Here is a 70,341-nt window from a genome sequence, read left to right as displayed (position 1 = left end):
ACCTGGGACTTTGGAGCCTCAGGTAGTGAAAATCTTTTGCATAACCACTATGCTGTCTCCCCAGTCCCCAAATCTCAATTCCTTTTGTTTTGCCTCCAGGGTTATTACTGGGGCTCAGTGCCAGCACTGCAAATCCACTGCTCCTGGTGGCCATTCCCCTCCCCCATTTTATTGGACAGAGAGAAACTGAGAGAGGAGAGAGAGATAGAAAGACAGACACCTGCAGACTTGCTTCACTGCTTGTGAAGCGTCCCTCCTGCAGGCGGGGAGCCGGGGTCCTTGTGTGAATCCTTCATGCTCAGTACTACGTGTGCTTAACCAGGTGCACCACCGCCTGGCCCCACTCCCCAATTTTTTTTTTTCCTGCTCAGCTTTGGCTTGTGGTGGTACAGGGGACTGAACCTGGGACTCTGAAGCCTCAGACATGAGTCTCTTTGCATAACCCTTATGTTATCTCCTCCACCCTTAAATTTTTTAAAATTTATTTACTATTGGATAGAGACAAAGAGAAGTTGAGAGGAGAGGGAAAGACAGAGAAGGAGACAGGCAGACAGACACCTGTAACTCCGCTTCACCACTCGTGAAGCTTTCCCCCTGCAGGTGGGGCCCAGGGGCTTGAACCTGCGTCCCTGAGCACTGTAGGTGTGCGTGTCAATACCTGAATCCCCTTTTCCTTTTGTTTTGACAGGACAGAGAGAAACTGGGGGAGAGGAGACAAAGCAGGAAGAAGAAGGAGAGACACCTGCAGCACTGCTTCGATCTTTGTGACCCTTCCCCCTTACAGGTGGGGACCAGAGATTTCAAACTGGTTCTGTGCACTCAACTGGGTGCATCACTACTCAGCTCTGGTTTATATAAATAAGGTGGTGCTGGGGATTGAACCTGGGACCTTTGGTGCTTCAGGCATGAAAGTCTTTTTGCATCACCATTATGCTATCTCTCAAGTCCTACTTCTCCAACTTTTGGTCCTCATCCCCACAATGCTGTTCCGAGTTCTATTTTTTATTTTTCTTACCAGAGCACTGCTCAGCTCTGGCTTATGGTGGTGTGGGGGTTTGAACCTGGGCTCTGGAACCTCAGTCTCTTTGCATAACTATTATGCTATCTACCCCCACCCCTGTTCAGAGTTTTCCAACACTTCTGTGGGGAGTGAAGACTCCAGGAGCAAACAGGAGGTCACTGGGTCTTGGGGCTCAGCAGTCCCTGCTGGTGGACCAGCTCGGCCTCTGTGTCCCCCAGCATTGGGTGCTGGCTGCGTGTGGGGCTGATGCTCCTTCCTTCTCTCAGGGAGAGTCTGTCTGGACAGGCTGGGCTGGCTGCGGCCCAGCTGGGGAAATGGAATCTGCTTTGTATCTGAGGGCCTGGGTTGGGTTCACAGCTCTGGGTTGGGCTGGGTAGCAGTGGGGGAACAGACTGTGTTTCCAGGTGAGGGAGCTGTTCTGGCCTGCAAGCCCTGCCTGAGGTGGGCTGGGCTGGGCGTGAGGCCCGGGAGGGCCTGGGGAGCAGAGCCCGAGAGACCCATTGGAGCCTAGTTCCTCGGTGCCGGGCGGCTCAGGAGACAGTTCTCAGAAACAGAAACTCCCTGCTCTCTGCAGGTGTTTGGCTCAAGCGCACCTCACACACGTGCCTCCCTGTCAACTCCGCTGGCAGCAGTAGTGGTGGCCCTTCTCTGCTACGGCCTGGAAGCTCGGGGGAGCACTCTGGAACCTTCTCCATCAGCTGAGGCAGCAGTAGTTGGAGGAGCCTCACATACGGCCCTGGCACTGCACAGAGCCACATGGAAACAGAAGACACCAGGCATCACCTGGAGCTCCGTAAGTGACAGAAGAGGGAGCAGGCACTGAGCGGGAGGGGCCCCAGGTCCGTCAGGTGCCTCGAACCTCTGCTCCAAGCACCGTAGGCAGCCCATGCATGTCCTGCTATCACCTTCCTCATCTTTCTTTTCGAACTACAGCACTGCTCAACTCCAGTTCATGGTGGTGCCAGGGACTGAACCTGGAACCTCGGAGCCTCAGGCATGGAAGTCTGTTGCATAGTCTGCTGTGATATCTCCCTGACCCCATCTTTTTTTTTCTTCTTTTTGTAATGTGGTACCAGGAAATGAACCGAGGGCCCCTGCATGTGTGATATAACCAAACAGTCTTTCTATACTGCCGGAGAGAGGGAGAGGCAGAGAGACAGAGGGCGAGGAGAGAGGGCGAGGCAGACAGGAGAGGGAAGAAGACACACTCGAGCCCCATCCTCAGAGCTCCCTGCACTGTGCTGCCTATGGATGTCCCTTCCTGTTCTCTCTCACTGTAGATCCTTCCTGGCCCCACTGAGACGGGGAGGAAGTTGTCTGCTGAAGCCACTGCTCTTACAGTCTCCTGGGCCTTGACAGACTAGGGGTGGGTTGGGGGGAAGAAGGTCCCCGCTGGGGGGATCATGAGTCACTCTGGTGAGGTCTTGGTCACTCGAGGGCTAAGATCAGCATTCTGAGGGGTGTGTGTCGCCTGTAGGCCAGGCTGGTGACTGAGGAAGTGGCGGAGTGTCCCTTTCCGCAGAATCTCTGTCATTTCCTCTCTTGTCCCGTCTGTGACTGAGCTCTCTCTCCTGCAATGGGCTCTGCAGAAGGTCCCCTGGATATTCTGCTGGGGGCACTGTGTGTGTGGGGGTCTGAACACAGGTAGCCCTGGCTCAGGGGTCACTGTGGGACAAGCCCTCTTACCTTGAAGCACCAGGAACCCTCAGTAGCTCTGGAAGACAGGGGAGCCCCACTATTTTCTTTCTTTCTTTTTTAATTCACTATTTTTATTTATTTATTTTTGCTGAGCTGGGACCTCATGTATATGTGATCTGACTGCTCCCAGACCTTTTCATTCAGATAGAGAAACAGGGGGAGACGGGGAGAGACAAAGAGAGGAAGAGACACCAGAGCACAGCTCCCAGTCCCAATTAATAATAATAAAAAAGATTTAGGAATTTTTTAAAAATTATTTTATTTATTCCCTTTTGTTTCCTTTATTGTTTTATTGTTATAGTTAATTATTGTTGTTGTTATTGATGTCTTCATTGTTGGATAGGACAGAGAGAAATGGAGAGAGGAGGGGAAGACAGAGAGGAGGAGAGAAAGACAGACACCTGCAGACCTGCTTCACCGCCTGTGAAGCGACTCCCCTGCAGGTGGGGAGCCGGGGGCTCGAACCGGGGTCCTTATGCCGGTCCTTGTGCTTTGCGCCAGGGATTTTTTAAAAACATTTTTATTTATTTATTTATTTATTCCCTTTTGTTGCCTTTATTGTTTTATTGTTGTAGTTATTCTTGTTGTCATTGTTGGATAGGCCAGAGAGAAATGGAGAGAGGAGGGGAAGACAGAGAGGGGGAGAGAAAGACAGACACCTGCAGACCTGCTTCAGCACCTGTGAAGGGACTCCCCTGCAGGTGGGGAGCCGGGGGCTCGAACCGGGATCCTTATGCCGGCCCTTTGCGCCACGTGTGCTTGACCCGCTGCGCTACCGCCCGACTCCCACCCTTGTTGTTTTATTGTTGTCGCTGTTAGATAGGACAGAGAGAAATGGAGAGAAGAGGGGAAGACAGAGGGGGAGAAAAAGATAGACACCTGCAGACCTGCTTCACCGCCTGTGAAGCGACTCCCCTGCAGGTGGAGAAGATTTAGGAATTTTTTATTTTTATGCAATAGACCATAGCACTGCTCAGTTCTGTCACATGTGGTGCTGGGGACTGAAACTAGGGCCCCAGGCTTGCAAGTCCTGTGCTCTATTGCTGAACTATCTCACCACCCACTCATGCTCTTTCCACCCATCTATAACCCCCCCCACCCCCTGTTCAGGCTTCCTCTGGCTGGTCCAGGAACCCACACCAGCTCATGGAGCTCAAGGTGGGACAGGAGCTGGCAGAGGGGTCAGGGAGCCCCCTAGTCCAGGCCCAGCGGCTCCAGGCTTCCATCACTTTCCGGGCAGGGTCCTTGTGCCCTGGCTGTTGGGGGGCTCTGCTGTCTGCAGGAGTTTCCGGGAGACCTGCACTGTTCTAAGGAGCATCTCCCTGACCCAGGCACTCTGTGTGCCGACAAACGCGGGGTCAGGATGGGTGCCCGTTTCCCTAAGGCAATCTGGAGGTGCTGAGTGGGCAGAGTGGCCCCCGTAGCAACTGTGACCTCAAGTCACAGCCCGCAGGGGCACGTGCTCATCCCACTTCCTCATCCCCTCTCTACCGCCCCTCAAGCCCGGGCACGGCAATTGTGTGTTGGCTTTCTGGTTCCAAAATGAAGAGGCTCCTGGGAGCTGTAAGCCTAGATAGACCCTGGTGGTTTCTGGCTTGGCAGGGGTGGGAGGGGCGGGGACGACAAAAGCAATGACAGCAATGCCCTCTGGGCTGGGACAGAGCCCTGCCGCCCAGTCCCAGAGGGAGGCCACTGAGGACAGGGTCACTCAGAGGGTCACAGCTTCGTGGACACTTGCTTGTCTGGGTGACATGAGCGTCCCTGTGGAAGGGGGCTCTGGTCCTGCAGCGGGAAGAGGCCAGGACTGGACTAGGTGTCCTGACCCCTGCTCTCACACCACCAGCTGAGTCACAGAAAGGAATTTCTCTTGGGACCTTGGCTGTAAATTAGGGGCTTAGATGAGATGAGGTCAAAGGAACACTAACTACCCTAACAAATGCCTACAGATGCTCCAGCCTCACCCTCACTGGTGACTCAGAACCTGGATCCTTGTGGCCAGGGAGGTGGCTAAAGGGGTTCCGTCCTTGGCATCACAAATACTAGGGCAGTGCTATGGTGTCTCTCTATCTCATCAAATCAAATCAAATCAAATCAAATCAAATCAAATCAAATCAACCTTAACAAAAGCAGAAGCAAGGTGTCTAGAGCCAGGCCAACTATACTGACTCAGGTATGAACCGTGCACTTGGCAGCTGAGCTGATACCAGGCCCACATCCCCACCTCCCCAAACCTAGTCCAGGGAGAGAGTTTCCAGTTCAGAGGTGGTTAGGAGAATTCACGGAAAGCTGACCAGTGCAGAGGCTGCCCCAACCGGTCTCTGCGTATTAGCTGACTAGCACTGCTGTGGCCACATGTCTGTCTCGGGTAGGGAGGCAGCTGGGGCCCACACTGGGCTAGAGGGGAAGAGCGAGGACCAAAGGTTGGGTCCTCACCAGGGCACCTCTTTCCTGCGTCTCAGGCAGCACCTGAGATCTACTGGAGCTGTGGCCCCCCTGGCTCCTTACCCAACCAGTTCGGGTGCTTCTAAGGAAGGAGCTGAGTCAGTACAGTTTCTCCAGGTGACAATTGGCAACTTCTGTGGAAAGGAGAGGGCTCAGCGGGGAGAGAGCAGGACCTGCACTCAGAGCACTGGTCTGGTGTGAGTCTGTCAAATTAAAATGAGCACACATGGGCACGGGGCTGGGTGGGTGGAGAGCTGAGTGCGAGATCACAGGACTCGCATGCCGGAGGCCCTGCACTGACGTATGTCAGAACCCGGGAATGCTCGAGTCTCTCCCTCTCTGAAAGATAAGAATTTAGATCAATCTTTTCAAAGCAATCTGACAACCTCCAGTCTCCTTGGGGCTGGCAGTCCTGGCAGGTCTGCAGTCGCTCTCTCAGGTGGATGGATGTCGTGGAGCTCAGGTCCTGAGATGGTAGGTTGAGCCTCTTCTATAGCTCAGGGCTCAGCCAGAGCAGTGCCCTCCAGAAGGGTACAGGGCCTGGGGGGCGGGCACAGGGGGCCTCCTCGAGCGACAGCCAACCATAGCCATCAGAAACACAGGTGGAATACTACTCAGCTATAACAAATGGTGACTTCACCGTTTTCAGCCCATCTTGGATGGACCTTGAAAAATTCATGTTAAGTGAAATAAGTCAGAAACAGAAGGATGAATATGGGATGATCTCACTTTCAGGCAGAAGTTGAAAAACAAGATCAGAAGAGAAAACACAAGTAGAACCTGAACTGGAATTGGCGTATTGCACCAAAGTAAAAGACTCTGGGGTGGTGGTGGTGGGGAGAATACAGATCCAAGAAGGATGACAGAGGACCTAGTGGGGGTTGTATTGTTATGTGGAAAACTGGGAAATGTTATGCATGTACAAACTGTTGTATTTACTGTTGAATGTAAAAAAATCAATTCCCCAATAAAGAAATTTTAAAAAAATGGCGGGGCAGAACCCTGATCAAGCCATCTGAAGTCTACCCTACCACTGTAGTTTTCAGATACTTAAGACATACAAATCCCCTTTAGTCTTAAGGCAGTTGGACTTAAGATTTCCTTCACTACTTGCAAATTAAAGTATTCTAAATGATAAAAAAACAACAACAACACAAGTGGACCCTATTTCCCTGGGGACACTGATGACCAAGTGTGCACATGTTGCTGTTCCCCACCTTTGATTCCCAGGGATGTTCCTCCAGCTCACATCTGCTTCTTCCCTGTCCTGGTTAAAGACACCCCTGTTCTCCAGGCTGGCCGTTCTAAGTGATCCTGAGGGCGGGCCTCCTGGTTTCATTCTGCACCTGACCTTTCCCTCGCACTTCTTCCTTTTACTCTCTCACCACCTCCGAAATGGCCCCCACCCCACCCCCAAACTTCTCTCCGGTTTGACCACTAGGTTCATTGGAACACGTTTCACCCTCGCCTCGTTTCAAAACCCTCTTAATCGAGCCCAGGCTGAGTATTTCGCGCTAGTCACTCCACTTGATGAGGCCTTCGGTGCTCTGCCTCCGCGAAAAGCCCCAGAAACCTTCCGTCCCGGAGGGTCGCACGGGCACCCGTCTCTGGCAGCTCGCGTGCACCGACTCCAGCTCTCCCCGCACCCACTCCTCTGCCCCCGGATCCCGCAGGGCTGGGCCTCGGACGCCCGCCGGGAAACTGGGCGGAGAGGAACCGATTCTGGAAAGTGACTCTGGGAGACCGCGCACCCGAGCTGGCAGTCGGCAGCTGTCCGCCTCTCCCGGGCCCGCCGCCCAGGCCCGCAGCTCTCCACCCCTCCCGGCGCGCCCAGACTCACTTAGCCGACAGCGTGTTGATGGAGCCAGTGACGAGCATGAGCCCGGCCAGGAACAGCTGGTAATTGGTCCAGGCCATGGCAGCGGATGCTGGGGCGCAAATCTGCCCGGTAGCCCTACCCCAGCCTCTGCTCGCTCCAAGCAGCAGTTCCCAAGCCGGTCACCTGGGGGGGTCTCGGCAGCGAGCGCTTCCGGGCCGGGAGTCACGTGACCGCCCCGCTCGCCCCGCCCTTCTCCCCGCCCCGCCCACGAGCTCTCCGCCCCGCCCACGAGCTCCCCGCCTACAGTTTAGCCCCGCCCCCTCCGGCGCACCTGTCCAGGCCCTGAGCTCCGCCTCCACACCCTATCTCCGCCCATTCCTCGTCTAGCCCGCTCCACTCAACGCCTATCCGCTCTGCATTCTCGCCCCGTCCACTCACGATCTAGCTCCGCCCACAACCCCCCTGCAGGGCCGTTCGCCCCGCCCCCGCATTCTATCCCCGCCCACTCCAAGTATAACCACACCCCTCCGGTAGTCTAGTTGGGTTCCCCGGCCTCACGTGGGTTGCAGAAGGTGGAAGGTCTGGCTTGTGTAATTCTTTCCCCTTGCAGACCATTCTAAAGGCAGACCACAGATGGGGAGACCGACGTTTTGTGATAGCAGTGGTGAGCAAAAAAAAAAAAAAAAAAAAAAAACCACTAACCCCTCAGGAAAAAAGTAATTAACAACAACAACTACAAAAAGACCACACAGTGGGAAGCTCCAGCGTGGGACTGACTCTACGGGTCCCCAGGGAACTCCGGGAGGCCTGGGGTGTGTCCCCAGGGAGCCCAATCCTGGTGCTGCTGGCTTCTCCCAGAAGCTGGTTCTGGAATCCAGCTCTGGCTTTTCCCGAGAGCACGAGTGAGACCAAGAGATGTGCTTCTGGTCAAGTCAGTGAGGGATGGAGTGGGTCCAGAATCTTGAGTCTGCACCCCTCGGTCTAGCTCACTCCACTGCTCTTTCCTGGATTCCCTGGAGGCTGCTGGGAGGTTTCCTGCAGAGACTGGCCTTCGGTTTCAAATGGAGTATTTCAGTCTTTTTCAGATGCTGCTCTTAGTGGGTAAGAGGACACACTTTCTAGGTGTGAGGCCCTGGGCTTCATCATCCTAAAATTAAAAAAAGGGCTGGAGAGATAGCACAATAGTTTTCAAAATCATTACATGACTGAGGCTTCAAGGTTCCATGTTCAACCCCAAGTACCACCATAAGCCAGACCTGAGCAGTGCTTTGGTAATAAAATAAAATAAAATAAAATAAAATAAAATAAAATAAAATAAAATTCACCAAGTAAGGCACATGTCATGGGTTCAAGCCCTGACATAGCAGAGTACCACAGGCATGGGGAAAGCTCCAGCTCTATTGTGTTTGTTTTTTCTCTATGAGTGTGTGTGGGTCTATAGAAAGTAAAAAGAATAAAGAAGTCAGCCTGGGGCCAGGTGGTGGCGTACCTGGCTGAGCACAGTGTTACAATGCACAAGGACTGGGGTTTGAGCCCCCGGCCCCCACCTGCATGTGGAAAGCTTTGTCAGTGGTGAAGCAGTGCTACAGATGACCCTCTGTCTCTCTTCCTCACTATCTCCCCCTCTGTTCTCATTTTCTGACTGTCTCTATCCAACAAATACATAAAGATAATTCAAAAAATTAAAAGGGAGTAAAAGGGAGTCGGGTGGTGGTAGCACCTCGGGTTAAGCGCACGTGGTGCAAAGCCCAAGGACCGGTATAAGGATCCCAGTTCGAGCCCCCGGCTCCCCACCTGCAGAGGAGTTGCTTCACAGGCAGCAGGTCTGCAGGTGTCTTTCTCTCCCCATCTCTGTCTTCCCCTCCTCTCTTCATTACTCTCTGTCTTATCCAACAGAGACGACATCAATAACAACAACAATAATAACTACAACAATAAAACAAGGGCAACAAAAGAGAATAAATAAATAAATATAAAAAATACTTTAAAAAATTAAAAAAGAAGTCAGCCTGGAAGCGGTGATATCACACACACACACACACACACACACACACACACACACACACACACACCCCTCTGTCTCCATCTCCAGGCAACTAGTGTTCACCTTAAGTCCTGTGTGTCACACGTAGACTGAGCTGGCTGTGTGTTTGGGGACTGTGTGAGACATGGGGCTTCCCTATCATGAACAGTGTAGAGAAGTCTGTCTCCCACCTCCTACCCCAGACAGCCTGCAGCCTGGGAAAGTGACCAGCATCCAGCATGAGGACCCCCCCCCCCCACTTGCAGCAGGACACTGAACTCCCAAGGGAGGTGGCCAGATGTTGTAACCCCAACAGGAGTTTGGGACTATTACCATATGAATGATGTCAGCCTGAGGAGTTGCTACAGAGAAAGAGATGTATAAAAGCACGGACTTGGAGCAGGTCGCTCTCTGGCTCCTGCTTCTTCTTAGAAGCATCTCGGCAGAGGTGTGCCAGGTATCCGTCATGGCTACTTCTCCTGGGAACTGAACATGTGTAACTCAGCTAACCGGTAAACTTTTAGACCCCTCTACAGCCATGAGCAACCTTTACCTCAGCTGATAATTGTTTATCTTGTGGGACTAAACTTTTGATAACTATACTTAGACTTTATGGACCTAGCGTACTCTTAACCCCTGATGATAATTGCTTATTTTGCCTTTTACCCCTTCCACCTTAATAAAACCTTGTATTGTTTAAACCTGCCCCCAGTGCCCCATTGTGAATCCTTTCATGTGCCACAGCTCCCCAACCCCTTTTAAGTTAAAGTTTCAACAGCCAGAGAGGCAGGGACAGTGGAGTCTGGGACAAGAATAGGCTTTGGGATGGAGTCCGAGAGAGGTGTCATCAGGAGTGGGGTGTACCTGGAACCCACAGCTCAGTCTGGAATTCTCCTGCTTTCTTTGCTGGAGCCTGTTATTAAGTCAATGAGGCAAAAGCAGGTATAGAAGGGGCCTCTCGTGCTTTTTGTCCTAAAGAACACTAACTGCTTGTGCTTTAAGAAGAGTCTGTTTGGTTCCAGATGCTACCATGATGCCAACCTGATTTCCCTGGGCAGACAACCCCACCAGTGTGTCCTGGAACCCCACCTCCTCAGAGCCCTTCCCCACTAGGGAAAGAAGGAGACAGGCTGGGAGTATGAATCGACCTGCCAATGCCCATGTTCAGCGGGGAAGCAATTACAGAAGCCAGACCTCCCACCTTCTGCAGCCCGTAATGACCCTGGGTCCATACTCCCAGAGGGATAAAGAATAGGAACACTTTCAAGGGATGGGATGGGATGGGATAGGGGATTGTAGTGGTGGGAATTCTGTGGAATTATATCCTGTCTTATCCTATGGTTTTGTCAATATTTCTGTTTTATAAATAAAGAAGTAAAAAAAAAAAAAAGAATCTGTTTGTGGCAGGGTGGTGGCATACTTGGTTGAGCGCACACAATATAGTGCTCAAGGACCGGGTTCAAGGTCCTGGTCCTCACCTGCAGAGGGGTTGGGGAAGCTTCAGTAGTGAAGCTGTGCTGCAGGTGTCCTTTTGTTTCTTTCTCACATTCTATAAAAAACAAAATAGAAAGAAAGGAAGGAAGAAAGTGGTGGAGTCATCATGCAGTTGTCGAGCTCCAGCAATAACCCTAGTGGGAAATTAAAAAAAAAAACAACTTAGAAAGAGAAGGATGAATATGGGATGATCTCACTCATAGGCAGAAGGTGAAAAATCCTACCATAATGTCAACCTGACTTTCCTGGGCAGACAACCTCATCAGTGTGTCTGGAACCCCACCTCCCCAGAGCCCTATGCTACTAGGGAAAGACAGAAACAGCCTGGGGGTATGGATTGACCTGTCAGTGCCCATGTCTAGTGGAGAAGCAATTACAGAAGCCGGACCTCTGACCTTCTGTGCCCCATAGAGATCTTTGGCCCATACTCCCAGGGGGATAAAGAACAGGGAGATTTATAATGGAAGGGATGGGATATGGCACTCTGGTGGTGGAAGTTATATGAATTGTATCCTTTTTATCCCACAATCTCATTGATCACTATTAAATCACTAATAATAAAAAAGAAGTTGAAAAATAAGAAAACACAAAGCAGAACCTGGACTGGGTTTGGTGTATTGCACCAAAGTAAAAGGCTCTGGGGGTAGCAGGGGAGGGTTCAGGTGCTGGAGCATGATGGCAGAGGAGAAGCTAGAAGGGGCTGAATTGTTATGTGGAGAGCATGTGCAAACAGCTGTATTTTACTGTTGGCTGTAAACCATTAATCCCTCCCCCAAAAACTTGAAAAATAGAATAAAAAGAATATTATTATTATTATTTATTATCTATTTATTTGATAGAGATAGCCAGAAATCAAGAGGGGAGGGGTATAGAAAGGGAGAGAGACAGAGAGACACCTGCAGCATTGCTTCACCACTCATGAAGCTTCCCCCCTACAGGTGGGGACCAGGGGCTTGAACTTGCATCTTTGTGCATTGCCACCACCCGCCCCCTAAAAAAATCTTTTTAGTTATCTCAAAACATTCACTGAGGCACTGGGGCCTGTGTTTGAATGAATGAGTGAATGACACCTTCTGTCCTGCCATACACCATCTAGATAGCCTGTTGCTGTGGGGGGCAGCTCCCACAGGCCTCAGGGGCCTCTGGCCATGCCCTCCCCCTACCATATTTTTGAGCCAAGGGTGCTATCCTGCAGTGAACCTTGCCCACTGTCAGTGCTGTCACCAAGCTGGCTTATTGTCACCAGCATGGTCATATCACAAGACAGATTCCCACTGAACACTGGCTTTTGAGCAGAAGGGAATGGAGGGCAGTGGGACAGGGTGGCATCCTGTGGATGGGTGGGACAGTGACCAGCAGGGCCACCTCATCTCTGCCAACCCATGCAGTGAGTTGTCCAGCAAGGGATGAATCCAGGGAGACTTCTGCTGGAATGTAAAGATCATCTTCCCAGCCACCTCCTGCTCCCCAAATCAGAGACCCTTTGAACAAGTTTTCATGCTGCCTTCAAAGAACATGTCATTCTGGGGCGATATGCATGTGTCAGCACTGCCTGCCTGGCCTCACTGGAAAGATGGCCATGTCCCCATGGCTGGAATCATGTATGGACCTGAAGGTGACACCGTCTCGGGACAACAGAGTCCTGGGCAGGAATTTCCAGGCCAAACCTATTTTGTCTTGAACTTTTTTTTTTTTTTGGCAGGATGTCCTCAGGCCATGCCCTGTGATCTGTGACCTCTGGGGCAGCTGACAAAGTCTCTTTAATTGACCAAACTCCTTTCAGCCTCCTGCTTGCTCCTGATACCCTCCTGTGTGGGTCTGCCTTGTGATTTCCTGGACTTGGAAACTGTCAGGTGACTGTAATTGCTTTCTCACTTGTATTTGGTCTCCAGCCACAGTTCCTGGCTCACAAGCTGTCAGGATTTCCTGGGTGCAGACTGTGACAGAGGTGTCCCTGCTATGGTAGCTGAGTAGCTTCTGGAAACACCTGGAGGTGAGGGCTGACTAAGCTGTTGGATTTCTCTTGTGACACAAGTGAGAGCAGAGGGCTGGCTTCATAGCCCCTCTCAAGGCTTTAGCACCAAATGTCAGAAATACAAGACTGCCCCAACCAGCAGGGCGGTGAACAGGGGCTAGGAACCTAAAAGACCTGGAATGATAGGGACAAGAGACACGAAAGAACGACAGCAAGATAAGTTTCTGATCAAGCTGCAAAATTTTATTGTGTTCACAAGCATTATAAGGCTTTGGGGAAGGAGGAAGAGTACTGGAGGGGGAGGAGGGGGAGCAAACTTCAAAGCGGAATGTTCCTTGCAACAAACAGTGGCCGAAACTATGTTTATTATCACAACTGTGTGTTGACTCACTTGATTACTGATAAATGGTTTACCTGAGGGGAAGTGGCCTGCCTAGGGGGGAATTAACATTTGTCTCGAGGGATTCCATTGTTTCAAAGCTTATCATCTATCAAGCAGAGAAATGGCTCCTGGCATATCCTCCCTTTGTTATAATTTAAATTGAGGCAGGAAATTGGGGGTAAGGAGTGGAGACCCTAACAGCAGGTTTGGTGGGCATAACCAGAGGAGGGAAGTATTGACCAGATTCCTCCCGCGGGGTGAGTGCAAAACCAATCTTCCTGCATCTTATAAGGCTCTCAGTGTCTTTTTGGGGAGGGGAGGCAGAGTCACAGTTTCTAGGGAAACAATTTTTGTTGCTGACACCAACCTCCATGCAAATCAGGTTTGCTTCACGGGGGACTCATAGGCGGACTATAGGGTCCTCCCCCTGCAGTGCTTTGCCTTGCACCCCTTACTGGTGTCCTTGCCCTGCCAAGGTTGGATGTCTCGATGCATAATTCTGAGTTTTATGCCATCCGAAAAGGAGGTCTGTCATCCTCAGGTTCAGCCAGGCCTCTATCAGCCAAATCAAGTCTGTGATAATGTATTTGCAAAGGTTTTGATGCCAAGGAGTCAATCTGCCATTTTATAAAATCAGTAATCTTATTAAAAATAAAGGGTCCTAAGGTAATCATTAACAAAAGACTAATCAAGGGCCCCATAAGGGGCTCTGTAGTGACTCAAGACTATTTGTGGTAGAGTCTATAACCTGTTGTAATTTGTCAAAAAATTCATGGGAGGAATATATAGAGTGTCCTAGCATGCCACCAACAAGTCTAAGGGAAGCAGTCAGTGGATGTTATGTCCAGGGGAAGAAACACAGCACGTCTGGTCTTCTGGTGGTGAAATTTTTCTTCTTCATAGAGGGTCAGCTGTGGAACAAGCAAAACTAGGAGGCAAGGACCAGGTAGAGAAGAATTGACATGAAAATATAGGATGGTGTTGTACCAAAACACAGAGGAGGTGCATACACATTAGAAGTTAAGGTGAGGTTCCTTGAACATCGAGGAATATTTTGAGAAAAGTGAGCAGTCAATAAACATGCAAAGATGAAGTCAGCAGTGGTAGGTCAGAAGAAAGAGAAGACTTGGATAAGCTGGTGCGGTTAGCTGGAGTATATACTGCCATGGTGTCCTTTGTGGTAAGGACTTGCCAACAGGGACTCTGTGGATTTTGCAAGAGCAATAATGTCATCCACCATAATAAAAGGAAAACAAACATGGACATCCAGTGTTGAAAAAGAGAAAAAGAATATGTCTCTGTGACTGGAAAAGTGGGTGGCTTTGTCAATGAGATACAATAAATGGACAATTCAAATTTTTGTAAATATTAAAAAGGTTTAGTATGTTACTTCATTGACACTTTAGCCAACTGAATATTGGGGGTGCATTCCCATTCTTTTTTTATTAATTAAGCTTAAGGGTTTTAGTTTTTCTTGTTTGAGCTGTAGCCCACATAAATTTAGAAAAAATATCAACTGAGAAAAAAAAATGTTTTTGTTTACTAAACATGGGCAGGTGAATTACATCAATCTGTCAGAGAGCATTGGCTTTTATCAATGGAGATTAATCTTAAAAGTCTGAATAGCAAGATCTTAGTTAAACAATGCAGGAGCCAGTAAAGTGCTCTCACTATGGCAGGTCAAACGTTAAAATTTTTAAGAGGCTTGTAAAAAAATGAGAAAATTTTAGGATATGAGTGACTTTAGGAGTCATCACACACCCATAAATAAAAAATTAAAAATGTTTAGTTTTAAATCTTACCATATGAGCAGTCAGTTCTTCATGTGCAGATGTACCTATAATTATTTACTTAGGGAGAGAACTTGTACCAACTTAATAGATGATCTAATGGTTAGAATTGGCTTGAGTTCTTTCATATGATTTTAGAAGGCTCTTTATTAGAATATACCAATATGTTATAGAAAGTCAATACCTAATGTGTTGACATGATAAAATGTTTACCATTTTTTAGCATTATTTTAAACTGATTAGACAGTTTAAGCACACTATTATACCTTTAGTTTACTAAGATCTTTACTCATCACAAGGCTATCATGAGTAAGCATAGATATAAAACTCTTAATAGATTTTGTTCCTTAGAACTCTAATATGGCAACTTAAAAGGCTAAAATAAAACCTCATATCTTAAATATTCAAAATAATAATTTTGTTAAATCAGGATTTGTCAAAACAAATCTTCTATCAGACCAAAAGCACAATGTATTACCTTAATTTATCAAGAATAAACCTCTGGCAGTGTCTTAAAACAAACCAGATAATTTTTAAAAGCAGAAAGATATTAAGAGGAAAACCAGAGCAAAAGCCTCTGGCATGTAAATAATTAACATAACCATTGTGTTATCTTTTACTAACCCAAGCCAGTCTTAAAAACAATTTTAAGTAAAATGTTAAACTTTGTTAGGATCTTTGTTTATCACAAAGCTATCACACCCTTAGGGCAGCTATGAACAAGAGTGGGTACACAACTTAATTGATCTTTCACTTTGATTTGGATAGGTAACTTAAAAAGCTAAGATAAACCTTATTTTTTACTGTTAACATTTTTTAGATGACCATTTTACACTAAATAATTTTGTTGAATCACATCTGTTGAATAAAAATTTTTTATCAGGCCAGGAATATGTTTAATCTTTTTTTTCCTGGCAAGGCCACTGCTCTACACTGACTGGGTTATTAGAAAGTCAGTTCAAGCATGGAATTAACAAATTAACAAACAGTGGCAGTTGGTATTGGGGTGCTGGCAATATTTACAATTCTCACAAGAGTGAGAGAGACTATAGAGGCATTTTACCATGCCTAGAGATCTCAGAAAATATTTTAACTAATGAATTGATGCCGATATTAGCTATCAGAAGGACAAAACTGTCCTATATTTTACTCTGGTAAAGGTGTGCCAACTCTATGAGTCGGGATCTTTAAAACCACATTTAGCTTAACTAAATCTTATTTAAAACTTAAAACAAACTTTAGTTACTTAGGGGTTAACACACATTAATGAAAACAAGGTTAGCACAGACTTAAAACAGACATTCTTGGTGAAAAGAAAAATTTTCCCTTTGAAAAACCTCTTTGGTTTTTGGATTCCCAACTCACAGACTATCTACCCCCCCAGGAGGGGCGTTAGTGGCTAGGGAATGATTGACTGGAGTCTTTGCCAATCTGTGGAGCAGGAGCTCTGTGCCATGATTGGCTGTGTGGGCAGAACAGGCGGGCTTAGCTTACCGCCGCCGCGCAGAGAAAAATCTTTGGAAGTTCTTTTTCTAGGCTAAGGTACATTTTACAGTTTTAAAGAAACAAATCATTAAATTTCTATCAAAAGTGTGTACTGGTTCTCTGATTAATAGCTTTTAAGTTAAAGAGAACGTCTTGTTTGATTTATTTCATTTTTTTTTTTAAAGGAATATCTTGTTAGCCAGATAAGATCTCACTCAGAACTGGTTTAAAGCTTTCTGAGAGTAGAGGGAAAAAAGCTGGATCTTTTTTTGGCTTGCTAGTTTTAAAATAATGCCAAATCAAGAGCCCACAGTTCTTTAACTAATTGTAAATGTTCTCACTTTTCTTCTATTAATTATCTAAGGGAAGCTGTTTTTTGTGCTAGTTGAGTTTTAGCCTTGGTGGTCTAATCAGTATTATTGGCCAAGTCAAGGACTGGAGCACAAAACGGAGGGGCGGTGGTGTAGGGAGGCAGTCTGGACAAGGAAGAGCATAGGGGTTAGGGTTAGCCAGTTTGAGCCTGGCTCCGAGTAACAGGGAAAGCCAAAACCAGTTTTGATTTGGATGGTTTAGTTTTAGTTTTAGGGATTGTGTTTTATGGTGAGGCTAAAAATGTAAGTTCTTCTGTAACTGCAGCTATTTCTTTCATTAATTGAAGCTGCTCTCTCCAGTCAGCAAGGACCTTGTGGAGGGTGGAAATTCCTGTAAGGGCTCCTGAGCATGCCCTCTTGATAGAAGGATTGTCAAGGAGAGGGTCAGGCTGGAGAGCAGGGGCATAAGTGTTGGGAGGGAGATTAAAGGGAGGAGGACACCAATCAGGATTGTGGTATTTGGCAGCCTCTTTTTCTAGCAAAGCCTCATCCTCCGCGGGAAGTGCTTCAGGAGAGGGAGGGTTTTGTAAAACTGGATAGAGGCGGGGGAAAGAATGCTGGGTTTCATTCTCATGTGAATTAGCAATAGGAGGGTCAATGGAGGGAACTTTAGTAAACGCGGTGGAACCTATAGGGAGGGGGACAGGGATTTTACTTTCATCAGGTGCTGGGAGGCTTTTATTTTGACTGGGTACTGGGGGATCAAGATCAATAATCACAGAAGGGCATGGGGATGGGGTCTTTGTCCTGGACGGCAGACTAGAAAGTTGCTGGAGGACCTTTTCACCCTCTGTAATAAGGTTTTTAATATCAGGGTGATTATTATAAATTTTTAAGATATCATTAATTAAATTCCAGTAACAAAAGGCAGAAACAGGTACACTTTCAGGACCAAAAGACTGATAGTGATCATTAAGACAGTCACCAATTCTCCTCCAACATTTCTCATCTATAGTGCCTTCCTGGGGGAACCAGGGACAAATATTTCCAATATAATCTAAAAACTTTTTAAATTCTTTCTTTTTAACCCTAGTTCCTCGTGTCTTGAGTGACTCGAGTCCTTTAATGAATAAATCTTGTTTGCTAAATTCATGTCCTATGGTTTTGCTTACCTCAGCCGCTGTGACACTCTCCTCCAGATGCGACTCACGGTCGGATATTTCCATGGCGATCTCTGCGAGTCTTTGCGTTACTCCCTTGGCCGCGATGACTCAGTGAATTCGGGTAGGCCTACCCCCTCGATCAGCGGAGTTCCTAGGTCCAGAAGGCTTCTTCACCCCACGCTCTGGTGCCAGAATGCCCCGACCAGCAGTGCGGTGAACAGGGGCTAGGAACCTAAAAGACCTGGAATGATAGGGACAAGAGACACGAAAGAACGACAGCAAGACAAGTTTCTGATCAAGCTGCAAAATTTTATTGTGTTCACAGGCATTATAAGGAAGGAGGGGGAGTGCTGGAGGGGGAGGAGGGGGAGCAAACTTCAAAGCGGAATGTTCCTTGCAACAAACAGTGGCTGAAACCATGTTTATTACCACAACTGTGTGTTGACTCACTTGATTACTGATAAATGGTTTACCTGAGGGGAAGTGGCCTGCCCAGGGGGGAATTAACACTTGTCTCGAGGGATTCCATTGTTTCAAAGCTTATCATCTATCAAGCAGAGAAATGGCTCCTGGCACAAGACACTAAATGAGGCAAGTAGAGTCAGAAGCACAGACAACGGAAAGCTGAGTGTAGTAGCTTGAGAAACCCAGTTATAGTGGCCTGGGAGCTTCAGATTCCCAGCCAGGATAGGAGAGAGTCCAGCTGGTCGTGGGGGTGGGGGGGCTGAGAAGGACAGGCTGGTGCATCCTGTTTAGTGTATTGGCTATTTCTGGCACGGAAAGGGTCATGGTATGGTTGTGTCATAGGATTCATGACTCTTTCAGAGATGTTTCTGCTCAGATGTGTCCAGTGCAGGCATGAGTAAATCTTCCTGCATGGGTGAAGGAACTGTTTCTTCCTAGCATGTCCCCTTCAGTCTGTTTAAGCAAGACAAGTTCTTTCCATGAGAATAGGAGGTCATGCCTCAGCATATTTCCTTCAGAAACCCCTTTATTATTGGAAGGTGTTGGGCTAGCGACATGCAGGAGAGAGGTGACCCAGGAACCAAGCTTGTGGCGGTGAGGCAATTCAAATCTTTATTCATCCAAATGCCCCAGAGTTGGGCGGTAGCATACCTGGTTAAGCCACGTGGCGCAAACCACAATGGCTGGCATCCGCCTCCCCGTCTGTCTGCCTGTGTGCTTCCCCAGGCTGGAAAAGGGAAGAGAGAAGTTAGAAACGGAAGTGGCTTGACAATGCCATACATGGTTAGGAAAGGGGCGGAGAAAGGTGAAAGAGGTAGGGACTTCCTTAGCAACTGCTGCTAGGGGGTTAACTGGTAAAATTAATAATACCCTGTGGGGAATTAGGAAGGAGACCTTTAATTCTTTGTAAGACAAAGCAGAAGATTGATATGTAGATAATAAAAGGATGGGCTATAGTATCAAGGAACGCAGGGTGGTGCAGGGGGAGCTGGCTTAATATTTTAAGGAATACTGGGCTCCTGGAGTCAGAAAAATGCAGGGTGCTTTGTGAGGCGGGGAGTCTGATAAGATGAGCCAACCTTTTGAGGTTCCCATGTCCTCCTTGCTCAACCTCTCAGTAGAGAGAAAGACAAACAGGACAGACACACCCCTCAGGTCAAACCCTGCCAGGCTCTACCACATCCTCACAATTTCCCTACAGGAAGGTTCTAGAACCACCAGGGAGGAGAGAGGCGCTGGAGGCTGAAACAATGGCCAGTGACCTGGGATTTCACCAGCCGCCCCACATTGAAGAGGACGGGGCCAGGGGAGGAGCAAGACAGAGAACCCCTTTGTCCAGACCTCGTCTGTGTGTGGCTCTGCACCCTGGGGTGACTTAGGGATCCACCTAGTAAATGGGACTTCAGTTTACACAAAATAGAAACTGAAGAGGGGGTCAGGAGACCCCCATTTCTAGCCTGTGTGTCAGAAGCATGGGTGCCAGGCTGCCCTCTAACAAGAGCCCTACTGGGTTCTGTTGTTAAAATTCGGAGGCTCCAGCTGGCCAGACTAGCTTCACGGTCAGGTAACAGAGATGACCAGAGACATACGGCTGGGCAGAGAAGCTGTATTTCTTTATTTAGGATCAGTGATTTATAAACTAAGACAAACTAATCACCAAACAGAACTCTCCTGCCTCCTTCCCCCGCAGCAGCGCCAAGCACTCTCGAACTCTGCCACTCTGGAACTCTGCCACTCTGGAACTCTGGAACTCTGGAACCCTCTCGGGGTTCCTTGGGGCGGGGCCAAGCGGGCCCGCAAAATTAGCAGGACTGATCCAATTTTCTTGGCGGGGGAGAGCTAGAACAACCCAATGTAAAGCATACAAAAATTCCCCTTTTCTTTTTAACTAAATGACTACAGTATCAAGGGTGTGGGGTGAACAGAAACCTATATCGTACAGGCATTTTTTAAAAAAGAAACTGGCACAAACATGGAGAAACATGTAAGCAAGTAACAAGAACCAGTGTGCTGTCAAGGGAAGGCCTGAGGGGGCCATGTTTTGCCTCTGTGGGCAAAACTTTATCAGCTTAAAAAAAACATTTCTTGCCTCTGGGGGGCGTACTTGCCTCAACAGGCATTTGCATGGGGGTGGGGAACGGCCTAGAGTCCCAAAGGCAGCTGGCTGCAATTTACTTACTATGAAACAAAACTTGTTAGCATAACCATAGCGCAATCTAACGTTTTTAATAGAGAAGAAATTTGAGACTTTTACATTTCAACAACGTCTTTTAACCTTTTGTTACACCCATTCAAGATGGAGACACACCCTAGGTGTGCACAGGAAAGGAAACCTCAGGCATGAGAATAATTAGCATAGCCATTGTGCGATCTACCATTTCTAATAGAGAAGGTAATCGAGAGTTTTACATATCAACAAGTCTATTTAACCTTTTGTTTAGACCAACTTAGTTAAAATATATTGATTGTTAACTAATTTTTACCTCAGACTTTAAATGTAAGTTAATTTTATCTTTATGAGAATTACGTTGAAAACCTTTTTAATTTAACTTTGTCTAGTAAGAATTTAGCCTTAAAGTTACTGTTTACCAAACTTTAAACATACACATAAACATGGTCATTAATACACAAGGAGAGAAACCTTTGTTACAAAGACATGTCATTTCAAACACGAATTTAAATCTGTACTGTCTTAGTTGTTGGGGGGGTGCGTTGTCCAGTGGTGGTCTCTTGGGCAGCTTCACTTCTAGGAATTGCAGGTTGCGATCTCTGTACAAATCTCTGCGTACTCCAGCTTGTCTGCCTTCAGACCAAACCGGCAGCTGGAGATCTCGTGTGCCCAGTTTTGGCAGGGGGCCTGGGGGTCTGGGAGGTCCGGGATCATTCCAGAATTCATAGCACAAGGGCGGGCGGGCCAGCCTTGTAGAAGGCGTGGGCCTAGGTGCCCAGGGGTGGCGGCCATGATAGGCCGCCGCGGCCCTGCCCCATGGCCCTGCCATGTCTGCTGCCCTGCTTGCAGTGGCCGAGCAGCGTGGAGGGATCACGCGTCCAGTGCCCTGCGCCACACGGTGGAGAGCCAGCTCCTGTGGGCTGGCCTGCGTGCTGGCATTGGGCTCCTGCGTGCTGGCATTGGGCTCCTGCGTGCTGGCATCGGGCTCCTGTGTGTTGGCATCGGGCTCCAGTGTGTTGGCATCGGGCTCCTGCATGATGGCATTGGGCTCCTGTGTGGTGGCATCGGGCTCCTGCATGCTGGCATCAGCCTCCTGCAGGCTGCGGGGCTGCGGGGCTGCGGGCACGGTGCGCGGGGTTGTCTGGGTGCAGCCGGCTGGCTGGCTGTTCCACCAGGTGGAACAGGCAGCTCCGCGCCTCGCCTCTTGCCCGCTGGCTCTTCCCGACTCCTCTGGCTGTTTTGAGTTCGCCCAAGCGAGTGGAAACCACAGAGTGGTCAAGAGATAAATGTTCCAGAAACAGCAAAACAGTCTCGTGAAGAAAGAGCAGAGGCCTTTGGAGATCTCTTCACAAGCAGAAGAGAAGGCCATAGTACATAGGTAGCCAAATTGTCTTCACTTATCTGAGAGATGCGCAGGTCAGGTCCACGTGGGTGCCATTTGTTGTTATAATTCAGAGGCTCCTGCTGGCCGGGCTAGCTTCACGGGCGGGTAACAGAGACGCGGAGACAATGGCTGGGCAGGGAAGCTGTATTTCTTTATTCAGGAACAACGATTTATAAACTAAGACAAACTAATCACCAAGCAGAACTCTGCTGCCTCTCTTCCCCCGCGGCGGTGCCAAACACACTTGAACTCTGGAACTCTCCAACTCTGGAACTCTGGAACTCTGGAACCCTCTCGGGGTTCCTTGGGGCGGGGCCAAGCAGGCCCGCGAAATTAGCAGGACTGATCCAATTTTGTTGGCAGGGGAGAGCTAGAACAACCCAATGTAAAGCATACAACAGGGTTCATTAGCTAATCAGAGTCCCCCACGCCTGGGATAGTCTGGTCACCTTGGCCTGTCCATGATCAGCCGGAGCCTCCTCACCTCTGGGCTTCCTCTTAGTGCTTTGTTCTCCATTGCTGCCTTCTTTGGTTGTAATCCCCCTCTAACCCTCTGCTGCCCTCCACCCCCAGGGCAGTAGCCCCAGAAGTGAGCTCCTTCTACCAGTTCCATTGCTGCCTGGCTCCAGTGTCCCCACATGGGAAGGAGTGTCCACTTCCCTTTCCCCTGCAGGCCTCCCCAGGAGCCTTGGGAGGGAAGGGGCAGGTCTAGGGCCCTGCTATCTCCTGGGGGGAGAAACTGAGACCACAGAAGCAGATCTGGTGGAACCAGGCCAGGAAGGATCTGTGGACGGTCCACACTGTCAGTGGGACCATGTTCTCTGCTCCTGTGGCTCCCTCTGAGCTGGTGTCCATGTGGCTCGGACACTTGTTACGGTAGCAGGCCACCAGCTTCTCCAGCTTCAGACCTCACATGGCTTCTTCCCAGTCTCCTCTCTTTACCTTTCTTCCTCTCTGTCAGCCCAGGTCCCCAGGGTCTCTTCCTTGGCTGCTTTAGCATCTTGGGAGCTGGAATTTGGTTTGATCTTCTGGAGTGGAGTTGGGTCAAGGCAGAGTTAGGTAAGGCTGAACTCCCAGTTTACTTTGATTTCAAGGGTGTGTGTGTCTGTGTGTGTAGCCAGGACTTTGCACAGTGTGATCTTACTGCTCCTAGGACACTTTTTCATTCAGAGAGACAGAGATAGAGATAGAGAGACAGACAGACAGCACAGCACCAGAGCTTCCCCCAGTGCTGTGACATCCTCCATATGGTGCCTAAGCTCATACCAGGCAGGTGCCCTACCTGGTGAGCTATTTTTCCTGCCCTAAAGACACTTCATATGCTGGTATATAATGACCACCTATCTCCCCAAGATGCCCTAAGCAGTTTTCTGTCTAAAAAAGGCCTTCACTTATGTAAAAAAAAAAAAAAAAAACTTGTAGGGCCAGGCAGTGCCACACTCAGTTGAATGCACATGTTACCATGCACGGGGACCTGAGTTCAAGCTCCTGCTCCCTACTTGTAGGGAGGAAATTTCATGAAGTGAAGCAGGTCTGCAGGTGCCTCTGTCCCCTTTCTATCCTCTCATTTCAGTCTCTGTCTTAACAGATCAAAAAGGTGGGGGGACATGGTACAAAGCATAAGGACTGGCTAAGGATCCCAGTACAAGCCCCCAGCTCCTCACCTGCAGGGGAGTTGATTCACAGGCGGTGAAGCAGGTCTGCAGGTGTCTGTCTTTCTCTCCCCCTCTCTGTCTTCCCCTCCTCTCTCCATTTTTCTCTGTCCTATCCAACAACAATGACATCAACAACAATAATAACTACAACAAAAAATAACAAGGGCAATAAAAGGGAATAAAATAAATAAATATTTTTTAAAAAGGTGGGGGGAAGAAAAAAATTAACTACCAGGCACAGTGGATTAATAGTGCCAGCACTGAACCCCAGCAATAACCTTGGTGACAATAACGGAAAGCAAAACAAAACAACAAAACAACCCTTACCCCTACAAAAAAATTCTTGTACCAGCCAGCTCCAGATAGATATGCAGAAAAGATCAGCTGCCTCTGGTGGGGGTGGGGGTGGGGACTCACTGACTTTCCACACACCCTGCTGGCACCTTTGAGGTTCTGTCACCTGGGCAGAACAATGGATTCAGTGCACTCTTTGAACCCCTATGCTTTTTAAAATTGCCACTAGGTTGACATAAGGGCTTGGTGCCAGCACTATGAATCGAATCTCCCGTGCCCAGAGGTAGCGAGGGAGAGAAAGAGACACCTGCAGACCTGCTTCTGTGCTCTGAAATATCCTTCCTCTTCCCCCACGAGAGGAACTGAGAGTTATTTGCAAGGTTTCACTCTCCAGAACCCTTGGCGGATACGTGGAAGCTCAAGAGCCGGTTTATGGTCCTGGAGACTGGATGCTCATTGCTGTGTGCCCTGAGGCTGGCCACTTTCCCTCTCTGAATCTCAGCACCATTGCCCAGGGCCTCTAAGACTCAGCTCTGCTGCTCCGCCCACCCGAGGTTTCCCAAATGACCACTAGATGGCGCGCCGACCCTGCTGCTCCCGATGAAAGGCTTTAACCGGGACTGAACGCACGAGGCAATTTTTAATATCAACAAACAGATTCTGTAGAACCGTGGACATTGCAGGCTGAGTGCTTAAGAGAAATGCTGAATAACCTCAAGAGGAGCTGGGGAATTAGCATCTCCTGGGGCTCAAACATTGGAGGAGGCAGGGTAGCCCGCCTGGGAAGGGGGTGGGACCCACATCTTGGCTGGAGCAGACAGCCCTGATGTAAGTGGCTGGAGCAGAACCCGGGTGGTCACATCAGTTCTCTTCTGCCTTGGTTTCCCTTTGTAAAGTGGCATAACAGTTACAGGTGGCAGTGTCCTGTGCTGAAGCACCTACCCAGGACACACTCCAGACGCTGTCCTGTGAGGGCAAGAGCTGCCTCCAGGGGGGCAGGTGGTGGTGCAGCTGGTTGAGCTCACACCTTATAATGCGCAAGGGCCCAGGTTCAAACCCCAGTCCTAAGCCACTGGGGTGGGGGGAGCTTCACAAGTGAAGCAGGGCTGCAGGTGTCTTCTCAACTTCTTTGTCTCTATTCAAAATAAATAAATGAATTAGAAGCTGCCATCCAGATGGGAGCACGGAGCGCTTCTGGGAAGAAGGGGCTCTGGTCTGAGGTAGCAGCTTTCCAGCTCTTCCTCTGTGGGACGACTCAGTGTCAGGCTCATGGCCTCTGCCAGCCCCTGATGATTCTCTAACATTGGGTTTTTTTTTTTGTTGCCTTTTGTTGCCCTTTTTGTTTTATTGTTGTAGTTATTATTGTCATGATTGCTGTTGGATAGGACAGAGTGAAATGGAGAGAGGAGGGGAAGACAGAGAGGGGGAGAGAAAGATAGACACCTGCAGACCTGCTTCACCATCTGTGAAGTGACTCCCCTGCAGGTGGGGAGCCGGGGGGCTTGAACCAGGATTCTTACACTGGTCCTTGCACTTTGTGCCACCTGCACTTAACCCGCTGTGCTACCACCTGACTCCCCACATTGGGTTTTTAATGGGGACTTGGGAGCAAAAGGCTACATAGCTTTGCTCAACAGCAGGCCTGTTTAAAGGCTGTAAAATGTAAATGCTACAGTATCTGGAGGGGGCATGGCCTTGGAGACAGCTGTGCTCCAGCCTGTTTGAAACTGCTGTGCCTCTGAGCAAAATAATCTTTCTCCACAGCAGAGCTGGGTTTGGGGAGTGAAGGGGGGCAGGTGGAGGGCTGGCTTCTCCTGAGAAACACCCACATGGAGGGGGTATCGCTGTTCCTGCAGGTTCCCAGTTGGAAAGCTCTGAATTCTGTGTCTGGGGGAAGGAGCACCTTTCTTTCTAGAAAAGAAAACAGGTACCTCTTGGGGTTGCGCCTTCTGAAGGAGTGTCCCTGCAGATCCAGCAGGGGGTGCTAGAGTGCAGACTGGTTCTTCCCTCCATCCCAAAGTCCACTGCCAGCGACCACAGCACTGAAGCTCCCTCCTTCTTGCACTCAAGTCCTGTGCACAGCTACTGTACTACCTCTGCAGCCGGGATCCAGGGTTTTGTCTACTTTCTCCACTACAGTGTTTTCCAGAACATTCCTGCTAAAGTGAAGAGTCAGGAATGTAGGAGCTGGCTCAGCATATATGAGGTCCTGGGTTCGATCCCAGCACTGCACAAAGATGAGAAAGGGAGTGAAGCTTCACGCACTGTGGAGCAGTGCTTTGTGCACCTTCCTCCCTGCCACCAGCACACAGTTCTCTTAAAAATGCAGATTCCCAGGTGTCTTACCTGGAGGACCCTGAGGGGTGGGGATGATGGGGAGTGGGTGTTGGAGAGCCAGTTCTGCCCCTCTGTGCTCTCTGGTGGTGGTGGCACTGAGATCCTGGAGCAGCACTGAGCAACCCCAGAGGAGTGGGCTGGAGAGAGGTCGGGAGTGCGGCAGAGGCTGTGTCTCAGGGGTGCGGGCCGTCGAGGGGGCTGAGCTGTGGTGGACAGTGCACTGTCTACTTGCGGAGTCGTCTCCTGGTGCCTTGCACAGCTCAGAGCCCCATCTCTAGCTGACCCATCCCCATGAGTTACATTTTCCAGAGCTTTCTGTGAATAGAGCCATCCAGCATGTATTGTTTGACTTCTCTCGCCTGGCGTGATTTGTGTCTGTCTGCACTGCTCACCAGCCCACCCTAGTTTTGCCAAACTGCACTGGGCTCCAACAGCCTCATGGCACCCAGCCCTTGCTGGGGCAGGGAAGTTTCCAGTGACTGCTTTGACAAAGCCAGCTTGTTGCTCGTAGGTTTTTTTAAAATTAAATTAAATTAATTATTATTATTATTATTATTTTTTGACAGGAGCACCTCTCAGCTCTGGTGGTGCTGAGGATTGAACCTGGGACTTCAATCATGCTAGTCTGGTTACTGCTGCACACTATCTCCCCAACCCTGGAAGCCATTGTCACTCCCAGCTCTATGCATCCCTGCAGCTCTCCCCAGCAGCTTGTCCTTGGTACTGTGCTGTCAGGGTCAGGAGTATTTATCCACGAGAGAGAAAGTGGCAGCACATACCTCCTGTACATGCTGTGCTGGGGACTGAACCTGGAGCCTTGAGCACACAGTTCCTGTGACCCTGTCACTGAGCCACCACCCCGGCTGCTCTAGGCTCTTCCCTAGAGCCTGGCCCTGCCCAGTGAGCTGAGTCTTTCTTCCCCTAGCCCCCACTACCCAGCAGCCTTGGTGTCCTAGACCCAGTGGGGCCTGCCCATCTGTCCCCAGGCTAGAATGGAGGGGTGGCTGTGGCCTCCTGCTTCATTCATGGTTGATCCCAAATTGCTAGGTCACAGCGTCGCTGGTGTGGTTCCTGGAAGCCCCTCGTCACCTGCAGACCTGCTGCTCTCTCCTGAAGGGCAGGGAGAGCTGTGTGCAGGCTCACCCCATCTTCTAGAGCCGTGGGAGGCGCTGGTCAGGGTCAGAGTCTCGCTCTGCCACTTCCGGTGGAAGCTGGAAGGACAGGGCCTCCTGAACCTGGATGCAGCGTCCAGGGCAAGCTTGGAGAGTTCTGAGTTGGGGTGACCTGCCCTGGGGCCATCTCCAGTGACCCTGCGGGGGGTAGGGGCTTTGGGAAAAAGGTCTGGGTCAAGGGCAAGACCCTTCCTAAGAATCTTCTCCTGGCAGCTAAGACTGGGTCCTGGGCAAGTGACATGACCTCCTTGAACTCTGATTCCTCAGTCGGGATATGGAGGCAGCTGTGCCCTTCTCTAAGGGCTGGGTGAGCACCCTGTCACACGCTGACCTGGATACTGCCCCCTGCTGAATGTCAGCTGGATGGAAAGGTCACAGGAGGTGCTGGGGCACGGGGGGGAGGCCAAGCCAGGCCAGGAGGCACCTGCCATTGGGACGAGGACATGACCCTGTCACAGGTGATGGCCCCTGGAGGATTGCAGTCTGGCCACCTGTGAACTGTCCTGGAGAATTTCCCAGGCAAGACGGAGAGGTGGGTGGCTGGGTGGCTGGGTTGGGACAGCTCACCAAGAATAAAAGGAATAAATGTCACCCTGGGTTCAGCATCCTATGTTTGACCCTACCCCTTCTGACATTTCCACCTGTCTTTATTTATTTACTTACTTATTTATGTCATTTTAAATTTTTATTGCCACCAGGGTTATTACTGGGGCTTAGTGCCAGGACTATGAATCCACCGCTCCTGGTGGCCATATTTTGCTTCCTCCCTTTCTGTTTTATTGATAGGATAGAGAGAAATTGAGAGGAGAGGGGAGATAGAGAGGAAGAGAGAAAGAGAGACACCTGCAGACCTGCTTCACCACTTGTGAAGTGTTCCACCAGCAGGTGAGGAACAGGGGCTTGAACCTAGGTTCCTGTGCACATGTAATAAACCAGGTGTGCCACTGCCCAGCTCCCTCCACCAAAATCTTGAATGATGGGTGGCCCAGAGGCTGGTCTGTCACATCTGTGGGTGGTGTGGGGCCAGGAGGGGGGGTTCATGTAATCAGGTGTTAGCACCTGGATCCCCACCAGAAGCCTGGAGCCTCCTAACAAGCTCCCACAGCCTTTCCTATTTGGAAACTGGGAGATAGCTCACCTGCTAGAATGAAACTTTTACCTGGGTTCCAGTCCCCAGACATCACAGAGGTAGACCATACAAAGGGGGAACCTTCCCCAGTGGCAGAGTGTGCTGTGGTATCTTTCCTTCTGTCTCTCACCCTCTGTCTAAACACAGTCCAGCAGGTGTGAGAGAGGCAGATGAGAGGCGCCTGGAGGCTCAGGGCAGCTGTCATTCCAGCGCTGGGTGCAGATGAGCCTGGGGTGGGGTTCTCTGCTGCTGTGGCCCTGTGGTCAGCAGTACCTCCTGTCACATGCTCCCTCCCTGGGGAGCAAGGGCTGTGGAAAGAGCTGATGTGGAGGAGAAGGTCTGGGTCAGAGCCATGCTCCCCTCCCACTCCTCCCTCCACCTTGGGCTCAAGGCCGGGTTTCTGGCTGCACATCCTGGTGACCTTGGTGCTGAGTCAGGGTGCGGAGTTTACCCAGGGCACGGGGGAAGGGACTAGGACTCCTTGCGGTGCTTTTGCTAGTGGGATTGGGCACTAAGGCTCATCCCGGGGGCCCTCGCACCCAAAGGAGCCAGCACGTTGAGTCAGGTGGGCCCCTCAGAGTTGCAGAAGTGAGTGGAGGCTCAGCCATGCACCCCTGCCACCCAGGAAAGGCCCAGGGGTCTGCTCTGCTCTAGTTCTCATCGGAGGCAAACGTGGAATGGTTTAATGTGTGTCTCTGTGTGTGCGCACACTATGAACGCCCCGCTCCCTCTCTCTCTTTCTTCCTCCTTCTTTCTTTCCTTTTTATTTGATAAGAGAAATTGAAAGGGGAGAGATAGAGATGGAGAGACAGAGAGACACCTGCAGACCTGCTTCAGGTAGGTAGCAGGAACTCAAACCTGGGTCCTTGTGCAGGGCCACGTGTGTTCAAAGAGGCGCGCGCGCCACTGCCTACCCCTTAGATTTATTTAATTTCTTTTTCTCTTCTTCCTGCCTTCCTGCCTTCCTTCCTTTTTTCTCTTTCTTTCTTTCTTTCTTTCTTCTTCTTTTTTTTTTTTTTACCTCCAGGGTTATCAGTGGGGCTTGGTGCCTGCACTATGAATCCACTGCTCCTGTTGGCCACTTTTCATTTTATTGGTTAGGACAGAGAGAAATTGAGAGAGGATGGGGAGCTAGAGAGGGAGAAAGACAGACACCTGCAGACTTACTTCACTACTTGTGAAGCAACTCCCCCCTGCAGGTAGGGAGCCAGGGGCTCGAATTGGGATTCTTGCACTTTGTACTGTGTGCGCTTAACCCGGTGCGCCAACCTCCCAATTAAAAAATACTTAAAAAAAAAGATTGGGTGGAGAGAGAGACAGAGACAGAGAGACAGAGAGAGAGACAGAGAGAGAGAGAGAGAGAGAGAGAGGTTGCATCCCTGGGATATTGCTCAGCTCTGCTATACGGTGGTTCTAGGGGTTGAGTCCAGTGTGCTACTGGGCTGCCTCTCAGGTCCTGATCTTAGGCCTCTTTGAGCTGCAGTTTCATTCCCTGTCGGAGGGGACGTTAGTCATCACCTAAATCGCAGGGTTGCCCAACAATCCAAGCAGATCAAAACAGTGAGGGAATTTTGCAATTGGAAAACGCTGTGATAAAAATTCTCAAGGGGCATCTGAGGTCTTTCAGGGTCCCTTACTGCCCTCAAGGGGGTGGTCTGGCCCACCTGCTCCTCCCCTGCAGCCTGCAGTTTGGGGGCAGGACTGTGAGTCCCGGGTTTGATCAGCTGTGGATGTAGGAAATTTCCAGCGACGAGATGACTCAAGCCCGGAGATTAGCAGCTTTCATCTGAAATGGGAGGCTGAGCTGGGCCGCCCCAGTCCTGTGTGGGCCCAAGCTGGATTCTAATCCTGGTATCAGAGGCAGCATCTGACTTGTGACCTTGAGTTTATCACTTCCTCTCTGCCAACTCAAACTCTTTCCACTGAGGAAGAGGAGCTGGGCCAGATTGGGGGTGGGGTGGGGGGAGGGAGTGTGTGTGTGTGTGTGTGTGTGTGTGTGTGTGCGCGTGTGCGTCCGTGTGCATGTGCTCCAATCCTTGACAAGGGTGATGGCTTTGCTAGGGCTTGCTGTCCTTGCGTCACTGTCATCTACTGAGCAGAGGACAACACTGCCCACTACAGACTGGGCTCTTCAAGTCCCCAGGGACACACAGCCTTTCTGCCTGGACATGATGGGATGTGCCCTGGGGTGGGAGGCAGGCGTGACAACGTGCTCTTTTCTCTGGCGACATGTCTGTCCTGAGGGAGACCTTGCCTGCCCTGAGCAACTCTCCCTGCTCTGGGCTTCTTGACGTCAATTATGAGCCAGCTGTGGGACTGGAGGGACAGTGCCAGGTCTGTGGACACAGAAAGTCCTCCACATGGAAGCAGAAATTCTCAGCTTCCCAAGAGCTCATCCTTGTATGATTTTTTTTTTCATCAGGGTTATCTCTGGGGCTCAGTGACTGCATGACAAATTCCAAATCCACTAATCCCCGTGGCCAATTTTCTTTCTTTCCTCCTTTATTTCTTTTTAATTTGATAGACAAAGGACAGAGAGAAATTGAGAGGGGGAAGGGGAGACAAAGAAAGAAAGAGAGCGAGAGGGCTGCGGCCTTGCGTTACCTCTCACAAAGCTTCTGCTCTGCACGTGGGGGGTTGGGGGTTTGAACCTGGGTCCGTGTGCTTGGTAATGCGTATGTTTAACTGGGTATGTCACAGCCCATCCACCTCCTTATATATGTTTTTTTTTTTTTTTTTTTATGCAGCTCCAGGGAGTGAATAGAGCTGCCTCCCCAACCCAGTTCTTTTTCCATTCCATATCCTCAGAGAGAGAAAAGACAGAGATAAACAGAGAGAGGGAGGCAGGCATGAAGAGGAGAGACACCAAGCACCACTCTACCACCCGTCGTCACGTTCTTTGGTGCTCTCCATGGTGCTCCCATGTGGTGCTGGGGATCGAACTGAGGGTCCCTTAGTGTGTCCACTCTACCCACTGAGCCATCTCCCTATCTGGGCTTGTCATCCCTGGAGGGTGACAGTTACAGATTAAAGTCTCTCCTCCCACTGAGGATAAGGACATGTTGTGGACAGCCCTGTGACATCTGCCAGACCTTTGCTGAAGATGTGGATCAGCCGGAGACAGGATGAGGCCAACTGGAGAACAGCATGTACTTCAGAGCCATGGGCACCTGGGTTCAAATACCAACATGGCCACCAAGCCACCACCTGATCTGGACGAGTCCCTGAGCCTGGGTTTCAGCTGAAAAGTTTGAGAATAAGATGTGGCTTTAGACATGTCATGGCCCCCAGTTACAAAAAGGGTCTAGAGCCTAACAAAAGGGACGCAGCATCAAGGAGACAAGAGGGCTCAGCATCCTCCCGGCTGCTGGTATGCAGAGAAGTCACGTAACTAGAGACCTGGTGGCGATGGAGGGCGGGGCAGAGGCAAACAGCTGTGGGCAGACATGTCTGCTGCAGAGCTGGCTCCCCTGACTGCCACTGTGGGGCAAGCAGGTGCAGTGGGCAGCCTTTCCCTGGGGCTTCTGGCCAAGGAGCCCTTCTCCACCCATAGGACCATGGGATCTTTTTTAGGGAAGGGCTCCCAGGGGTGCCTCTGCCTTAAGTCTGCAGGGCTCTTCTCCAGCTGATGTCTTCATGGAGTAATGCCAGCAGTGGGGTGTTGGAGGGAGAGTCCTACCCCCTTCCCATGTGGCATTGGCTCTTTGTTTTGTTTTGCTGTCCGAGCAGGTCTTTAGTGCAGGGTGCTTTAGTGCATGCTGTGTGGGAGTGGGGTGACTCAGAGCCCCCCAGTACCAGGGGCAGGTGTGAGCCCCAGGGCCTAGGGCAGGGGTGGGGGTGAAGTTAGCTGGTGATGCTTCAAATCCTGCCTGGAGATTATTTGGCCCCAGGCGATGTCTGAGAGGGGCCTGAAGGATGAACAGCCACTGTGTCCACAGCTGACCTCAGAAGGTGACTTGGCCTCTGCCATCGCTGCTCTCAGCTGCTCTGAGAAAGGTGGGGTGGCTGGGCCAGCGGCAGAGAGCATGGCTTAGTTGTGGGGGTACTGGGTGTGGGAGAGCCATTGGGAGTAAGGCCATTTACGCCATGGCTGCAGGCCACCAAGGGATACTTCCTGGAGCACTGTCTACATAGGGTGGGGTGGGTGTCCAGAGCCAACCCATCTTCCTTTGATCTTGGAACTGCCGGAAAACAAATAGGTCTTTCTGTATTTCTTTCAAGTGACTGTTTGTGTGTGTGTGTGTGTGTGTGTGGTGGGTGGGTGTAAGGGACACCCCACTGCCTTTAATTCTCTACTGCATCAAATCTGCAGGGAGCTGAGCATCAGCTGGGAGAAAAATCAATCTGGAAGCTTCACGAGCTGCATTTGAACAGCGGGAGCCAGAACCCGAGGATTGGGCGGGCTCGATGGGGTGGGATTGGGCTTGGTTTCAGGGCGTGAGAGATAGGGGGTTGAAGAACTGTGACTGTTGCATCCTGGTGTGTCCCGGGTTCTGGGGCTGAGCTGTCCCCCCACAACCCGAGGACACAGCGTACTGAGTCCATGGATGTTGGAGTGAGACAGCCCCTTTTATGGGTGACAGGGGCACCATTGTCAGCTGGGTTGCCTAGGAGCCCAAAGACTGTATCAGGAGGGAGCACTGGACCTGGAGTCTCCAGGCTGAGTTCTAATCCTGGGTGTGAGGCAGTGGCTTGCAGTCTCTGAGTCTGAGTTTCTTAGGGGTAAAGGGAGGGACACCAGAGTGCCGACCCACTCCCTCTTGCTCTTGTAATGGTTCTAGGAAGATAGAGGGGCTGGCAGTCTGGGCCAAAGAGGAAACCGTGGGAGGGGCACCAGTGTCACCCCCAGCTTGTCCCCAAGGCCCTGGAAGCACAGGACTGGGGCATGCAGACCCCGGCCGGGGTGGCATGAAGACAGAGGCCGCTGAGCCTGAGCCTGGTCTCCATGGACAGCATTTATTAGGCGCCATTCTCAGAGTGAAGATAGGTGGGTGGGTGGAGGGCTGACAGGAGGGCCGTGGTGGCCACAGCCTCTGGGGGCTGAGGGCTACCCGGGTGGGCTGTGGGTGTGGCACCCACACGTATTGCATATTCTGTGGCAGTGTGCCCAGGCGTAAGGCATTGGGGAAGCAGAAAGGCTGCCTGCAGTGGGGCAGGGGTGGGGGGGACACACATGGGCCCTTTACCCCTCCCCCAGGGGAAGACCCAGCCAGGCCCCTCCCTGCCACCTCCCTGCAGCTTTGGTTGTGGTTCCCTCGGGACTGACGGACAGGACAAGACCCCTCGAGGGCAGGGTCACACACAGGACAGAGGCAGCTCAAGCTGCCCCTCAGCCCAACATACACGCAGAGGGCACTCGGGTGCTGAGTGCTGAGCCCTGCTCGCCTGTGGTTCTGCCAGCTGGGGACAGCTGGGGACAGCTGGGGAGAGGCTGAGTCAGGCTTCTTCTTTCCAAGGGGCTCTGGGTCTGGAGTACACGGCCGAGCTTGAGAGGTCTTTTCAGGCCCAAGCCCCCCAAATGCTGCCTGAGCTCATCTTTAACTTCTTGGGACTCAGTACCACCACTGGCTGTGGGCCCAGAGGGCTGCTTGGCCCCCCAGCTCCCCTATCCCTGCAACCCCTGCTCCAGGCCTTCCCCCCCCCCCACAACAGCCTGCAGGATCCCAAGAACTTCCCTGACTGTAGCAGGTGGTGTAGATGCTGAGGGGTCCTTCTAACAGGCAAGGCGGACTTTTCTGTGTCATTTCCGAGGCCCGACCTCACCTGAGGTCGGTCTTCTGCCTGCCCCGCGGGCGACTAGCTTTGGAGAACGCTGAGCGCTCCCACTTGGTCGGTTATGCGAAGCCATGCAAAACCACACAAGGTGGTGGTGGTGGGGGAGAACAGCTGGGGGCGCGGGAGGGGGGTGGGACCAGGTGGGGAGGGCGTGATCCGGACAGAGACACCCCGGCTTCTGGAGCCTGGGGAAGGTGGGAGACCCGGCGAGAGGGAGGTATAAATAGAGATGCAAACGTACGGGGAACTCGAAGGCTCCTCTGGACAGGGCTGGGAAGGGTGGTCGGGCGTGGAGGGCTGGCTACAGCAGGGCCTCCGAGGACCAAGGACGTGTGGGGGGCGCTCCTTAGGTTGCCAAGGGGGTGGGGGGCTGCCCCGCTTCTGCCTTCCGCCCTTCCCCCACCCACCCCCAAATTTCACATTGATAGGAATCTGCAGGGTGCGTATAGGGAGCGGAGAGGCTCCTGGGGCCGGGGCGAGCAGGCACAGTAGGAGAAGGGGGCGTGGGAGGCACCCCCCCGAGGGCCTCCTCTCGCCCCCGGCCCCCGGCCCCCAGCCCCCGGGGGGCGGTCACACGGAGCTCCGGCGCTTCATGAGGCCGCGGAAGGTGGACAGGCTGTGCAGGCCGGTGGACACCGAGCTGATGGCGGAGCGCGGGGCCCCGCTGCCGCACAGGCAGCGGCGGGAGGGCGTGTCGCTGTAGCGGCCGCCCCCGCCCGGCGACGAGTGGCTGTGCTCCACGCACGTGTCGGAGGTGGAGAGGTCCCGCGGGATGATCATGGGGATGGAGTACTGCAGCTTCTCGCGGCTCTTGTACCACAGGCACGAGCACATGGACTGGAAGTGCAGCACCTCCGCGTACACGTTGCGGAAGCCGCCGCCGCCGCCGCCGCCGCCGCCGCCGCCGCCGCCGCCGCCGCCGCCGCCGCCCCCAGCCGCCGGCGCGGAGGAGGCGGTGTCACTGGTGTGCACGCTGCCGCCGGCCCCGCCCCCCGCGCCGCCGGCCCCGCCCCCCGCCCCCCCGTTGCGCGTGAGCAGCGCGCGGTGCTCGGCGTCGCGCTTCTCGTCCTCGGCGTTCATGGTCATGAAGCGCAGCACCACGAGGTTGAGGAAGGCGCCGATGACCGTGAGCCCCGTGAGGATGTAGACGAAGCTGAAGGCCACGTACTGCGGCTGCGTCTGCAGCGCCTGGTCCTTCTGCAGCGCCACGTAGTCGCCGAAGCCGATGGTGGTGAGAGTGATGAAGCAGTAGTAGTAGGCCTGGAAGAAGGTCCAGTGCTCGTAGTAGGAGAAGGCGGCGGCGCCCACGCACAGCGTGCTGACGCACGACAGGAAGCCGATCAGCACCATGTTGGCCATGGACACGTCGGCGCGGCGCATGCCCAGTCCGCGCTTGGCGCGGTGCAGCAGGTAGCGCACCAGCGTGTTGATGCGCTCGCCCAGGCTCTGGAACATGACGAGCGTCAGCGGGATGCCCAGCAGCGCGTAGAACATGCAGAACACCTTGCCGCCATCCGTGCTGGGTGCCGCGTGGCCGTAGCCTGCAGGGCGGGGGGCGGGGGCGGACGGACAGGGGGACAGGTGTGTCACAGCGGCTGCCAGAGCCCCGGCTCTCCGCCACCTCCCGCCCCACCTGCCCGGAGCCCACCTCGCCTGTCTTCTCCGGGGTGATGGGTGCACCCTGGGCCCCCGGCGTGGTGCGGCCACCCCCTGGGAGAGGTAGGGAGGAAGGTGGAAATGAGGGCACCGGATTCTCTTTCCCTGCAGCCTGAGCTGGAATCTGGCTTCAAAGACCCCAAGAAGGAGCCCCTGCTGCTCCCCGGGGGCCTCAGGTCACGGGATCAGGGACAGTGAGCTGGTACCCTGTCAGGCCTGTGGGTGCCAGCTGCACCCCGCCTCCTAGACGGCTTCCTTGATTAACAGGTGGAGCTCGGACTGAATGGTAGTCCAGAGAAATGGAGAGAGGAGGGGAAGACAGAGTGGGAGAGAAAGACAGACACCTTTGTTCAGTGTGGAGAGAAACTGAGGCAGGCCTGACTTCCTTGCCGCCAGCCAATGCGATGGGCGTGGGGTCGTTGGTAACTGCCTCCTCCCCCTCCCCTAGCCTAGACCTAGCTGCCCCCCAGCTCCCAATTATCAGCTGGGTCTGTATCTGCCCCTCCTCTGGGGCCTTGGGGTCACCCCCTGTGCCTGGTCCCTAGGTTGGGGCAGTCCTGGTGTGGAGGTGGCATTGCCCCTGGTCCAAGCAGGAGCTGCCAGGTGTTACTGTCACCCTCCAGTCAACCATAGTGCTCCTGGCTCCCTCTGAGCCGTCAGACCTGGAGGGGAGCACAGAGGTCCTGGGGCCACTGTCACCAGCAGCTGGTGTCCTTGGGCAAATTGCTCTCCCTCTCTGAGCCTGTGTCCTTAGTTATAAGATGAGGCCTACTGGTCCTGGCCCTGCTCCCTTCAGCAGGCCGATAAGGTAAGCAGGACTCATCAAAAGGATTTATCATAAATAGGCAGTCTCCTTTTTCCAGCTTTCTTCCATTTGAAGTCTTATCGTAACTGAACCAAATGCTTCTTCCATGCAGCCCTCCTGGAGTCCATATGCAGGAAGTCATCTGCGCTTTGAGTGACACCAGCATTGCTCAGCTTTGAATTCCAGGGCAAGTGTAACCACCACCTCCTGCTCTGTCTCCAAGGGTTCCCAACTAGATATATACCTAGATGCTTGGGGGTGGTGTGGGGACACTGCTGGGCCTGGTCCTGCTTCTCCATGGATGTCCCCTCCACAGTGCCCCATACCCAGAGGGAGACGGGGTGTGCCCTAATCATGTGAGGGCCCAGGCCAGGTGCTGTGTGCATCAGTGTCTGATCTGAGTGCAAAGCCCGATTCTGTTATGGACTGACTGTGTATGTGTGTGTAGGGATTGAATGGTGGTACACCTGGTTGAATGTACACATTACTATGTGCAAGGACCCAGGTTCAAGCCCCTGCTCCCCACCTGTAGAGGAGAGGCAGCTTCATGAGTGGTGAAGCAGGTGTGCAGGTGTCTCTCTTTCTCCCTCTCTATCTTCTTCTCCTTCTCAATTTCTGTCCTACCAAATAAAAAATAAAAAAGGGGGTCAGGGGGAGTTGGGGAGTAGCGCAGTGGGTTAAGCGCAGGTGGTGCAAAGTACAAGGACTGACAGAAGGATCCTGGTTCGTGCCCCCGGCTCCCCACCTGCAAGGGAGTCGCTTCGCAGGTGGTGAAGCAGGTCTGCAGGTGTCTATCTTTCTCTCCCCCTCTCTGTCTTCCCCTCCTCTCTCCATTTCTCTCTGTCCTATCTAACAATGACAACATCAGTTACAACAACAACAATAACTACAACAATTAAAAAAAACAACTAGGGCAACAAAAGGGAATAAATAAATAAATATAAAAAAAAAGGGAGTCGGATGGTAGTGCAACGGGTTAAGCGCACGTGGTGCACAGTGCAAGGACCAGCCTAAGGGTCCTGGTTCGAGCTCCCAGCTCCCCACCTGCAGGGGAGTCACTTCACAGGTGGTGAAGCAGGTCTGCAGGTGTCTGTCTTTCTCTCCCCTCCTCTGTCTTCCCCTCCTCTCTCCATTTCTCTCTGTCCTCTCTAACAACGATGACATCGACAACAACAATAATGACTACAATAATAATAAACAAGGGCAAAAAAAAGGAAAAAAAATAAGTAAAAATTAAAAAAAATAATAAAAAGTAAATAAATCAGAAAAGTCTTCTGTGCCTTCTTTTTGACGTCTGCAAAACGGGTCTCCCAAGCACTGCCTCACAGTGACTTTCGGGAGACCAACCTAGAATTCAGTTCTCACCAGCAAAGCTGGCCTGCTTGCAGCTTTACTGGGCATTGTCAGTGCCACTCAAAACAGTCCTCTGGCACCTTAGGTCAGGGAGGCTGAGCACAGCTGCTTGTACACCAGCAGGGGCCTGCCACATTGAGCTGTTGAGCCTGGTGTTGGGCCCACGCAGCAGGTGAGAACAGATCATGCCAGCTGCTGGGCTCCAGTGGCCAGACCACAGCCCACCTCCATTGCCTGGCTGGCAGCAAGCCAGAGATGCTTGCTTGCCCTTCTCCAGCCCCCCACTAATCTCAACGGGCGTGGGGGAGGCCATGGAGCTGGATATAGGGCTAGGGCTGGACATGGTGGCATGGCCTTGGCCTCTGCCTTGCTGCATGCTGGCTGTGTGGCCTTGGACACACCCTGTACCCTATCTGGGCCCATCTACACTCGGGTGTTCATCCCTGCCTGGGCTGTGACTGGATGTGACATGCTGGGGACCCGAGGAGGAGTCCCCGAGGTGGAGAGGAGATCTTGGCAGTCTTGGGGGCTCGAGCAGGGCTCCTCCACCCCAGGGGAAAGGACCCCTCCTCTAGCTTTGCTGTCCCACCTCTTGTCCTTGCATAGGCTGTGCTGCCTCTAGGGCTCAGTGTCCAGTGCTCACCAGTTCCACTGCCTAGGGGGGACCCTCCCTGGCCTGAGGGCAGCCCATGGCCAGCAGACCTGGTGCCACCTTCTCTCACTGCATCCCTCTCGCTGTCCCCAGTCCTGGTGTCTGTGCAGAGTCCTAGTGTCCTGGTGTCTGTCAGACCTTGGCCAGAGTGCCATCTCCTTTCCCTGCCTGCCTCCTGCTGGGCTAAGAGGGTATCACACCTCACTGTCCCACTTCAGGGACCAGCCTGCACCCACCTTGCCCTCAGGGTCACCCTGCATACACACTTTCAATTTTGGCCTTTTGTTCATTTGGTTTTTGTGAGCAGAGCACTGGGCATTGAACCTGGAGCTCCTGTGTGCCACTGTTGTGCTGTCTCCTCACCTCCCTCCAGATGTGTCTTTAACTCCAGTGCACCCTGCGAGGTTATTGTTCTGACACCCCTTTGTTGCCAGCTTAGAAAAGGCTGGTGAGGAATCTAGTTGCCCAAAGCTCTCTGAATGCCAGGCTGGCTGACTCATGGCCCCTGATGCCACAGAGCCAAGTTCTCCCCCCACAAGGGGACAATCTAGATGGGCAGGTGGGACCCACCCCTCAGCCTCAGACCCTGCTGCTGTGTTAGCACCGGGTGAAAGGGCCCAGGAGCTGGTAGGACCTGCTGACGTGGGTGCCTGGCTTGGAGGGGTGCCATCTGGGGCTGGGCCAGTCCCCAGGGACCCAGAACTTCTGGGAAGTAGCTGAGGTTTGCTGTGGGCCCTGCCTGCTTCTTGCTTGTGAACTCGAGAGAGAGGGCCAAGCTGGTTCCTTCTTCCCAACTTGCTCCCACTGGAGTCTGCCATAGACTGAAAGGCCTTCAGTCAAGAAGGATGTGGAGGCCCAGAGTGGGTGAGCAGCCTACTTGAAGTCACACAGCTAGCCAATAGCAGGCAGGACACACAGCACTCACCACAAAGCCCTGAAACTGGCTGCAGCTTCCGTCTAACCTAGAGAACAGGGCTGCAGCTTCCGTCTAACCTAGAGAACAGGACACTGCCCCCCACCCCCTTCCTGGGCTCTCTCTCCTCCTGGACAGGGCACAAGCTGCTCCAAGCTGTTGGCAATGGCCTTGGTTGGCCTACTGTCCTCCTCCCATCCCCGTTGGCCTGACTACCTGACCTCGCACCTTTGATCTGCTGGGACACCTGCCACAGCACGTGGAGGAAAGGGCGTGGGGTGAGGAGGCAGCAAGTCTGTGGGCCTGACCTTGACCAGAACTAGCTCTGTACGTTGGAGGCAACCTTCCCCCTTTCTGGGCCTCACTTTTCCTTTTCTGTGACATGGGAGGAATACTGGGCATCATGGAAGGTCCCATCTCCCTCCACCCTCACGTGAATTTATCTGTTGTTTATTTTTTTTCTGTTCACCCAACCTCTAAGATTTTATTCATGAAGTGTGATGTGTTGATCATTGTGGACCCAGAGAGTTCATGGCTCAAGCAGTAGTAATCAGTCATTTCCCCATGAAAATTAACAGATGCTTCTGCCAACAAGCACTTCTGACTCACAAGGGATAACGAATGACTCTATGGGGCTGGTGAGAGTCAATATCAGGCTTTGCAAAGGTTGCCGACCTTGGTGGAATTACAGCCTCTGTGCCTCAGTTTCCCCATCTGTAATGCACTTCACAGAGTTGCTGTGGGTTTGGGGGGACAGAGAGCAGGCTGAACATACATGATTTGTTTAAGTATTTTGGGAGCATGAACCTTAGACGGTGTTCAAGGATCCTTTCTTTCAGCATCAACACTTGTTGACAGAACATGTTTCCCTAAGTTAATTTCCTGGAATTCCAGTTCCAGGGGGCTGTTCAGTGATGGAGGAGGTGAGGCTTGCTGAGCTGCAGGGGGCTCTGTCATCCTTTGCCTCACGTCTGAGCCACACGTCTGACTGCTCCTTCTAGATTGGGAGCATGCGTCCTTTCTCTCTCTCTCTCTCTGCTCATTTGACCTTGGAATGCTGCTCTCACAGTGTGTGTTGCTGGGTGAGTTACGTGTTCCACAGTTTGGGAAACATTTCTCCAGAGTTTTGAGAACTGAGGTCTTTCTTGTGGGTGTCTGAGACGCTGATGTCTAGGTTCTGGGTGAATCGGCCCTTCTGTGGGTCAGGAGCGCAGGGCCCAGGCAGTGCCAGGAAGCAGTGCTTCTGGTCCATTGCCTGGTTATCTAATGCAAACAGGTCCCTGGGGTCTGTTTACCCTGGAGGAAGATGAGGGGCTGGGGGAGGTGGGTGCTATGGCCCGAGTGACTCCAATGCTGGGCCCAGCTGGACATGGGGAGGTGGTCTGGTCTTAGGGGTGTTGCTGGGACCTGGTGGGATGACTGGGGAGGATGGGGTGTTCAGGGAGACAGGGGAGTCCTGTAAAGACATTGGCTGGGCTCTGCTGCTGGGCCTGCAGAAAGCATTCAGGCTTTAGACCTGGGGGCACCCAGGGGAGACCTGGGATGGGGAGGGAGGGCTGTATCCTCAGAGGCCTGAGGTAGACTCTGAGGTAGAGACACTGCCCGGGCCTGGGGGTGGGGTCAGCTGTGTAGACCCTGAAGTGGGAGCTGAGGGGCATGGTGTCCTGACAGATAAAGTGAAGGACATGGGGAAGGGAGTAAGGGTGGAAGGAGGGGAGATTGGGCTCAGAGCACAGACTCTCCTGCTATCCTTAGCATCCAACTCTAAAACCTTTCTTCTAAGAACCTTCTAGAATCCCTCCCAGAGCCGGCAGCTCCTCTCCTGTGGTCATACTGCGGGAGGGCTCAGAGTCCAGCTCCAGGCCTGGTGGGAACGGCTGCTCAGAAAATGCCTGTGACCCTGGGCCCTGGCACAACCACTCCCCTCTGGGGGGGGGAGGGGCCAGCCTGGATGGAGGCTTTCAATGACTCAGCCCCTGTGGCCCCCCAGGCCCCTCAACAATGAGGTTGGCTTTGGGGTCCCAGGAGGAGCACCTCCAGGCCCTAGCCTCATGGGGCCTGAGTGAGGCCTGGGGCCTCAGGATGGGGAGGGATCTGGCTGGCCCAGGGTCTGGAGTCTGTCCCCTCCTCTCCCTCCACACTGGCCTCCTCAAGGCCTCTCTTCCATCTCCCCAGCCCTCCCCCGCCCCCCAATCCACCCCTGCCTGCTTCTCAGGCCGCATACATGGGCCTGCTGCTCTCTCATGCATCTCTCTCTCTCTTTCTCCCTCTCTTTCTCTCTCTTTCTTCACCATGTGTGTCAGTTCTCTGTCATCCACAGGTGCCCTGACAACTCCAATCTGGGGTCCTCTGGTCAAGGCTAGCCCCCCATCGCAGCCATTCCTAGCACGTGGGCTAGGGGTGGGGGAGGGAGCTGGTGTCATGGAAAATCCTGGCAGCAGCCAAGGTCAGTGTTTGCAGACACAGCCTGGCCCCAAGCCAGCCCTGCCTCCCCGGCCAGCTCCCTTCAGCTGCCCCGAGGCCAGATCTGCACAGGGGCTCTCTAACCCCCAGGCTGCTCTGGGGGCTGAGGGCTTGGGGCTGCAGGAGCAGTAACCCTGGAGTGTGGGAATGTGCAGTGCAGCGTAATTATCTTGCAGATGGGTAAACTGAGGCCAGGGGGTGGGGGGGCAGGGAGCAGCCCTAGGTCCCAGCATGTTCGTGACAAGGTCAGGGCTGGAATCCAGAGTTTGAGCTGAGCACTTCAAAGCCTGTTCTGGGAGGCCCAGGAGCTGAGAGGGCTGAACACCCATCTACTCAAGGGAGGCTCCAGGCTGGGCTGGATATGAGGTGCTGGACCAGGGTGGGCAGACCCAGACACTCAGGCCCTGCCCCTCGACCTCCACCTGGGAGTGAACTGGATTAAAGGTCTCTTTGGAAGCCCTCTGAATGCTGCCAGTCCCTGTGCTCAGAAAGCAGAGGTGGCCACTATACACACTTTCACAAAGCATGGTCATGCTGGGGAGCATTTTAGCATGAATTTTAAGCTGAAGGCAGTGGGAAGCTTCAGTTAGTGTATCAGGAAGGGCTTCATGGAGGAGGTGTCTTTTGTAACACAGGGTTCTGATGGAGAAGAGCCACTAAAGTGAAGACCCAGTGCTAGAAAGACATGCTGTCTGGGGAGGGGACAGAAAAATTCAACCTGCCTGAGGGGGTGGGCCTTCTTACAAATGGGGGTGGGGGGTGGTGGGATCCCTTCATGATAAACATCAGGAACCTCAGGAACATGTCAGCCAGGTGACCTGGCAGTGCCACTTCTAGGAATCTCTGCTGGAAAGTAACCAGAGATGGGAGGAGAGATTTATGAGCTGAGTCCACCGTGAAAGGCTGTACAGGCTCCAAATGCTCACCATCCGACTCGGCCCCAGTCAGAAGGTGCATGAACGGGGTGGAATGCTGTGCTGCACCAAACTGCTGTTCTTGTGGAATCTCCTAATTATACAGAAAACCACCAGAGAGTGTTCCCTGGAAATGGCAGCTTGCAGCACACTTTGTCCAAACCCCAAAACTGTGTATACACACACACACACACACACACACACACACACACACACCCGCTAGAAGGACTCACATAGAATTTATCTTGGGCTCATGATCATTGAAGTTTTCTTTTCTGTGCATGCCCAATTTTCTTTCTTTTCCTCAATTTGATGTTTATGCCTTTTTATTTTTTTGTTTGAATTTTTAACTTTTACTAGAGCACTGCTCAGTTCTGGCTTATGGTGGTACGGGGGATAGAATCTGTGACTTGGAACCTCAGGCATGAGAGCCTCTTTGCAGAACCATTATGCTATCTACCCCTCCCTTCTTTTTAATTTTTTCTATTTCATTTTATGTATTATTTATTGGATATGCACAGAGAAATAAAAATTGAGAAGGGGGCATGGAGATAAAGGAAGAGAGAGAGAGAGAGAGACCTGCAGACTGGCTCCATGACTTGTGAAGCTTCCCTCCCTGCAGGTGGGGACTGGTGGCTTGAACCCAGGTTCTTGAACATGGTTACATGTAAGTCCAACCAGATGTGCGACCATCCGGCCCTCCTGTATGCCCTGTTTCCAACAGCAATCGATTCCTTTTATGAGGAGGAAGTGATGCAGTTGGAAACCTGGCAACAGGTAGCAGGCAGTTCGCTTGAGTGGTGAGGGCTGACTGGGAGACTGGGGCTTAAAGGGGAAGGGTTCTGGGGCTGGCATGGGAGCTTGACTTAAAGGCAGAGAGGAGCCCCTGGGGAGCAGAGAGATGTACCCAAAGAGGCATGGGATGTGTGTGTGTGGGGAGGAGAGGGGACACCCTCATGAGGAGGCCGCTGCATGCGTTAGACAGGCTTTGGCGTGGGCGTGGGCGGAAAGACAGGTGAGGAGGAGGACAGTGAGGGGAGGAGGAACATTACAGTGTGGAAGGTGCACATATGAGTTCAAACCATCTAATGCTCATTGTCAGAGGAGAGGACTTGCCTGGAGGAGGCCCGAGTGGCCCAAGAGGTCCAAGGTTTCATCCCCACTGCTGCCATAAGCCGGGGATATGCAGTGCCTCTGTTTTTTTTTTTTTTTTTTTTCCATTAAAAAATACATCTTTAAAAATTAAAGAAAATCAGCTCCATGAAGACAGTGATTTTGGGCCCTTTTGTCACCACTGCATTTCCTACCTCTGTTAGTGTGTGCGGCATGTAGCTGGCATTCAACACAGCTCTGTGCATCTAGAGTGTCTAGGAAGGGAGGCCTCAGGTGGGAGCCTGGGAGTCAAACGGGGCTGGATGGGTGGGAACGGGGAGGAGGGACGGAGAGAAGGAGCAGAGGGTCACACTCTGGGGTCCTGGGAAGGGTTCCAGGCTGGGGCCACTGCCTAAAAGGCCTGCATCCTTATGACCAGCTGGACTGGACATCTGTGGACCCAGAACTTCTGACTGATTGGATCATGTGGGGTTTTAATTAGATGGTTTCACCAGGGACAGCCTGATGAGAAAGGGTTTCCACAACTGGCAGTGGGCAGGGCCCTCTCAGCAGATGGCTGAAGATGCTAGCTAGCTGCCACCCTCCCCCATTTCTCCAAGGATTGTGTCTGAAAAGCTGGCACCCAGCTGGTCTGAACCACAGGATTACACTCTGGCTCCTCCCACTCTGCCCACAGAAGAGGTGAAGCAGGAGCACCTGCTGCTATCTTGCAGGCTCCCCTCAAAGGGGCTGGGCCCCTCCCGGCAAGAAGCTCAGCTGGGGCCAGACTGGCAGGGGCCAGTCCAGAGGCTTTCTACCAGCTGCACTGTGAGCAGTGTCGAGGCTGAGCCTGTCCTGTGGCTGTCTGTCTGTTTGCCCGAAATCTCACCCTGTGAGTGAGGTCTGCAGGGGTGGGGTGCACAGGAGGTAGGAGCACCCTACCATGCTGGAGGGCCAGAGTTAGCAAACTTGTTTCTGTAAAGGGCCAGACAGTAAAACTGCCATGCTTTGTAGGCCAGATGGTCTCTTGCAAACAGGCAGCTGTGCCACTATAGTGGGGGGGGCAGCCCTAGATGGTTTGCCAGCCCACAGCCACGGCCGTGTTCCAATAAAACTTTATTTACAAACAGCAGGCAGTGGGCCACCTGCAGCCCTGGGCCCCAAGTTTGCAGAACTTGGTTGTGGAGCCTTTGGGCCTGTTTTCTTACTAATAAAATAGACTAGAAGGTTATTTGTTCTCTGACAAATGTGAAGGTTAAATGAATTACGGGTTCTTTCCTGTTGCAGGTGCCGTGTACAGCCCCAAGGAGAGGGGGTGAATTCTGAGTAGTGTCTGCAGCCCAAACTGTATGTGGGATTGGTACCCACATTTCTGAGGGACACTACCCTCAGTCTTTTTTTTTTCTCCTGGATGGACAGGCTTCATCAAAGCCCATCTGAAAGCCACCTCCTCTGAGCAGCCTTCCTTGATGCCAGTTATCTAAATGAATCAGCGCTCCTGGAGTTTACTGCTCAGCACTCTCCACTCCTCAAGCAATCACCCATTCAACCAGCAGGTGTACGGGGCCTTGGTCACGCAGTGCCATAGGTTCTAGGACATGACAGCAGTTCCTCATGTCTCACCCCTGCCCCATGTGGGGCTTTGAGCTTGAGCTCCCAGCTGCTCTGGAGAGGCTATTCTTATGCCTGCTTTTACAGAGAGGAAACGAAGGCATTTCCTTCAGGGGGAAGGTGTTACAACTCAGGCCATAAAGGCCAGAACAAAACTTGAGACCCATAGGCAGTGCTCAGTCCCCACACTGGAACTTTCCCCACCCCAGGCTCCTCCTGGTGGGCCAAGGGGGCTTTCTGGACCCTAGGATGCCATAACATCCCCACCCTCCTTGGTCAGAGCTGTGTCTCTGGGTGGAGGTGTGCTTGAGGCCTGGGGTTCCCCAGAGCCCAAACACTAGAGAAAGTCAGGGTCTCAGAGGGACTGTGGACCCTGCAAGAATGGCCTCTGGGTGTTCCCAAGTTGTCCCTTTGAGCCCTGAGAAGATGCCACATGGGGTTAGAGGCTGGGCTGTCCTGGGGGAGTGGTGGGGGCTGAAACATTTAGCAGAGTTCCACCTTCTTCCAGCTGATGATGGGGTTCAGTTGACATTCAGCACCCCACATTCCACACCCCACAGCTTCCCCCCACATGGGAGTTTCCCCCAGAGTCAGGGGGCAGATAGCCCTGGCTCTGACTGAGTATCCCAAGATGGATCAGAATATTCCAGAAGCCTTTGTTCTAAGTCCAAATGTTTCTTTGCCACCCTCCCCCCTTATCTAGTCCTGGAGGCCTATCTTCCAGCCCTGAAGCAGCTTAGCTGCTTCCTTTTCATTCTCAGCCCCTCCCTTTGTCTCGCCTTGTCCTCTGTGTCTCCTCGGACTTGGAGGCCCCTGAGTTTAGAGCTGGTGCCATGTGTGTTTCAGTAGTTCAGGCCTGGGCACCCTGGCTGACAGTGCTGGCGGCATTGACGCTACTTTTTGGTACAGTGGCAGTGGTATGTGGGTGGTGAGAAAGCTCATTGCCAGGCCCTGCACTAAGTGCTGTTGGTGCTCACAGAACCTTTCTGAACATGTGCGCAGCCGGCCTCATTTCCCTTTCACACACAAGAAAACCCAGACAAGGCCATTCCCAGAGGTCACTGGGGAGCATTGGCTAGTGAGTGAGGGCTAACTCTGGGCCCCTCAACTGGGGCTGGGGGTCAAAGGTCAGGGGTCAGGGTCATGGCCCATCTGAGTGGGGCCTTAACGAACGGCTTTTCTTAAGGTCAAAGCACTGATGTTACCTCTCTGCTGCTCCGTCTCCCTAGAGGCTGGGCCTTCAAAGAGGACCCTTCCCTGGTCGGATGCAGGGCCTTGGCGTGGGGGCTCGCAGTGAGTCCTGGAAGTGGGAGTGGCCCCCAGAGAGGCTGCCATCCTCGGCTGGTCTCCTGGCATCAGCTGGCATATCCATTGGGCGACAATTGTTCCCCTACCCCTCAGCTCATCTTAATTAACTAATGGAACTCACGCCCTGAAGCACTTGTGGCCCCGTGCCAGGCGCCAGTGGCTCCAAGATGCAGGCGAGGCTGAGGATGGCTGGGGACAGGCGGCCATCAGGCAAGTGCAGGAAGGCTGTCCCCTGAGTCTGGGCCAGAGGGGGCATCTGGGGACAGAGACAATATGGTCCAGGGCCCCAGGGCTGGGAGTGTGGGATTTTCGGACCCCCGAGACCTCAGAAGATGGCTGTGGGCCCTGGACACATGTCACCAGGGGTTAGTTGAAGGTCACTATCTAAAGCCATACTCACCTCTTCCTCTCCTTGTTTTGTGGACAACTTTTTATTTTTAAATATATTTTTAAGATTTATATTTATGTATTCACATGACACAGAAAGAGAACCAGAGCATCACTCTGGCACATGTGCTGCCAGGGACTGAACTCAGGACCTCATGTTTGAAGGTCCAACACCGTATCCACTGTGCCATCTCCCGGGTCACTTTCAATTAAAAAAAAAGACTAATTATTTGTGTTTAATAAGAAATAAAATGATGGGATCCAGGTGGTGGTGCAGCAGGTTAAGTGCACATGGAGGAAAGCACATGGACCAGTATCAGGATCCTGGTTCGAGCCCCCGGCTCCCCACCTGCAGGGAAGTTGTTCACAGGTGGTAACAAGTCTGCAGGTGTCTGTCCTCTCCCCCTCTCTGTCTTCCCCTCCTCTCTTGATTTCTCTCTGTCCTATCTAACAACAATGACAGCAACAACAACAACAACAATAACTATAAACAAGGGAAACAAAAGAGAAAAATTAAAATTTTAGACATAAAGTTTAAAGACATTGTCAATGAAATGAATTCAGTTACAAAGAAGACTAAGGCAAGTATAAACCTATGGGACTACATCAAATTAAAAGCTGCACAGCAAAAGAAACCACTATCCAAACCAAGAGACCCCTCACAGAATGGGAGATCTTTACATGCCATACATCAGACAAGAGGCTAATAACCAAAATATATAAAGAGCTTGCCAAACTCAACAACAAGAAAACAAATGACCCCATCCAAAAATGGGTAGAGTACATGGACAGAACATTCACTAGAGAGGACATGAACAGAATATTCACCACAGAAGAGATCCAAAAGGCTGAGAAACACATGAAAAATGCTCCAAGTTTTTGATTGTCAGAGAAATGCAAATAAAAACAACAGTGAGATATCACTTCACTCCTGTGAGAAAGTCATACATCAGAAAAGATAACAGCAGCAAATGCTGGAGAGGTTGTGGGGTCGAAGGAATCCTCCTGCCCTGCTGGTGGGAATGTCAATTGGTCCAACCTCTGTGAAGAGCAGTCTGAAGAACTCTCAGAAGGCTAGAAACGGACCTCCCCTATGACCCTGCAATTCCTCTCCTGGGGATATATCCTAAGGAACCCAACACTCCCGTCCAAAAAGATCTGTGTATACCTATGTTCATAACAGCACAATTTGTAATAGCCAAAACCTGGAAGCAACCCAGGTGTACAACAACAAATGACTGGCTGAGCAAGTTATGGTATATATACACAATGGAATACTACTCAGCTATTAAAAATAGTGAATTCACCATTTTTAGCCCATCTTGGATGGAGCTTGAAGAAATCATGTTAAGTGAAATAAGTCAGAAACAGAAGGATGAATATGGGATGATCTCACTCTCAGGAAGAAGTTGAAAAACAAGATCAGAAGAGAAAACAAGTAAAACCTGAACTGGAGTTGGTGTATTGCACCAAAGTAAAAGACTCTGGGGTAGGTGGGACGGGGGAGAATACAGGTCCTGGAAAAGGATGACAACCTAGTGGGGGTTGTATTATTATATGGAAAACTGAGAAATGTTATGCATGTACAAACTATTGTATTTACTGTCAAATGTAAAATATTAATCCCCAAATAGAGGGAAAAAAATTAAGAGAGAGAGAGAGAGAGAGAGAGAGAATGAGAGACAGATACACAGAGAGAAACAGAGCACCACTCTGGTATAGGGAGTTCCTGGGGTGGAACCCAGGGCCTCATGCCTGCACCTAACCCAGCACTCAGTCTGCTGAGTCACCTCCCCAGCTGTGATTTGCTATTTTTTTTTTAAGTGAACTTTTAATTTTGGAACAATGCAGGATCCTAGGATGGTTGTGAAGGCCTCCCTTCCTTTTGTAAGTATGTGCCACCCCCTCTGTGGCTGCTGAGTTTCCACCCCCCATCCCTGCCTGCCCCCAGGGAGTCTCCTTCTGCCCTCCTCGATAGCCTCCCCATGCCAGCGCCCTCCACTACCACTTGCTCAGGCCCTGGCCCTGTGTGTGTGTGTGTGTGTGGGTGGTTCAGGTGTTTACCCATCTCCTCTCGCACTTCCTATGCTGTGGGCAAAGAGCCTGTTAGTGAGGTGGGTGTGGGTGTGTGTGGGGGGTCTGGCCTGAGACACAGCCTCAACCTCCTGGAGTGGGTGGGGAGGAGGAAGGGCGGATCTTAGAACAGCATGGTGGTGTCAGGGGACCCACCCCTCCTATGACCTCACTGTGACCTTCAGCATGACCACTACAGACCAGGCAGAAGCGACTGTTTGCTCAAAGCCACACTGATAAAGTCAGCAAGGTCAGCTTGTTGGGCAGTGGTGGATTCTGTTGAACATACACCGTATCGTGCACGAGAACCTCGGTTCAAATGCCCACTCCCCAACTGCAGAAGGAAGCTTGGTAAGTGGTGAAGAGGGACTGCAGGTGTGCAGGTGTCTCTCTTCCTCTGCTATCTCCCTCCTCCCTCCCCTTTCAAGTTCTCTCTTCCTATCAAGGAAAAAAAAAAGGCTGCCAAGAGCAGTGGATTCATCATGCAGCCAGTGAACCCCAGTGATAAGCTTACCCTGGTGGCAAGAAAGAAAGAAAGAAAAAGAGAAAGGAAGAAAGAAACATGAGGCTAGGGTTCCCCTAGATCTTTGGGCTTTCAGAAACCAGGCATGTCCAGGACCATGCACTTCTTTGAGAGAGCATGGGGCCATGTCTGAGGTGGCAGGGCTTGGGGGTGGTGACCACTGGGGACCACAACTCACCCCTCCAGGCAAGTCTGGGTCTTAGAGCCTCATGGCTCTGCTGATCTCTTCCTTGGATGACTGTTCCCTGCTTCCCACTGGATAGAAGGACCCAGACACTGACTGGCTGGCCACCCCCCACTTGGCCTGTTCTTTCTCCTGATGCCCCAACGTGTGTGTGTGTGTGTGTGTGTGTGTGTGTGGCGCTAGCACCCTCTGCACGTGCCCAAGGCTTCACCTCCAGGCATGTCCTCCCACTGCTGTGGCTGCTAGGAGTCCTCCTTCTCCCTCCTCTGAGAACAGTGTCAGACCCCTCCTTGGGGACACTTTCTGTGTCTATGTCCTTGTGCCCAAGCTCCTGGCTTCCAGGTTGGGGTAGAGACCCCTGACTCAGTCTGTCTTTGGGCCTGGCTGGGCTAAGTGGACGGGCTTTGATCAGATGAGGTGCTAGGGCCTGTGCGCACTGCTCCCTCCCTTCCTCCCTCCCACCCTCCCATCCTTTCTGGCTGTGCCTAGAGGCCCAGAAGGTTCTGGATTGGCAGGGAGCTTGGGTGCAGATGCCAGCAGATGTGGAGGAGGCTTTTCTGAGGCAGAGCCCTCCCCAGGTGCAGGCAGTCAGATGGCTCAGACTGCTGGTGCTGGGGGAGAGCCCCTCCACATCAGCATAAGGGACTGAACCGGGAGACAGCTGGGGACCTGCTCCCTCCCAACCAGCCCACACTGCAGGATACATCCCAGGATCCATAATATGGCATGGCAGAACCTACAAAAGTTGGCTCACAGAGCCCTCTCTCCTACCCCTTCCCTGAATGTCTTATGTTATGAATGGCCAGTTGTGTTTTGTGAGTGAGTGTGCTGAATGACCAAAAATTTTTTGTATGACCCATCTGCTCAGAAGTACTCTAAATGTTAAAACCATTGTTACTAACATGCATTAACTCTCTAAGTAACCTGAGTCTGCTTATAGTCCAAAGTCAATTATAGTAAACCTCTAACTTGTTACAAGTTTTATTGTTTTTCACAAGTAAGTGATTACAGCTATCAAGCCTTCATATGAGGAATCATCTGTTCATACGGTAAGGTATTAAACTGTAAGAAGTTCCTCCATATCCAACCTATGTGAATTAGCAACATTCACATATTCTTGTAAACTTAACTGGTGTATCTTGTCTTGCCACCATAGGCCTGCCTTTGTCAGCCAACAATTTAAAGATGTTTCTCTTTATAACATCACCCATGCCACGGACATCCTTTACTACCCCCAAAGACAAATGGCTGTTCCCCTGGACATCACATTCACTGACTGCTTCCCTTAGACTTGAGATATGCTCCTACCTCTTCATATCAATGGATACATTCCCCCTTCCTTACCTGTATACCCTTAGTTGTGGGACCCTAGCTTGTTTTACTTCTTCTGCTCACAATAGGTCCTATAATTCTTTTTTTTTCACATTTTAAATTTATTTATTAATGAGAGGGAGAGAAAGAACCAGACATCACTCTGGTACATGTGCTGCCAGGGATTGAACTCAGGACCTCATGCTTGAGAGTCTAGTGCCTTAGCCACTGCGCCACCTCCTGGACCACACTGACTTTTACTTCTCCCCTTCGTGTCCCTTCCTATTTTGTTATGTCATTTAGGCTTATGTCCAAAAGGTTTCTGCCCCATGATAGTCTTTTATAGACTTTGTACATCTTATGCAATTACTAGATAGAAAGATAGAAAAGATGTAGAGATACTGTGAAGAGATGGTTGAGCAGGCTGCGCTTAAACCTATGAGATGAGTCTCTCCAGGTAAGTCTCTCTCTCTGAAGAGGGGTTGAGCACAGGAGGACGCATAAATCTCACAAGGTTGGCAGCCATTTAAGCCTTCCCTTCTCCACAGAAAGTCCTACATCTTCCCACCTGAGCATGGCATTCCTCTAAAACATTTAAGCCTGCTCCATTTTTCTTTACTGTGTCCATTTAGATATAAAGGGATAGGAGGAGATGTTGCTGAGGACTTATTCTGATGCAGTCTCCGCCCCCAGGTTTTTCTATGCCCCGCTAAATCCTAGAGTGCCCCCTTTCAACCAATCCTGGCTCCGCCCCCAGGTTTTTCTATGCCCCGCTAAATCCTAGAGTGCCCCCTTTCAACCAATCCTGGCCCTACACGTCACCCCTGGTTGTCGCCCAATAAAAAGCCCCCTCACCCCTCCCTTCTCTCGCTCTGGGCTCTCGGCTCTCCCTCTCTGAGGTCTCGCTCCCTGCTCTCCCCCGTGGTTGGCCATTGCTGGCTGGCTCCACGTGGTCTGAACCAAACCTCCCCCCCCATCCTATAATAAAGATCTGTGTACCCCTTTGCTCTGGACGTCCGCTCTCTTCTCCGCGGTGCAGCCCGACACCAGACCACCTCAACAACACCACACCACGCCTGGGCCACATGTGCCCCAGACTACAGCACTTTGTGGTGGGACTTGCCCACCATCCGGCCAGAGATGCCCTACAGGGTGGACATAGCCCCCCCCACCTCTGAGTCCCACACTGTCACTTCAGGTCCCAGGACCTGAGGGTCCTCACAAAGCTGCCAGATGGAGCCCCTTCCCCCCACAGGGGCACTGGACTCTGAGAAGCCGTCCCTGTGATCTGCAAACATGGCTTCTTCTCAGCTGACTCTCTGATGTCTGCTTGTCCACATCTTCAGGGACTCTGCCCTTCACACAGTGACATGGAGGTGCTGCTTACCCCCAGCCTGTCTCCCCCTGGACTCACAGCCCCTCTTGTGTAACTCTACTACCTCCTGATCTCTATGGGGACCTGCAGGAAGTAGCTGGGTCCATGATGATTCCAAGTTCCCTATGGTCTATGGAAGCTGCCTGCTTTTGCTCTGGTGTCCTGAGCAGGCTTCTCGTGGTACCAAGAGCTCCAAGCTGGGTGCTGTCTCCAGTGGATGTCCCCAGGCCCAAGCCCTCTCCAGCTACTGCTTCTGGCTCTGTGTCCACTCCATGGAGGCTGACTGTCTCTGCATTTGACTTTATTCAATGATTAAGTGCCCCTGTCATGATGTTACCCCCAATCAAAGCAGTGCTGACTGGCCTTTGCACAGAGCTCACCCACCAGCTTCTGAATCCACAAACCATCCCATTCAGTAGGCATGGTGATAGTCCATCTGTCCCAGCTCAGAAATGTAGGAACGGAGCCCCAGAGAGGTTAAGGGACTTGCTTAAGCTCATATAGCAAGAGTGATGCTTCCCCTGGGCTAGTCTCTGACTTTCTTCACTTTCTCCCCACCACTTCCCACTTCAGAGGAGATGAGACTCCCTGCCCCCCACAGCCCCCAGACTGACCCCCTAACTGCCTTCTGCCTGCTCCTGGGCCCCTTAGCATGAACTTAGGAGCTGGGGTAGCAGGCAGGGCTCTGGCTCTCCCATCTCCTTTCCTCAGCAGCTGAATTCTTTTTTTTTTTTTTTTTTTAAACTGAATTCTTTTGGATAGTGCACAGCCTAGACAACCATCCAGGGAGGCCTTGGTGGTTGGCACATCTTTGCTCTCCTTCTCATTTTGACCACACGCAGCCCAGACAGCTAGTCCTTCTCTCTGGAAGTGTCAACCCCCACCCCCCCCCCACACACACACACACACCAGTCCTCTGCAGTGTCGCTTGCTGCTACTGCTTCTCCTCCAGAACCCTTGATTCGGTCACCATGGGCTGAGACTCAGTAGGGGTTATTAGGGAGCTGGGTCTCTAGCACCCTAAATACCCCCCCCCACACACACTTGGCTTGGTGCCCTGAACTCACCACCCACCCTGTGCCAGTCTCCCTGGGTGGTCCAAGTCCCATTCATATCCTTATCCGCTCTCAGTCAGGCTGGCCGCCTGGCTGCTCCTCCTCTCCTGCTCCATATCCCAGCCCCTCCTCTCTTAGCCTGCCCCTTCTTTCTGTGAAGACTGTCACCCCTACAGTGAGGCCCACTCCCAGTCTGGGCTGGAATTAGCCCACATCAGCAACCCTGTTTCCATCCCTTTCACTCTACTCAGCAATCCTGCTTCTGCTCAAAGACCTCCTTGGCTCCCCACGCCCCACAGGAAGCAAACCCACACCTCAGGATGTCTGTCTCACACCTCTGCGTCCTGCTACTCCCAGCTCTGGCTGCATGCCTGCCCACGAGGGGGCTCCATGGACTCTCAGCAGCACTTTTCTAGCTGAACTTTCTGTAAGGTGCTGGGGAGGAGTAGGGGAGGGGGCTCTGCCCTGCTACCCCATCCGGCCACTGGCTTCCTTAGCAGCTTCCCCTGCCCAGGGAGGCCTGGCTGCAGAAGGTGGGACTCAGGCAGATGGGTGAGGGGGTAGAGGAGCCTGTCACAGAACCACTCCCTCCCCAGGGAGAATGGGGAGCTTGGAGGGAGTATAGTGGACCAGCGTGTGTGTGTGTGTGTGTGTGTGTGTGTGTGTGTATCCCCTGGGGGTTCACCCCCACCATACTCAATGTTTTTTTTTTTTTTTTGTCATGATCATGGCTTCACTGCTCTGTAATATGACTTTTACAGATAGAGAGATGCAAAGACACAGAAAGACATGGGGGGGGAGAGAGACCACAGCACTGAAACTTCCTTCAATGTAGAGGTAGGGGGAGGGCTGGGCTCAAACCTGGGTCGTCACATGGCAAAGCAGCGCACTGTCTGAGCGAGCTATTTTGCCAGCCCCCTTCATGTTTATTTTATTTTTTGCAGTGCCAGGGATTGAGCCCAGGGCCATGTGCTTGTGAGATGCAGTGGAGCTGCCTCTCAGACTCAGTTATTATTCTGTATTTTGAAAGATGGATAGATAGATAGATAGATAGATAGATAGACAGAAAGAAAGAAAGAAACAAATGTACCCCTCCACCACCCAGGGAGTTGCCTCAGTGCTGCCGATAGTGCCCCTGTGTGGAGCCAGGGATTGAACCCAGGGCCTCACACATGATAGGGGTGCTTTTCCAGGGCTGAGCCATTTCTTGGTATGTCAAGTTGCCCACTCACTTTAGGGAAGTGGGGGAGCTGGGATGGAGGGGAGACCTGGACAGGTCATGCAGAGACACCCAGGGACAGACAGAGGGGTTCCTGCATCTTATTTCTGGCCCGGGCTGTGCTCAGGAGCCTCCCTGTTCCTGGGGGGAGAGGGTGGGGGGGCAGGCTCTGCTTGCCCTGCTCCTTCCCAGCCCCGATTGGCACCTGGGCAAGGCAGCAGGCCAGCCACGTGCCAGTGTGACTTTAAAAATAAACCAGGGAAGAACGAGGCTTAAAAATAACCCTGGGAAGCGTGAGGAGCTAATTGCTACCACTGCAGCCCCTGTCAGGGCTCCCAGAGCCACTGGCGCCCCACCTGAGTGCTACCCCCCCCCCCCCCCCCCCGTTACCAACTAGGGGCTGGGTCCCAGTCCATCCCAGCACTGCCTGAGGGAACTAGAGGCTCCTGGTGAGGAGCATCCTGGGTGGCCAGCATGGGGTAGGGGGCAGCCAGGCTGGGCTGGGGGCTGGGGGCTGGGTCTGAGCACCTGCTGGAGTTTCCCTGCGCACCCGTGGCTGGACCTTGTTGTGGTGCAGTCTGACTCTGAGAGCGACTAGTCCCCGCACCCTGCTCTCTGAAGGCTGATGTCTGCATTCTCCTATGACGCCTCCCACTAGGACTCTAGACCTTCCTCATCTGGCCAGGTCTCCAGAAGAGAAGAAGGCAGGCCCCCTCTTCCAGGCATGGGAACTGCCGAGGCTGCTTTGGGCTCCTGAACGACACCTCAGCCATCACTGAGGTCTCTTAAGATGCCAGGTGCTCCACCTCTGGCAGGAGGTTCTGGGCCCAGCTGAATGTGCCTGTGAGGACAGACTGCAGGACCTGAGAAGCCAACCTTCCCAGAAGAGACTGGCAGCAAACAGGATGGAAGTGATGGAAGGACAGAGGTGGGTGGGAGGTGGCAGTGCCTGCCTGGGTGGGGGGACTGTAGAGTCAGGCAGGCCTGGACTTTGGTCCTTGGCTGGGGGCCTCTGGATGCAGAGCCTCCATCAAGCTGGGCTCATTTGCATAATGGACACAAGATGGCTTCCTCTGTGACCTGACGGCTTGGGGGGGCGGCTTTCAGGAAGGTCTGACTGTGGGAGCTGGGGTGCTGCGGGTCCTCGGCCTGCTTCTCCCGGGATTTGGTCTCCTCTCCCACCCCGAACATCTGGCTCTGTTCTTGGCCCAAGTCAGCAAATGCCAGTGACACTGTGCTTTCACAGCTGGTGTCACCAATCTCTTTGCTCTTGCCAGGCCGGCTCTCTGAGGACACCACCGCCACTCTTTGGGATGTGGGTCCTTTCAGTTTCCTGGCAGGTGCTCCCTCCCTGCTCTGGGGGAAAAGCTGCCCTCGCCCCCTTTCCATCTCATCTTATCTCCCTTTAAATGTGACTTCTAGCTCCCAAGTTTCTGTCTCAGCTGAAGTCTCTCGCTGGAGCTACAGGCTGCCTGCTGATCTCCTGGCTCTGGGCCAAGCTGCTCCCATCATCCTGGGCAGATGGACAGCAAGATACTCTGTCTGTGGCCAGGAGAGGGACAGATCAGGTTAAAAGAAGAGAATCCAGACCCTAGTTTTTCAATTCTCTTTTAAAAAGATGTGTTTGAGAGAGAGAGAGAGAGAAAACAAAACAAACAAACAAAAGCACACAAAAAGCGAGAGCATCGCGAAGGTTACATGGCACAGGGGCCTGAACTCAGGATCTCGTGCTTGTAAGTCTGGTGTCCCATCTGCTGTGCCAAGGACCACCCTCCTGCTTCTAGTCCCCTTCTCAGCAGAGGCTTCCTGCCACCTTTTTTTTTTCATGCCAAAGGTGATCTCTTTCTCCTCTTCCTCTTCTTCCTCCTCTTCCTCTCTCCTTTCTCCCTCCCTCTCTCTCTCTCTCTCTGGATCTAACCAAGACTCTCAGACATGCAAACTTCACTTGACCGCTGAGTCACAGTCCTGGCTCTGTTTTCGCCTGTTTTGTGTTTCTAATACACATCAAATTGTTTTCCTTTCAGAATGTAAACGGATGGTGGACAAGGGTGGTGGGAGGGGCTTGAAGGATCCATGGAAGAGTAAACAACAACAAAAGTAAATAAACAAATAAAGTAGATGTCAGTGTAAAAATAACCATCCGGCTTTTATTTCTGCAAAGACCACCTCTAAGGGCTCTCTTGCGCTCACACCACAAGACTGTCCTGTCACTAGCCTGTCCTGCTCAACCACCCAGGTCTCCACCCTGATTCAATGCTCTCTCTTTCTCTCTCCACCAAGATTGTTACTGCTGGGACTCCATACCTGCCTGACTCCTTTGTTGGTCAGTTTTTCCTTCTAGATAGAAAGTGAGAGACAGAAAGAGAAACCTCAGCACTGCTCCACTGTTCGTGAAGCTTTACACACCTGCAGACACCTCTGTGTGGTGACCTGGGGCTCGCACCTGGGTCTCTGTGTACGGCAACATGTGCACTCTACTGGGTGAGCCACCTGCCTGGCCCTCTCCTTTTCTCTTTTGAGCCATGGACTGGCCTCCCAGCTCCCCTCTCACACAGCTGTCTGACCTCCACAGAGCAGTGAGTTGGGGAGGGGACCTAGGATACAGAGATCACTTCACTGCCACTGAAGACCTGCCAGCCACTGAAGGCACACCTAGGATCACACCCAAATGCCTGACTTCAGCCAGGCCCTGCAGGGACAGTCCTTCCCTGCTTCCCACTGGCTGGTCTGCAGGCACGCTCGTTCCTTCCTGTCCCTCTTTCCCAGGCCCGCCCCCTCCCCCAGCTTTGACCCCTTTTTCTCTTCCTGAGGCTCTGTCCTGCCCTTCCACCACTACTCTTTGCTGTCTGGGCATGTGCAGCCACTGAAATATTGCCATTCATGCTTACACTGTGGCTTTCTCTACAAGTTTGGTGCTATGAACAGGGCTGGGTCTGGGAGTTTGCACAGCACATGAAGGGAGACCAGGCAGAGGAAGCAGAGAGACGGCAGGTGAGTACGGGGGTGGGGGGGCGCCTCCACCTTGGGCCTCAGAGGGCCCATCTGCACCTGTGAAGGCTGGGGCTCTCCCATAGGAGCCAAAGACGCCCTCCGCTGCTCCCTCTCACACCCCAGAACCCACTGACTGCTATGGGAGCCGCCAGCCCTGCCCTGCCCTGCCTGGAGGGAGGCCCCACATTCCAGCTATCCCAGGGGCCGGAGCAGTGGACGCTCTGCTGATAAGAGGGTCACAAAGCCAGTCACAAAGGCTCTCACTCCAGAAAGGGGTGACTGGAAGTCCTGGACACAGCTCTATTCTTAGGGCAGGACGCAGAGGAAGTCTCTCCAGGGCTTGGCCAGCCTGGGGTGAAGTGGGGACAAGAGAGTGGCCCAGGGAGGTGGACATTGCCAGAGGGGCTGATTGGGCCTCACCCACCTAGCCTGACATCCCTGCAGGAAGGGTCAGGCTGGGATGTGACCTGTTGTGGGTCTCATGGCCAGCGGGGAGCAGAGAATCCTGGAAGGGGATCGTGGACCCCACTTTCCTCAGCTCACAGTTCTGAGAGGGGACATGTGGCTGCCTCTGAGAGTCTACCAGTCACTCTGAGAAGCAGGTAGGGGACACTGAGCCTCTGAAACCAAGGTAAGAGCAGAGCTAAGGACTCAGGGACATGTACCCCACAAGAAGGGGGACACCACTGACAAGGGTCAGTGTTTCTCACCCTCTGGATCCCTGGAGGGAGGCAGGACCAGGGTGGCCCTGAGGCTTTTACTTTAACCCTCATTGTAGAAACCCCATGACATGGGTGCTGTTGAAGAGGGGATGCTGCAGGCTGGGCCAGGCCCAAGTGTCCTAGTTTGTGCCCTGTCAGTGGCTCTGACAGGTCTGAAGGGCCTCCCCTGGGGGAGGGCATCTACAAATACTCTCAGTCCCCTTCTCCTCTGAGTGGGTGGGTGGGGGCCCTCCTCTGACTCCTGGGGTCTCTGCTATCTGGGTCCCCCAGGACCCTTGGCTTTTAGGCTCCCGAGATACTCTTTAGTCACCCCTCAACTGTTCCTCCTGCACCGTAGGGACCCAGACAGAAGACACCAGTGCTGGCTGGCCCTTCCCGATCCCTCTGTTCTCCCCAAAGCCTTCTCACCACCCAAATCCGACCACAGAGCCAGTCCCCTGCAGAGCATTTAAACTTACACCCAGGCCTGAGGAATGGCTGAGGGACTGACTGGTGAGCTCGCTCTTTTCCTCTCAGCATGACGGGGCCACAAGCTCCCATGGCTGCTCTGAAGGACCCTAACTCTGACTCTGCCTGTTTCTAGTCCCGGGTCCTGTTCCAAAGGATAGTGGTGAAGAGCCACAGCCACCAGCTGATAGCAGCCCCCAACTGTCTGTTGTACTCTGCCCAGGTCAGGGGCAAGGGGTCTCTGCTCTCCAGGGAAAGTGCCTGGTTATAGGGACATGAGGTCAGGATTTGACTCCTGTTCCCTCATGCATGTATGGGCCAGCAGGAAGTGGTAGCTTCATGGTCTCAAGTCTGGTTCCATTACTGGCAAAACAGGACTGGAGACATTCCCAGACCCTCTTGTTCTGGCATGAGGCTCAGAAGTCTCATGACTGCATCCAGTGTATCTTGGGGTACCTTCCCACCCCTGCGCTCCAGGGGCCTGGTCTGAAGGCAGATGTGGCGAGTGTGCTGCCCTCCCCAGTGGGCCCATGTGGACTTATGTGACCAACTCAGTTGAGATCTCCTCTGGAGAGGGCAGCCTTAGTCTGTGGTTGGGGAAACTGAGGCAGGCATCATATCAGGACTTAAGATCTGTGGGTCACCCAGTGACCTGAAGTTGGATCCCATGGGGCCCCCGCACCTGCCTGCTGCAGACCCCACGCTGTCTGGGATGCTCATTTGGAGCAGCTGTGGCCTCTCTCCGAGTGTGGGCAGCCATCTCTGAGGGTTGCTCCACGGGGGCCTGATGGCTGGAGTCTCTGGAGACAGCCCCCCAGTGGCCCTGGGCTGGGGCTGGAATGCTCATCTGCTTCCTGCCTGCAGTTTCTGAGATGGTTGTTTCTGCAATGGCCTGCGAATTCCTGAGGAGGGACACTGAGTCCGGCCAAGGCCAGGAGCCTTGAGCAGTCACCAGGGGGCAGAGAGCTGGGCTGGACCAGCCTCCGGGCACTGTCACTTCCCAGGCAGGGGGACATGGGTGGGACCTGTCATTTCCTTCCTCCTGCCATGTTCAGCACCCAGACAGGGTCTACCTGGGATGCCACCCAAGACCCCTCAGCTGCTGCCTATTCCAGAAAGCTTTCTTGGATTCCTTTTAGGATTCAACATCTCTTTCACTCTGTGTGTGGTTTTAGGGCTCCCAAGACCAGGGCTCACTGGGGAAGGTTCTGGGTCTTAGTTTTTCCACTCCTGGGACCTGGTGTTGGGCCTAGCATGCAGAGAGCCTACTGGACCATGATAAGCTGACTTGAGTGAGGGAAGCTGGTTCTTTCTGGAAGGGGCTCCAAGGGCCTCTAGAGTGAGGGTACCTTGCGCTTCACTCCAGGTTCTCTGGCTCCCTGGAGGGCTCCCTCGAAGACCAAGAAATCAGAGTGTGCCAGGGCTGGGTAGGCCCCTTGATGCAGCCCCCAAGTGAGAAACAAGGCTTGAGGAATGTTTATCTCTATAGACAGGATGGAGGCTGAGCATGGCTAACTTTTTTTTTTTTTTAATATTTTATTTATTTACTAATGAGAAAGATAGGAGGAGAGAGAGAAAGAACCAGATAGATAGCACTCTGGTACATGTACTGCTGGGGATTGAACTCGGGACCTCATACTTGAGAATCCAGTGCTTTATCCATTGCGCCACTTCCCAGACCACTATGGCTAACTTTCAAGAACAGAGCCCTTGTAGGTGGGGCTCTGGAAGTCCCCAAGAGCCCTGCCCAGCCTCCCTTGCAGCAGGGCTGCTCCTGCTGGGGGCCCACCCAACCCACCTTCCTGAGACCCACAGACTTCACAGACTTGCCCAGCCAGCTCCCACCACCACATAAGCCAGCCCTCTGCAATGCACCTCCATAAGGACTCTGCTTCATTGTGGGGCCTGACGGGCACAGGCAGGTAGGTGATCTCTGCAGCTTGCCCAGGCAGTGTCTCTCTGCATGCTTCTTGGGACGGGGTGCTCACCACCTCTCCTGGCAGCTCTGCCTTGCATTGGAGTTGACTCTGCTCTCTGCCAACCCCACCCTCGGTTCCAGCCAGTTGGGCCTTTTGACCTTGCATCTGCCCAGCAGGTGGGAGGACCAGGCTCTCTGCACCTGCTCTCCTCGAAGCTTGCAGACACATGGGACCAGAGCATCCAGGAGAGAGTGGCTGTGCCTCACCTCCTGCTGTCCACACTGTGACCTGAGGCAGGAGAAGAGACCCAGCAGCCATAGGACCTGGGGCCTGGGAACCCCTGCGCCTTTGCCACCTGGACCCCAGCCTGAGCCTTGGAAGCCGAGTTCTTGCCTGAGAGAACAAATGAGCCTGAATCTCTTCTTGTGGCTTCACCCAGCCATGCTGTCCCCAGGACTCTGGGCAACTAACTGCCGCAGGCCTGCTCCCCCCAATTTAGCTACTTAATTTTGGGGTACCTGTTCTTCATGGCAGATGGGAGAGGAAAGGAGGCAGCCAGGGAGCAAAGGCTCCGCCTCCTCCACAGAGCTCCCCTTATCCCACTGTGACAGTGATGGTGCCTGGCCCCACCCTGGCTCCACGGCTAGCTCCCCCCAGGTAGAGTCCCAGCCCCAGTCTCCTCAAGTACAGAGAAACCCCTGCCAGAATCCTAAGGATCATTCCAGCTCCAGACCTGCTGTTCAAAACCACAGCCCATACACCATAGAAATTTCCAGAAGATGGGCCCTGACCTCCTGCGCAGATGGGAAGACTGAGTGAGGCACAGGGAGGTGTGTGCATGTGTGTGTGTGTGTGTGTGTGTGTGTGTGTGTGTGCCTCATAGGAGTACAGGGCCAGGAGAGAGAGAGAGAGAGAGAGAGAGAGAGAGAGAGAGAGAGAGAGAGAGAGAAGGGAGGAGGAAAGAGGGAAGGCCTCTCAAGGGGGAGAAAGAAGCCTCCCTAGCCCTACAGTTCCTGTCCCCTCACCAAGAAGTATTATTGGAAGAGGTAGAAGGGCCACAGGGCCAGGGAGGAGTGACCCCTGGGGAGAGGACAGGGCAGGGGCATGCAGCAGTGACAGGAGCTGTTTGCTCTGGTGACAGGGAGTGAAGGTGTGACTGGGCAAGCTCTAGGAGGAGTGGCCCTGCACGCTGTATCTGGACTACCAGTGAGTGTGGACAGACCTGGGTGGGGGGGCGCCTCAGCTTCTGCTGGCTGACTGCGCCTCTGGCTTCCAGGGACAGCCTTTGTCATGTGGTTCTCTGGAGAGGGTTGGGAGCAGGCCAGGCAAGCAGAACAAGCCTGGAGACAGTTGGCCTTCTTCTCTAAGAACCCCAGGGGTGGGGGTGGTGGTGGCCAGTGACGGTGACTGAGGAGCAGCTCAGTCTCTCCACAGGAAAACAGAGGGGAGGCAGCACAGCAGAGATGCAGGCTTGAGATCCTGAGGTTCCAGGTTCAATCCCTGGCACTGAAAATTACAAGGGGTAGTGGCACACCCAATTAACCCCTATGCAGCCAGGTACAAGGTACCAGCCCCTGCTCCCCACCTGCAGGAGGAAGCATCACGAGTTATGAAGCAAGTACTGCAGGTGTCTCTCTGTCTCTCTTCCTTTCTATCCCTCCCCTCTCAATTTCTCCCTGTCCTATCAAATAAAGAAAAGTGGACATCAGGAGTGGTGGATTCGTTGTTCAAGCACCAGTGATAACCTTGCTGTTAATAAGAGGCTTGAAGCTATACATCTTTGTAAATGCAGTGTCAGGGATTGAACCAGCAGAGCTCTTGTCCTACTTGAGTCAACTTCCTGACCCTATTTTATCTGTTTATTTGTGTATATACATATCTGCTCTGTCCTTACTGCCTTCATGCAGTGCTAGGGATCGAACTCAGGGCCTGATGCATACCAGGTAGGAGTTCTACTACTGAGCCACCTCCCTGACCCCTGGTATTACAACTCCACTCTTAACTCCTGACCCAGGCTGAGTCAGTGCTCTGCTGGCAGAGCTGAGGCCAAACCCACATGGGGGACCAAAGGGGGCTGTACCCTTTAAGAAAAGCTACTCCTCACGGGGCTGGGCTCTGCTTCTGGCACTTCTGATCTGCTAGGTCCTGGGTCAGCTCCCAGCCTCCCCTTCTTGGATGACACCCACCCTCACAGGCAAGGGTGGGGCTCTGCAGGGGCCACAAAGTCTGGGTGAGGCTGGCAGTCACAGACAGGGCCTGAGATGGGGTGTGCGGAGCCCACAGGCTGGCTGTGGAGCTGGGACTCCCCCCTCATGGCTGGTTGTCTCTAGGGAAATAATTTTTACATATTTTATTACAAAATCAGCTCTCAGATTCTCCCTGTGTGTTGCCAGCTGAAAGCTGTTTTTGGTGGTGATTGGTACTCAGTTCATCTATGCTTGTTTGTTTTCTTCTGAAAATACTTACTGTGTTTGTTCTGTCCCTACTTGTGGCCAAGTGTGTATCTTTTATTTCTGTCCTATGCTCATTCCCTCCTCTGCCCACTCCATGTCCCCAGCCCCCAACTGTGAAGTATGGGAACTGGAAGCATATGCAGGACACAGGACAGAGTCAGAAGGAACGTGGGTCACATACATCCATTGTGCAAATGAGACAGAGGGTCCTAGTGGACCAACAACTGAGCTAAGTCAATTTGTGTCTCTGCCTCCTTGCTCCAACCTAGGTCATTCTCCTACCTCACCTCCTGGTGCCTAGCTGATTTTATGCCAGGCCTGCCTGCCCAGAGGAGGGCATGACCCTGAGCCTGGATGCCAGGTGGACTCCAGGTGTGAATGGGGAGCTGGGCCTCCTGGTGTGGGGGTGTGTGGGGTTGGGAGGATACAGGTAAGTGGGCAGACCTGAGTCCTTCATATAGTCATGGGAGACAAGCTATCCCCTTCTTTGGAAGTCAGGGTACAAGAAAACTGACCCCAGCATCTCTAGAGCCTGCCAGGCCCATGGCTAGCCTGTCCCAGTGCAGGGTGAATGGAGAGGGGCCACAAGCCTGGGCTCTCCAGTTCTCGACCCCTCTCTGTGAAGGCTGGGGGAGGTCCGAGCAGATGGGCAGGGAAGGGGACCATGGATAGTGGGCAGGGAGGAGGACTGCTGACCCAGGATGGGAAGTGGAGTGGCAGGAAGCTGGGAGCCTGAGCACTAAGGGAGTGGGTGGAACAGGGGAGGGGTGAAGGGTGGAGAGGGCTCCAGTCTCGGCACCTCTAGCTCTTGTACTTGAGGACTCTGGGACCTGGGATGTGGAGCGTTACTTCTATGCCTCCCTCCCATTACTGGAAAGAAGTAAACCGTACCGGTTCCTTCCCTAGTTGCCTTCAAGAATAATGTCACTCACTTATTATTATGGGATAGAGAAAGAGATAAGAGCACAGCTCGGTGCTGGGGATGGGACCAGGGCTGCAGGCATGAGACATGCAAATCTGGTGCTCTAAGGCTGAGTGGCTCCCAAGCTCTTTCTGGCCCCAGGGCCTGAGAGTGGTGTGAGGGGGAAGGGAAGGGCTCTGTCAGCAGGGAGACTTGACTACTTGGTGCCCGGGAGACACATAGGTCTGGGCTGAGTTCTTGAAGGAATAACTGGCGAAACACCCAGGGCCCAGAGGCAGAGAGGCCCCACCTCTTTGGGTAGGTGCCATCTTTTTTCAGTCACAAGGCCATGGGTGAGTCATTGGCACTCAGAGCCTGAGGTCTCTCTGCTGAAAAATGGGGATAATAATGCCTGTCTTGAAGGATTTGGTGAGAGAATGAGACGAGGGGCTGATGGTGGGAAGAAAGCCCGCCAAGGTCCAGGTAATAACTGGTGGCTGGGTTATTACTGCCGCCGCCACCGTCGCCATTACAATAATAAAGAGGCCTCCAGGGGAAGTGGGGAACTGGGCTGGGCATGGGGGCGGGGGTCTCCCCGAGTCAGCTTTTGCTCACCTCTCTGGTTCCTGCACCCCTGCCTGCGCTGACAGCCTGGGTGCTATGAATAGCAGAGGCCGGGGCCCCGGAGGAGTTCATGACTCAACACCCAGAGAAGGGAAGCGTTCCCAGAAAAAGAGTTTCCACTGGCATTTGGTGAACTTGAGGCCCTGAGAAGGAAGGCTCTCCTGGCTGTGTGAGGGGGCCCACAGCATCCTGCCACCAGTGGAGGCTGTGACTAACTAGGTGAATGACTAATCTCAGCCCCACTGACATTCAGCCAATCTGGGCTGCCCATGGGCACCTAGCAAGCTGGCAGCACCCAGAATGGCCTGGCCATGCCAGTCCCAGCTGGCTCCGGGCTGTGCGGCATATGGAGACCCAGGAAACAGCCAAAAGCACTGGGCATGGAGTCAGGAGTCTCAGCTCCTTGCTGCTCACTTACTGGTGGCTTTGGGGGATCCCTTCCCCTCCTTAACCCCCCAACCAACACAAGTGTTTGTGTGTGTGTGTGCCACAAAGCTATGAATAGTAATCAATGCCCCTGCCCTTCAGTCCCCTGTACCTCTTTTGCAAGAAATGAAAAAGATGTGACTTTTACTACTGGGTGCTGACAGTGGAGAAGCTGTGTTGCTACTTCATGGGGCTGGGACTCCCACCCTGCAGAGGGCCAAGGTGGGCAGGAGCTGCTGCCCGTGGGCTGGGCATCAGCCCTGAGCTAAGAGAAGCCCCTCCCAGGCATTGGGTCACAGCAGGTTTTCCTTAGGCCAGCGCTCCTCCCAAGGACAGCTGCCAGCCTGGTGGCACAGCCAGAGTGAGAAAAAAACAATCTGGAGATGACTGGGTGGGGCTGAGAGTGGGCAGTGCCAGTCTGCCCACCACCCCTAAACTAGGGTGGGGCTTTGGGGCTATCTTTCCTCCTGGCCGGCACATTATGAATAAATAATCACATGCTGCATACTGCTGCCTGCCGCTGCACCCAGCTCACAGCTTCTTTCTTGGGGAGACGACAAGCACTTGGGAGCTGGTGCCCCTTTGTTCTGCACACCGTAAGCCCATTAACAGCATTCTCTGAGCATCTGTGTGTGCTGCTGGGTCCTGTGCCAGCTGTGGGGCAGGGAGCGGGGACAGCAAGCCCTGCCCATGTGGAGGTTGACCAGTGTGTCGAAGGTATAGTGTACACTCCCTGCTTCATAGATGATCAGGCAAAAGGGACTTGTGCTGTGTCACCCAGGCCCCCTGACAGTATGCCCAGAACAGTAGCCTTGTGCTAGGCAGAGGGTGGGACTTATGGGGGGCCCAGGTCTGCTTGGACAAGATAAATAGAAGGCAGAAATTTTGCTTACTGTTGTAAGCTCTTGTGGTATCGGAAAAGTCATGCTGTACTTTTCCATGTCTTTCTATGCAAAAATGCGTTGTGACTTTTCTGGCAATCTAATTGCATTTCTATAAGTTTTTATTGAGGTAAGTGCAAAACTTTAAAAAAAATCCATAGAAGGCAGAGGAAGAGGCAGGGCTGATGGCAGAGTGAGGAATGAAGTGAGACAGAGAGGCTAGAACCAGGTATGAAGGCAGCTAACAGCTGGGATAAGCATCCTGAGCCATAGTCTGAGGGAGCAATGGAGGGATTCCGTGAAAGGGATAGGTCTGGTGAGAACGGTACTTTGGGAAGCTTGCCCCATGAGGGAGGAGTGGCTGAAGATGGGTCATCAGGGAGGTTGCTGGGAATCTGGGGGTCCCCTTGCTGAGAAAGAAGGTGTGTGTGGGGGGCTCATAACCCAGACAGTGGGGGTGTGAGAAAAAAAGGGAAGAAAAGATTTGGCAGTCTCCTATCTGATTCTCCAGACAGATTCCTGAGTTGGTAAATGGCAGGAAGTGGGTGAGAGCAGGTGTCTCCAGACCAGTCCTCACTGTCCACTAGAGAGCAGCCCTCTCTAGGCAAGACTGAGCTTAGCAGTACCCAGAAGTGGCCTGCAAGGGCCACACTCACCTCTGGAGCCATTTCTTTTTCTTTTTCTTTTTTTTATACCAAAAACTTTCATAACACTCAGTTTATTTTATATTATTATTAATGTTTTGTTATCACCAGGACTTTACTGCTTGGGGCTGACTTTATCAGACATAGAGAGATGGAGGCAGAGAAGGAAAGACATCACGGCACCAAAGCTTTCCCAGTGTGGTTGGGGGAACAGGCTGGAAATATGATCCTATGTGTGACAGAGTAGGCACCTTCCCTGACACAGCAAGTGATGCGTGAGTGTGTGTGTGTGTGTGGGGGGGTGGGTGGGTGGGAAGCAGATTACTGCTCAGCTTTAGTTTATGGTGGTGGTGGTGCTGGGGATTGAACCCAGAACTTTGAGCCTTGGGTATGAAAGTCTTTTTGCATAACCATTATGCTGTGTTCCTTCCTATTTCTCTGGAGCCCTTTCATTCCCCTTCTGAGAGGAAAAGCCAGAAGCCACAGAGCACCACTCCTGTGGTCCCCAGAGAGCAGCAGAGACTTGGGACAGAGTTCCACAGTGGGAGGACCCCAGACACAGGTCCAGTCCTGCCGTTCACCCTCTAACTCCTGTTGCCTCCCGGAAAAGCAAGCCCTCACGTCATGGGCAATGCCAAGTGGCACTGAGCTCCTGGGAGCTTGGCCAAGACAAGGAGGGGGACCAGGAGGAAGGGATGGAATGGGAGAGCCAGAGACCCAGGCAGGGCAGGGACTTGCCTAAGGGCACAGTGAGAGTGGGGGCAGTACTGGGCCAGCAGGGCGAGGGTAGGCGAGGTGTCTGTTCCCATCGGGACATTTGTGCCCAGCTCACCCGGAGTCTCTGGGGAGGTTCCTTTCCCGGAAGCCCAGCTGTGTGCTGTGGCGTGTGTGTGTGTGTGTGTGTGTGTGTGTGTGTGTGTGTGTGTGTGTGTGTTCCTGACGGCACTCGGAGAGCTGTGGACCCAAAGCTCAGCTCTGGCTTGGGGGGAGAGACCAGACCGGATGATTGCTTTCCTGGGACAGCAGAGAGGAACCTGGGCCAGGGTGGACCTGACTTCCAGCACTGTTGTGGGCTGGTGATGCCAGGACTGCGCACACACACACACACACACACACACACACCTACGTTACACGGTGCTTTAGATGCCTGGAGCCACCCCGAGTGACAGCGAGCGCCCTGCACCTGGATCCACTTGTCTCCCGCATGCCCTGCTGGTGCAGACGCGCCCCCCAGGCTGCGCCTGGCCGGCCACACCCCTCCTCCCCGGCCTGGCCGCGCGCGCCTTCCCGCCCCCCTGGCACAGCCCGGAGTCCCCCGGGGGGGCCCCCCCGCAGCCCGGCGGGGACAAGTTAGGGCTGCCCCGGATGGGGAGTCGGGTCCGGAGCCCGAGGTGGTGGGGTGGCTGCGCGGCGGGGCGCGCAGACCCTCGGCGGGGAGACCCCCCCACCGCATCCCCTCCCGCGCTGGCCGGCAGCGAGTAGTTACCGATGGTGGTGATGACAGTGATGGCGAAGTAGAAGGAGCCGGCGAAGCGCCACTGCACGCCGGCCTTGTGCGGCTTGAGGCGCAGCACCACGCGCTCCAGCTCCTCGTAGCCGCCGCGGCTGAGGTTGTAGCGCGCCCGCAGCTCCTCCTGCCTCCGCTCCAGCCGCTGCCGCTCGATCAGCTCCGGCTCCGACTCCAGCGCGTCGAACACCGCGGCGCCCACCAGCAGGTAGGTGAAGGTGCACACGATGAGCGCCAGCGTGCGCACGTTCTGCCGCTTCATCGTCCCGCCCGGGCCGCGCGCCCCCCGCCGCCCCCGGCCGCCGCTGCTGCTGCCCGGGAGGCGGCCCGGGGCATGGCTGCGCTCCCGCTCCCGCCGGGCGCCCGCCGCCCCTCCTGCCCGCCCGGGCCGCGCCGCCGCGCGGAGCTGTCCCTTCAGCACCACCCACCAGCCTGCCCCGCCCCCGCCGCCCGCCCGCCCGGCCTAATAAGGACTGGGGACGCGCCCGGGAGGGCCAGGGTGGGGGGAGGAGGGGAGGGCCAGGGCCTGCAGAGGAGGGGGTGGGTGGGGAGAAGCTGGGAGGGGAGGGCCAGGGCCTGCGGGGGAGGGGGTGGGAGGGGAGAAGCTGGGAGGGGAGGGCCAGGGCCTGCGGGGGAGGGGGTGGCAGGGAGAAGGGAGGGAAGGGCCAGGGCCTGCAGGGGAGGGGTGTAGGAGGGAGGGGACAGGAGGGGAGGGGAGAGAAGAAGAGGGGAAGGGGCTGGGGGGGCCCCCTCACTGTGGCGCCCAGACAGAGTCTGCAGCTGGGCAGGGGGAGAAGGCCTGAGGGAGAGCGGAAGGTGGGGCCAGAGAGCCCTGCAGACAGGGACAGGCAGCCACGAACAGCTGGGGATACAGTGACACAGAAGCAGAGAAGCCTGGAAAGGAGAGGAGCTGACGGAAGAGCCACGCCCCCAGTACCCCCCCCCCACCTGTCCTAAGTGTTGTGTGCATGATATAGAAACTGAGGCACAGAGCCAGTTAGTACCAGTCTTAGGACTGGACCCAGCTTTACACACACACACACACACACACACACACACACACACACACACACACACACACGCTATTGGTTGGCTTGGGGACAGGAGGCCACGGCTGAGGACCTGGGCACACTCAGGCCATACCCAGGGGAACGGATCCATCCCTGGGTTCCTGGAACTGGCTGAGAAAAGCACAGGCTGGCTGCCTGGCCGGTAGCTCTGGGCATCGAGGTTTCCTGCTCTGCTCCCCTGGGGACTTCCTGATGTCCTTGCCCAACACCATGAGGCTGAGCTTGGGCTGAACTGCCGGAGATGGCTGTGGGTACCCCTGTGACACACGCCACCCAGCTGGAGCCCAGGGCCCTGGCTGCAGTAGGGCAGGGAGCTGCTCCATGCCTCGGTCTCTTCATTTGTCGACTGGGTGGCAGTGGTGGTGGGGAGGCCATGGGACCGCAGACCAGGTGTGGCAGCTCTGCCAGTCTGGCCCTCTTATCCCCTTGAGGATATACCTTGGTGGATAATCCCACAGACCCTCCTCAGCTCCAGATGACTCCTGGAACTGGAGCAAGTTGTAGGACCACTGAGGGTGACAACGGCCTTCATGCATCATGAGGAGGAACATGGACGAGGAGGGCTAATGAAGGTGCCATCTGCCCACCCTAGGGCTGACCTGTCGCTGTAGACACCACACTGCTTCCCACAGGACCGCCGCCATCCATTCCATCCCTCAGATGGCCCCTCCCACCACAAAAATGTGCCAGGCACCTGCTGTGTGCCAGGCTCAGGCTTTCCCTATCCACGTCCCCGCTGCCACCCTGAAGAGCAAGTGTGCCTACAGGTGAGGGCCTGGCAGAAAAACCACCCACGGTCATTCAGCTGGGAGAACTTCCTCTGCCCCTCAAATCCATGCTCGTCTCATGGTGACTCTGGCTGAGTTTGCTTTTTCGTC

General features: G+C 53.1%; 1 protein-coding gene across 1 annotated transcript; it reads right to left on the bottom strand.

The window, feature by feature from the left end:
• Positions 1 to 33,144: 33,144 nt before the first annotated feature.
• KCNK3 (potassium two pore domain channel subfamily K member 3) lies at positions 33,145 to 68,783 on the bottom strand. The gene is made up of 2 exons (XM_060186708.1): positions 68,373 to 68,783; positions 33,145 to 35,525 (listed from the first exon to the last, which is right to left on the bottom strand). Exons 1-2 carry the CDS (start codon positions 68,653 to 68,655, stop codon positions 34,555 to 34,557), a joined length of 1,254 nt encoding a protein of 417 aa, XP_060042691.1. The 5' UTR covers positions 68,656 to 68,783; the 3' UTR covers positions 33,145 to 34,554.
• Positions 68,784 to 70,341: the final 1,558 nt, after the last annotated feature.

This window comes from Erinaceus europaeus, chromosome 3 (genome assembly GCF_950295315.1).
Source record: "Erinaceus europaeus chromosome 3, mEriEur2.1, whole genome shotgun sequence".
NCBI lineage: Eukaryota > Metazoa > Chordata > Mammalia > Eulipotyphla > Erinaceidae > Erinaceus > Erinaceus europaeus.
This window is presented reverse-complemented; position numbering and strand designations above follow the sequence as displayed.

Coding starts and splice junctions, on each gene's coding strand:
- KCNK3 (XM_060186708.1), bottom strand. CDS start 68,655: ATGAAGCGGCAGAACGTGCGCACGCTGGCGCTCATCGTGTGCACCTTC. Junction 35,526..68,372: donor CACTGTCATCACCACCATCG/GTAACTACTCGC, acceptor CCCGCCCTGCAG/GCTACGGCCACGCGGCACCC.